Raw genomic sequence first — 72,089 nt, 5'->3', positions numbered from 1 at the left:
GTATTCATCCCTTCTGATGACTGACTAATATTCCATTGTATATATGGACCACATCTTCTTTATCCATTCATCTGTCAATGGACATTTCGGGTTGTTCCACAGTTTGGCTATTGTGGCATTGCTTCTATGAACATTGGGGTGCAGGTGCCCCTTCTTTTCACTAAATCTGTATCTTTGGAGTAAATACACAGTAATCCAATTGCTGTGTCATGGGTAGATCTATTTTCAACTTCCTGAGGAACTTCCATACTGTTTTCCAAAGTGACTGTACCAGCTTCCTGCAGGACTTTGAATGAGAGTAAAATGGGGTGTACCCAATGGCTTTATTGCCTCAAAAATGGAGTTTTGGGGGTGCCTGGGTGGCTCAGTTGGTTAAGCATCTGCCTTCAGCCCAGATCATGATCCCAGGATCCTGGGATTAAGTCCTGCATCAGGCTTCTTGCTCAGCAGGGAGTCTGCTTCTCCTTCTGCCTGCTGCTCCCCCTGCTTGTGCTTGTACACACTGTGTGTGTGTGTGTGTGTGTGTGTGTGTGTGTGTGTCAAAAAAATAAAAGTAAAACCTTTAGAAAATAAAGTTTTATTTTAGATTACCTCTGGAGCCCCTGTTCTTATGGGTAATACTGAGATGGGAGGAAATTTGTCAATTGAAATAATTCAAACTCTTTCGCTCAAAACATTTTTCTTTGTGAAAGTTTTTTGTCAGTTCAAAGCTCAAATCCTACATGAGGGGCTGTGTCTGCCTTCTTTTGGGAGGAGTCTTCCTGGACTCCTTTTTCTCCTAGGTGGCACACTAAAGGAGAAGTTTATTATGGTCAAAGTGTCAGGGCAGAGCTCTTGTCCCCATGTTGTCCTCTGGGTCTTCATCGGCCTGAAAGAAAAGTCTGTCATCTCGTTAGGTCAACATGCTGGTGTCCCCTGAAGTGTGGCTAATTCTTCTGTATCGTGCATTCTTTGTCGTTGTTTCATGATGGAATGCTGAGTGGTTACAAAATACTTATATACATGTTAGAAATGGAAATACAAGTTAGAACTCCCATTTACCCACCACTCAATTTAATAAAAAGAACTATACCTTATTTTTGCCACTGTTGTCTTCCATTTGCCTTTCATCTTACCCATTTTTTTTTCCTAGTCCGGGGGAGCATGATATTGAATTTTATCATGTCTTATTTTATTTACAGTTTTACCACATATGCTGGTATCTCTAAATTTGTTTTTTCACTAACGTTACATTCCTGAATTCATACAAATTGTAGTGACTAATTTATGATTTTTTTCTCAAATACATAGTACTTTGTTATGTGAAGGCATTGGAATGTGTTTATCACGTCTACTAGTAATGGGCATTTGTTTAGTTTCTAGGTTTGAATTTTTGTTGTTGTTTGCTTTTTTTTCCCTTGGTTTTGTTTTTGGTATTTATAAATAGTAATTCCTAGTCAGTATGTGCAAACATTTTTCTAGAGTATATACCAAAGAGTAAAATTGCTGTATTTTAGGGTTCGTACATATTCATCCTACTAAAATTGTTAGTTTTTTCCCAAAGTTGTTATACCTGTTAATACTCCACTATCAGTGTATAAATATGCTGGTTTTTTCATAGCTTCACCAATACTTGAGATAGCCAAACATTTTTTTCCTAGTTAGTTGACATGAAATTCTATCTCATTATGGATTTAATTTGCATTTTCCACATTGCTAATGAGGCTGAATATTATTTCTTAAGTTATTGATCACTGACAATTCCTCTCCTGTAACATCAATTTTTTTCAAGTCTTTTATCCATTTTTCATTTCTTTTGGATTATTTTTATGGGGTGGGTGGTGCATAGGAATTCTTTATATTTTTGGTATACATCCATTTTGCATTTTGTGTTCTGCAAATACATTTTCAAACACATGATTTTTCTCTTTTAGGGTATTTTTCAATAAGCATAACTTCTAATTATAATATAGTCAACTTTGTGGTTACTTTAGTAGGGATAATTTGAAATCTTATTTAATATATATTTCTTAAGACAGAGTATCTTACATGGTCTTCTCAAAGTTTTATTGTTTTGACTTTTATGTTTAAATCCTTAACTTGTCTAGAATTAAATGAACTTACCTTACCTTATCCATTTAATTCCTATTTGGAAGGAGATGATTTTTTGTAAGCTATGGGATAAGATATCCAATTTTTTTTTCTATACAAAAAACCAGTTGTATAGCCCTATTTAATAAATAACATTTTCTTTTTCCAGGGATCTCAATACAATCCCTACTAAAAATCAGTGTTCCCTACTGTCAGGATATGTTTCTGGAAACTTATTTTTCTATTCCAATGGTTCATTTGTCAATCTCTCCACCAATGTACACCATCTTAATTATTAAAGCTTTATCAATCTTGAAAACCGATAATGGATCTTCAATCATTGATCCTTTTCTTCAGGAGAATTATGGTTATTCTCAGGATTTTCTTTCCAATATAAAATTTAAAATTAATTTTCTAAGTTTTACAAAATCATCCACTGAGATTTTGAAATTTATATAATATTGATATTTTGAAGTCATAAAAATGATTAATCTCTCTATGCAAATTTCTTTAATATCTTTCAGTAAAATTGTATTTTTTTCTATTGTGGTCTGACACATCTTAAGTTATACCAATACCTAGATATTTAGTATGTCTTGAGGATATTATAAGTGGCATATTAATACTACATTTTCTTCTTTCTTGTCTGTGCTTAAAAAAGTAAATTTTTATTGATTTTATATCCAGAAACATTGCTAAACTCTATGTTGCAAGTAATGTATTTTTTTCTTTCTTTGCAGTTTTTGTACCTCTCATTTATATCTCTCATTTCTTTTCCTGTCTTATTGCCTTAGACATGAAATTGAAAAGAAGTGGTGCTAGAAGGTAGATTTGTCTTTCATTTTCTGAAAAGTTACATTTTTATTGTTTTGTTTTTTGGGTTTTTTAAGTTTTTTATTTTTTTATTAACATATAATGTATCATTAGCGCCAGGGGCACAGACCTGTGAATCGCCAGGTTTACACACTTCACAACACTCATCATAGCACACACCTTCCCCAATATCCATAACCCAATCACCCTCTCTCTACCCCCCTCCCCTGGCAACCCTCTGTGAGACTGAGTCTCTTATGGTTTGTCTCCCTCTCAATCCCATCTTGTTTCATTTTTTCCTTCCCTACCCCCCAAACCCCCCACTTTGCCTCTCAACTTCCTCATATCAGGGAGATCATATGATAATTGTCTTTCTCTGATTGACTTATTTCGCTCAGCATAATACCCTCTAGTTCTATCCACATCAACGCAAATGGCATGATTTCATTTCTTTTGATGGCTGCATAGTATTCCTGTGTGTGTGTGTGTGTGTGTGTGTGTGTGTGTGTGTGTACACACCACGTATTCTTTATCCATTCATCTGTTGATGGATATCTAGGTTCTTTCCATAGTTTGGCTATTGTGGACATTGCTGCTGTAAACATTTGGGTCCACCTGTCCCTTCAGATCGCGACATTTGTATCTTTAGGGTAAATACCCAGTAGTGTGATTGCTGGGTAGTAGGGTAGCTCTACTTTCAACTTTTTGAGGAACCTCCATGTTGTTTTCCAGAGTGGCTGCACCAGCTTGCAATCCCACCAACAGTGTAGAAGGTTCCCCTTTATAAGGAGCATTTTTAATATTCTACTATAGAAATATTTTCTGAGGATTTTGTCTAGATCCTATTTATTTGGTAGAGTTCTTTTTTATTTCTTACTAGGTGTTTTTATCAACCAATGTTCAATTTCATCAAAGGCTTCCTGGGATTGAGCCCCATGTTGAGGGGGTTGGTCCATGCTCAGTGGGGAAACCACTTGAGGATTCTTTCTCTCCCTCTCCCCTTCCCCTCTGTGGGCCTTCTCTCTCTCTCTCTCTCTCTCTCTCAAATAAATAAATAAATAAATCTTTTTTAAAGAGAGAGAAAGAGAAGAAATTCAAATTGGAAAAGTTTCTTTTTCCCTACAAGAGTGGAAGTCATTGATCCAAAGTAAAATACTGGATACAGAAGTAAAGGAAAGCACTGCTTTTCAATTAAATATGCATCTTTGGCAGGTTGTATGACTCTATTGAGATAATAATCTAATTTTTTTATTTTTATTCATTTATTTGACAGACAGATCACAAGTAGGCAGAGAGACAGGCAGAAAGAGAGGAGGAAGCAGGCTCTCCGAGGAGCAGAGAGCCCGATGTGGGGTTCCATCCCAGGACCCTGAGATCATGACCTGAGCCAAAGGCAGAGACTTTAACTCACTGAGCCACCCAGGTGCCCCAATAATCTAATATTTTTAATTTAAACTTAAAACTACTATAACTGACTTACTAATTTTTATAAAAATTTTTAATGACTATCTTAAAGTTTCCATTGTGAGAATAAACCCAAATTGTTCATGCTGTATTTACCTTTTAATATATTCCTAGCCTTGTTTTACTAGTATTATGCACAGAATTTTTGAATTCATGTTCATGAATAAGATGGTTCTATATGATTTCTTTCTCTATCTGTTCTTCCTAGATTTTGCCACCCAAGGTTAACTTAGCCTTTCTCTTTCTCCATTTCATATTCTCTACAATTTTTTGTGTGGAATCAAAGTCTTTGTTCCTTGAATGTTTAATAAAACTTGCGTATAAGACTATCTGGATTAGGTATTCTAACTTAGGAAGGTTTAAATTACTAATTCAATTTCTTTATGGTGTTTACAATCTGTACAGATAGTTGTGATTAACCACATATTTCCTCAAGTTTATCTGCATTATCTAACATTTCCAATCAAATTGTTCCTATGACTCTCATTTGTTTACAATCTTTGCTACTTCTCTGGTTATCACCTCCTTTTCCAAATCTGGCGTCTCATTCTCTTTGACCAAACTTTCCAGAAGTTTCTCAGTCTTATAATTTTTTTTGGTTTAGTTAATAATTTTTTGATGTTTGTTTTCTATTTTTTAAAAATGTTTCTTTCCAATTTTATGAGGATGATTTATTCTGTGTTTTAAATCATTTAAGATGGGATTTTGTAGTAAATTTTATTACTTTTGCAACGTGAATGTCACCCTTCCCTACAAAAGGATTGTATTTCTTTGCCCACTGATTGTAGTCTAAACTCTGTAACTTGCTTTGAGAAATGGGACGTGAGCCGAAGGGACAGGGTGCCCCTTCTTTCACTCCCAATTCTGGGGGGAAGCTTTAAGAGCCATTGAGAACTGCTGGCACAGAAGCCGAGCTTCCAATCACGGAATGGGAAGACAGCAGAGCAGAGCCCATCCTATTTAAAGCATGGAACTGAACTGTGGGGGACTCAACATCCTGTGTAACAGGAGCAAAAAATGAATTTTTGTTAGTATAAGCACGAAGATTTTGAGTTTGTTTGTTACTATGTAGCAAAGTTGACTAAAACAGGTATTGGTATCTTAAGGTGACATGCTCCTGTAAAAACAACAACAAAAGTCTATGTATTGATCTTGGAACCAAAGAACAAGTTATAAAGGAATAATCTTTGGAGGATAGAAAAGTAGTGAGCCACTACAGCGGCAAAACATTTAGCAAACTGTCGCCTATAATAACTTAGGAGATAATCTACTAAACGCATGAGTGGCTTTGGGGAAAGAGGTTTCAAAATGGATGTTACTAGTGTGAATTGGTTATTTTTCCCTCCAGAATTGTCAGGTGAACTCAGAAAAGCACTGGCCTTCTTTGCAAGCAGGGGGGGAAAAAAGAAGCAACCAGGAATTACAGGAATTAGAAATTTGAAAAACAGACCTGTTTCTAATTAGTAAAAGAGAAACAGAAATGCTTTGAGGAACAAAGACAACATTAAGGCTCCGATGAAGATACATGCCCAAAAGGGGCATTGCCATTCATAACCTTTGTTAAAAATTCTGAATGTGAATGGTTTAAGGTGACCCCTAGAAAATCACATTAGTTGGAATAAAATGCCTTAGAAAAAAAAATACCCACAGTCTCCTTGAAGCCTCTTAGCTTAAGTTATCTGTAAAATCTAGAATGAATGCTACATCTCAAAAGACCTTCAGTATAGCTATTTGCCCATGCTGCTGATAGAAATCAACTAACTTTTTAAAAGCCCACATTTTTAAGAGATATTTTGCCAAAAGTTCCAACAGGCTTGATTTAAAGAGACTATCAACCATGAAACAATTTTGGGTCCCCACTTTTCTACAAGGGGGTAACAAGCTTAGCAAGCTGCTCAGCTCCTAAAGATACATATTATCCAATGCCCTTATGAGATGTGGTCTAGGAATATAATAGAACAGAAGGCTCTTCCAGAGAAACGATTTCAGCACCTAGGAGAACAAAGCGCTGAGCAAAATAAAGGCGTAATCAAGTAACATTTCTTTTCATTGGGAGTGTTGGCTGTAGCTGTCAGTCACTGTCCCGTGATTCTATATTTGAGATAAACGCATTTCATTTTGATAGATCTCCAGAGCTTCACCTAATAGGAAGACTATCATGAGACCCTAGGTTTTGAACTTTCGCTGAGATTGAATGAGATACTCAGGATCTCTTCTTTAGAGGTGGTGATGAATATAGTTTGATTGCAAAAGGAAGAAAACTGAATATTTTTGATCAAGATAGCAGGCAGTAGTAATACATCTTCTTTGTAATACATCTCAATCCATTGACTTTTGGCTTGAGCATGGACTTGCTTTGTCAACGTGCCAGTTTTGAGTAAAAGCTTTGAGGTGCAAATGAGTTTCCACCAGCTCTGTGGTTCTTCATCTTTGCCATAAAAACAAGAACAGACTGTCTCCACAGAGGGTCTCTCAGCCTGGATATTGGAATGAGAAGACATACAGAGCAGAGCTATAGGCCAGATCAACACTGGGGCCAAGCAGTAGTTCACACCCAGCTACATGTAATGTGAAAAAGAAATAAATTTCTATCATTATAGAACATTGATATTCATGTTTGTTACCATAGAAAAACTAAACTGAAACAGATGCTTAGTTCATTATTTTTCATAATTTCTTCTTTCCTAATTAAAGAAATTCAAATTATAACATTTTCTTTAAGTGTGGCTACTGGTAGTAATTTTTAAAGTAAATAGAAACAATTAAAATTAATTTATGATATATTTTAACTTAACATATTCCAAATATTCTTTAAATGTGTGATAGTCAACACAAAAATATTAATGACATTTTATGATCTTTTTGTTAATTCAGTGTGTATTTTACATTTACACTACATTTCAATTTATATTATCCATATTTCAAGTATTCATTAGTCACATATAGCTGATGTCTAATATATCGGACAGCTCAGATTGGATAACTGAAACATAGATGAATTGTTAAATGTTTATATTGTTTATAACACAGGTAGGAAGGGAGAAAATATGGTAATCAAGAAAACAGTTTATGAAAGCCAAAGAGGTTTATACATTAAACATCTAAATAAACTTGAGAATAGCAACAACAACAAAAGTAAAGGCTATATTTAAAATTCAAGTTCAGGTTGACAAATAAGCAGAGGCCTCTTTAAGAAACTGATAAATTATTGTTTCTCCTATTTATATGAGATGACTTTTGTTTTGAATTTACGTCAATGTGTTTTAAATTGCCTTGTTTACAGGGTGGAGCGTTCTTAATATAATAAGGCATCACAATAGCAAGTGCAATGACTTTGGCCTTGCAGAGAGGAAATCCTATACTATAAGGGGCTGCAGGACTTCAGGGTGGGGCCCTGTTATTCTGCAGAATAAGCCAGTCAGGTTAATCGAGGCCTAATTCAGAGCCAAAATGAAAATAATGACTGCTTGGGTTGAACTCCATGTGTTCTGAGAATGAGGCACACATTTGATCAAATCCTAAACTTCGTTAATTGAGCAACTGACATGTTCATTGCATTTTGCTATTCCCTGGGACTGGTAGTTTTATAAACCAGTTTGTCATCCACAACTCACCAAAATATTCCAGGATGTTATCAGTTTGTTTTTGTTTTGGTTTTTGGTTTTTTTTAGGGAGAACTCAAGAATAAACCAAGTTTCTTTGTGGTGATGAGCATACCAGATTCAATGAATGCAGAATTATCGGAAAACAAGTAGATGGGAAAATGAAACACAATTTTTTGATCTTCGTGCTATGAAGTTTAAAGCAAAGTCAGAAAGTGAACAGAAGATATGAGAAAATACTGGAATGTATGACCAAGAGGTAGACCCAGGGAGATAGGTTCATTTGAGCCACGTGACAAAGGATGATTTAAATTAAGATTGTTTGAGCTTTGAATTGATAGTCCCAGCATATCTTAAGATGTGATTTTATTCACATTCATTAATATTCAATTTATGAAACAAAACAAACAACAGTGCCCAGACTTTATCTAGGTATTTGGAAACACAACCTAAAAATCCATTTGCTAACCATCCTTCTGGGGTTGGCTTGTTCATAGATTCAAGAGTGATTTTTAGAGATCAAAGTTTCCAATTTATTCTTCTTTCCTAAGGAAAGTCATAGTCCGTGGTAGAATCTTGGTATAAAACTGCCAAATTCTTCTGCATCCTGAATGGAGCAGAGTGTGAGATAATCACCAGCATCACCCAGGTGGCCCTCACGGAGTCCTAATCGAATGCCAAAACACAAAGGTCATACACTTAGTAGACAGAAGATAAACGTCATCACCTCATCCGTGTTGTGGCCTCCCAGGCTTCTATAACACATTAACAATGTTTGGATTATTGTCATCAATACAAAAATAACAAAACACCCAACTTCGCACAGTACTTGGTGTCCTTCCAAGTTGCATGCAGTATACAGTTTGCAAAGTGAGCCCAACCTTAAATGTACCCCCCAGCCCCTCTCACTAATTATTCATTAAACTTATTTCCCAGCCGACTTCTCATTTCCATAACCTATTTTCCTCTTCACCTTTCTACCTCTCTGCTCTAGTTTTTAATTTTTTTCCTTTCTTACTTTCTAATGCAAAAGTACATTATGTCCCTAGATAACACATTTTTTATATTCAGGTTAATATTCTTAGACTAAAACATTTATCTATACCACCATTGGTCCCTGAAGCAATTCTGAAATGGCAATCCATTTAAAGCAGAACTCCAGTCTAGATGCAAAGGCACGATCCCTCAGCTATAAAAGGGGTCCAAGTTTCATTGTATTTCCTATTCATGTTATTTATTTTAAAGGCTGTGGAGCCCCTTGCTTAGCTATTTTTAGAGTGTCAGAGAAGACAGAACCACAAAGGTCATCTCTTCCTTTACATTTTTGGTAAATTAAATGGTTGAGGAAGGAAACCGCCTTGGACAGGGGATCTTGTCCTCAGGTAGAAGCCTCCAGCTCGGTGTTGGCTGTTGGATCATGAAAACTATTCAACTTCTCTAAGCCTCTGTTTCCTCATATGTAAAATGGGAATAATAATGTACCCACATTAATGTTACTGTGAGCAACAATGAAATAATATACAGTTCCTCAGACATGAGGGGGACTCAAGAAACTACTTGTGTTATCTTACCATCAATATTATCATCATAATAATTAGTATTATCATAAGGAGATCATCATCAGTGGGAGAAGAAATCTCCTGGATTCCATTCCATGTCCAGAATACGGACTGAAAAAGAATGACCAGATGGCAGGTGCTGTGGCTGGGGGGGTGGGTGGGGACTGAGAGAGGGCTATCCCAGTCTGAATAGAAAACAAAATATAAATGCTTGATTCTTTCCCTTTGTTTACCACCTAGACACATTACATTTGGTTGATCAATTTCTTAAGACTATTTTAGTTGATAGGCTCCTCCATTTCCATCTCTTGATATTTATTCTTTGGAAAAATCGAGTCATTTGGTCTTTAGAGTGGCCCTCAGTCTGGATTTTGCTAATTGTGCCCCTGTGGTATAGTTGCTAGGTTTCCATGCTCTCCATCAGATTTAGATTTGATTTTTTTTTAAATAAGACTTCCCTATAAGTGATGTTGAATTCTTCCATTGGGAGGTACAGAGTCTTTCTTTTAATTTTATAAGCTGCCAGTGATACTTAATGTCTGGATCACCGATGGGGTGCAAAAGGCAGTGAAAAGATGCAACTGCAAAAAAAAAAAAATACTGCAATTCTATCATTCCTTCATTTATTTCCTAGAATATTTCTAAAAAGGGAAACGTCCCCTCATCTACCACTTGGTTTCCCAGAGGTACAAAATAGGAAAGGCAGAGTAAATGCTTGATCCCTGCCTCCTCTCCTATTTTTTAGCCAGATCTAAAAATAATGAGTAGGTGTCCTAGCATTTGGGGACCAATACATTTTGCTGATGTTATTGACATATTTTTTGTAAGTATTATTTATAAGTATTATTATGAACCTGTTGATTAAAACAGATTTGTATTAAAGTAATTGAAGTTTGCATCCTTATTAATGATCAAATCATTTCATCTTTTTTCTGGTAACATTGATTTACTGTAATGTATGGTTACTTGCACAGTAACTAAAAGAAAAAGACAAAAATCGTAAATATAAAGAAACTTTGAAAATAACAGAGTTTACATAGTTGTATGTATGAAACACTGCCCAAACAACTGTGTAACATGTTCTTTTCTAGTATTACTAGAATTGTTCCACCTTTTGCCAGTGGGTCCTCTTTAGGTTGATTTGTGAATCCTTTTAACATGACCTTCATAGTGTCTGACAACTTCCTTGCTAATTAGAATGGTAAAATGTTTCAGACTCATGTGGCACATTTTTTTTTTGTTTGTTTCAAGCACTTTGCTTCATTTTAGTGGGAAATGGTATTTAAGATAAAAGCCTGAGTGCAAGGGGGCTTATTGTTCTTTGGCAAATCAAGGTTTTTAGGCCTTGCCCTTAGCCTAAGTAAAAGTTCTGTACCCAATACCACGATGGGGGTGAAAGGTGGTTCCCCACATATCTAACAAACAACTTTTCAATTTGACTCAATTCTGATGTTTTTGATTTGACTCAATCCTGACACTGTCTACCCAGAGACGGCCTCAGATTCTACACAAGATTGTTCCTCAACAGAAATATTTCAGATGCCAGTCACAAGACTAGGTTGTCACCTGGGCTCCTGACTCACCTGCTACAGAGTAGAGGTTCCAACAACACCTTCCTTGGGTTTGGTTAATTTCCTAGAGTAGCTCAGAGAACTCGAAGAAGCATTTTACTTACTAGACTACTGGTTTATTATAAAGAGATATAACTCAGAAACAGCCAGATGGACAGGTCACAGAGCAAGGTACAGGAAGGGGCTTGAAGCTTCCAAGCCCCCTCTAAGTGCACCATTCTTCCAAATCTGCACAGATTCACGAACCCAGAAGCTTTTTAAATCCTCCTTTTGGGTCTTTTATAGAGGCTTTATTACATAGGTGTGATTGATTAAATCATTGGTCATTGGCACTTGTTTTAACCTCCAGCCCCTCTCGCCTCCATGAAGGCTGGGGTTGGGGAGTGGAATTGAAAGTTCCAACCCTCTAGTCACAGGTTGGTTCTCCTGGCAACCAGCCCCAAAAGGTGTCCAAAAGTCGCCTTTGTGACAACAAATGCCACCTTTCTCACTCTCATCACTTAGGAAATTCCAAGGGTGATAGGAGCTCTGTGCCAGAAGCAGTAGACAAAGACCAAATATATATTTCTTTTTGTAAATTATAATATCACACAAAGCTAGGATTTATTTTTGAGATAAATTACATCAAGATCCCTACTGTTATGGACTGAATGTTTGTGTTCCCCAAAATTCATATGTGGGGATCCTAACCCCGAAGGTGATGGTTTTAGACAGGGCGGGGGGCGGGGTGTCTTTGAGAGGTGATTAGGTCATAAGAATGGGATTAGTTCCTTTATAAAAGAGAGCCCAGAGAACTCTCTAGCCTGTCTTCACCATATGAAGATACAACTAAGGAGACATCCAGCTGCAAATGAAGAAGTGACCTCTCATCCGACACCAGATCTACCAGCATCTTGATCTTGGACTTCCATGACTCCAGAACTGTGAAGAGAGATTTGTGTTGTTTAGGCCGTCCAGTCAATGGTATTCTATTATAGCAGCCCGAGCAAACTAAAATACCTACAGTATCTTCCTATTTAAATTGGAGGTTGAAGGGTTTTTATTTAATCTCTCCTATATTATACTTTTATTTCCTGTCTTCTATTCTGAGGATGGCATTCTGACTCTTGAGGACACAGGATTAGTTGAATTAAATCATCACCTAACTACTGACTTGTCTATATCCAGACTAACATATAATAGTTTTAGAATAAAATGCTGACATTGTGACTAATAACTATTCATGAGAACAGCTTAAGATTTTTCTTAATTGTGATTGATTGCTTGATTACAGTTTCTTTTGTCCTTAGGACATATACCGGTACCTACATACACTCAAATTTCTGGGTTTTAAAGTCAGGTGAAATGAAATTCTTCACTGTGTGGCTATGTGACAAACTGAATATACATATAGGCGTGTATGTGTGTGTGTGTGTGTGTGTGTGTCTTTTTAGTGAATAGAGGTTTTTTAATTCAATCAAAAGTTTTAATTATGCAAAATATTTATGTATTTCAAATATATGAATAAGGTATATTTAAAGAAGTCTAGCTTTTTAAAAAGATTTTATTTATTTACATTAGAGAGAGCACATAAGCACAGGGAGGGAGAGGGACAAGCAGACTCCATACTGCGCATGGAGCTCAATGCAGGGCTCACTGCAGGATTCAATCCCATGACCCTGAGATCATGCCTGTGACTGAGGTCATGACCTGGGCTGAAATCAAGAGTCAGAAGTTCAACTGAATGAGCCATCCAGGTGCTCCAAAAAGTCTAGCTTTTACCCCTGTCTTCTTTACCTTTTTTCTCCTTCTCCTTAGAGGTAACCTTTTTTTTTTTCTTAATGTTATGGATTTCGCTTCATTGTCTTATTTATATAGCATACTATACTCAGATAAATGGAGTATACCATACATATTTTCTCCACCTGCTTTTTCACTCCACAGCATATTCTAGACATGTCCATAGTAGTGCATGGAGATCTTCCCATTCCATTCTCAATAGCTGCCTAGTCTACTCAACCACTTCTCTGTTGATGTATAATTGAGGTGGTCCCAGGATTTTGATAGGATAAACAGTCTTTCAATAGATAGTCTTGAGCAGGTGCCTTTTAATGTGTGCTAGTGTAACTTTGGGATTGATTCCTAGAAGTGAAATTGCTAGGTCAAAGGGCAAATACATATGTAATCTCTAGATGTTTCCAAACTTCTTCCCATAAACATTGTACTGTTTTGCATTCACAGTGACAGTATATGAGAATACCTATTTTTCCCACAGTCATGCCAATAGAGCATGTTGCCAAACTTTTAGATTTTTGCCCATTAGATAGGTGAGAAATTTTATCTTGGTGAGTTTTAGTCTGCATTTCTCTTGATATGATCAAGTGTGATCATCATTCCATATTTTAAAAACCATTTAAATGTTTTGACTGTCCATTTTTCTAGCTCATTTTTACTATAGAATTATTGGGTTTTTTAATTCTCTAGTTATTTAAGTATTAGGAGTGCTTTTAAGATAAACTGAAAGTATTTTTCTCAGTTTGTCTTTTTCTTGCATCTTGCAAAAATATAAAATATATATAGGTATGCATAGATTCATATATAATACATGTGTACAAACACACTGTTTTATCTACCCTATTGCTTTTGGATTTAGAGTCATATTTAGGAAAGTTTTACCTACTTCTGTTTATAAAGGAATTCACGCATATTTCCTCCAGTATATATATGGTTTCATAATTTTGTATTTAAATCTCATAAATGTGGAATTTATCCTAGGATCTGGTTTGAGGAATTAATCCAGATTTATCTGTTTCCATAAACTATTAGCCTTGATACCTTTTATTTTACAAATTTATCTTCTTCCATTATTTGAGATGCCATCTGTGGTAGATTGAATAATGCCCTCTCCCCACAAAGACTTCCATGTCCAAATCCCTGGAATCCTTGAATGTGTTTACATGGCAAGGAGTAATTAACCAGCAGATGGAATTAAGTTGCTAATCAGCTGACTTTAAAATAAGGAGATGACTGTTGTCAAGATTGTTTCAGTGTAATCACAGTGACCTTTAAAGTGGAAAAGGGAGGAGGAAGTTAGAATCAGAGAGAGATTTGAAGATGTTACCCTGACGGCTTTGAAGATGAAGGAAGAAGCCAGCAGCCATCGAATGCAAGAGGTCTTTTGAAGCTAGAGAAAACCTATGGAAACCTATAGAATCTAAAACCTATAGAAGGAATGCATTCCTGCAGACACCTTGACTTTAACCCACTGAGAGCCATTTTAGACTTCTGACATACAGAACTGCAAGACTATTAAATTTGTGTTATTTTAAGTGACTAAATTTGTGGTAATTTGTTACAGCAGCAATAGGAAACTCACACATCTTCTTTATCATAAACTAAATTTAGGAATTAATTTGGCTTTATTTCTAGATTTTTAAAAAAATATTTTACATATTTAAAAGAAAGAGAGCAGAGCAAGAAAGAGAGAGAGCGAGCATGAGTGGAGGTGAGGGACAGAGAAAGAGGTACAAACAGACTCCCCACAGAGCATGGGGGTCTGACAGAGGGCTTGATCCCAGCACCCTGAGATTAGGACCTAAGCTGAAGGCAAGTTTAGCAGTTTAACTGACTGAACCACCCAGATAAGCCTATTTCTGGATTTTCTATTCTATTCCATCATTTAGTCTGTTTTTCCATATGCCAATATAGCACTGTTTTAATTATAGAGGCTTTATACTAAGTCTTAATATCCGTTAGAGATGTCATCCTTTCCCTTTCTTCCCCACTGTTGTCCTAGCTACTCTCACTTGTTTGCTTTTCTAAATAAAGTTTATTACCAATTTGTCTATCTCCGGGCGGGAGTGGAGAGGTACTTAATGGTACACTTATATCAATAGTCTTCTAACCTTGGGAAATCACATACTTGATTTAGGAGACTCATACAATGAAAAATAAGATGGGTGTTCCGGCATAATATATCCATATCCATATATATATCCAGGAGCTATGGTTAAAAAAAAAGTGTTATTAAAAATTACTTGGCAATCAGATATGTAAAAAAAATTCCTTTATTATTGAGATTTTTTAAAATGCCAATTGAACAGAAAACACATTCAAACTAATTTAAGGCCAAAAAATATTAATTGGCGCATAAGACTGAAAATCACAAATGAGCGTGGGAGCAGGTATTCAAATGACCTCATAAGCAGGTATAACTCCTTCCTTTCTCACTGCTGTCTTCCCACACACACACCATCTTCAAATACTGCCTCCCTGTAGCTGCCAATGTGCCCTTTATCAATTTAGCAACTCCTCGGGGGGTAAAATGTGCCTCTTAGTAGTTTCAGCAAAAGTAGAAAAATTGAATCTCTCTGGTGAGGGAGTGCCAAAAGATTTCGGAAAACGATATAAGCATCCTAAGGGCTAATAATCTTTCCAAGTAAAGAGAAGAGGAAAAGACCTTTTCAGGAAAAAAACCATGGCAGGGTGAAAGAATGTGTTATGTCTGAGAGGCTCTGGGAACTCCATGCAGCTGCTACAGAGTTTGTGTAGAGAGATGTCAGCCTTCGAGCCCAGGGAAGTAACAGATGGATCTTTCATTCCAGGTTAAAGAATTTGCACCTGATCCTGAGTGTTACAGATGGTTTTAAAGAGGAGAGAGTGAGAACAGCCTTGTTGATCTTTTAGGAGACCAGCCATGTTGATTATTTAAAAGTGGACTGGGCAAGAGGATAAAAGCAGATGACCCATGGGAAGGTGACTGTGGAGACAAGCAACATAATGAGAATAAGAGTTAGGAAGAGTCACTGTTGTACACCTGAAACTAAAGTAACACTGAGGGTCAACCACACTCCAATTAAAGAAAAAAAAGTTGAGGAAGAGAGAAGGATTGGGTCTTTTTTTTTTTCCTGAAGAGTTTTCCAAGGAACATTAATTCAGCTGATTATCAAGGTATTATGTTAAAAAAAAAAAAAAACTCATAGCCAAATAAACTGAGGTCACTTTTCAGAAACATTTAAAACACTAATTAAATGTTTCAGGTTTTTTCAGACCATTTAATACACTAATGTGTATGTTCAGCCATCCACAAATAATAACTTTGTCATTTCCATTCATTTTGGTCATCATGCTAACCAGATGCCTTTTTTGGCCACTCTTTGAAACTATTGGGTTAGATAGTAGAAAAAAAGATGATAAGATATAAGATACATGTGAAAAATAATATAAGAAATAATGGTAAAGTAGGAGGTAATAGAAATAGAATATGTAACTTATAATGTAGCAAATATAACAAAATATTTTACAATGGCTCTTCTCACTCAAATGTTTGATTGGATAACATCTGGCAAGTGTGTCGAAAAGCCAGAGTGCAATAATTCTAAGTTGTAGCTCTTCTCGGGGTATTAGGTAATAGAACGTTTTGTTTGGGAAAACTCATCTGTTTTTGCCAGACTTCTTTCTATCCTTCAGATACCAATGCCCTGATGCTTCACCAAAAGCTATGGCTTTTAAAAGCATTTACAACAGATATTTTTAAGAAAAACAGTGTGACATATTACCACAGCCTACCTTACCACCCCAAATAGGTGAGTACGATTTCTTCATTTGCACTTCCATGTACCCAGTGATAGCCACCCCCCAAGAGGGGCCTCCTGGCAATGATACTCCAAGCAAGAGCCAGTGAGGAATGGAAGGCCCCTGCCAATAACCATGAGGGAGCCTAGAAGTCTCAGTCAAGCTTTCAGAGCCTGTAGCCATAGCTGGCATCTTGATGGCAAGCTTATGAGAGACCCTGAGCCCAATCCACATTGCCTCATGTGATTCCATTTCTGTTACTCATTCAATCAAAATTCTAGTCACTGAGTTTCAAAATGTTAGAATTGACTTTGTTCCACTCCCTCATGCCCATGTCAGTCATAAGGTACAGCTTCTTACTGTCTCTTCCTTTGTATTCTGGTGGTCCCTGTTCTAGCTGAGCTCTTAATACCTATTAGTCTACCACAGTAAATCCCCAGATCCCCTCCCTACGCCTCATGACCCTTCATTATCCTTTTGTCCTGATTTCTTTGGCACACAAATCCCAGATTAGTCATATTTACTTTAGCTGGGTCAACATCGAAGGCCATGCATGCTCTTGCGCCAGCTAAATTCTCCAGATTTGCCAATGACAAGAGCTAGCGTTGCAGGGCCTCTACCCATGTCCATTCACTGGCCCTTGTCTGCTGCTACCACTGCCACCATGCCACCTCTGACTTCATATACTAAGTTAAATGTAATAAAACACTGAGATGAGATCTGAGCAACGACTTACAAGATTTCCACCCAACTTGTTTCTTCGTGTAGAAATTCTGTAGTTATCCTTTTTTTTTTTTTATTACTTTTCATCTTCTATACTACATCTTAAGTAATTGGGACTCTTGAGGGTACAATGAATTGAGCTCCCTTTTGCCCATACCTAGAATCATTTCCTCACATTAGATTCCACATGCAATGCTGTGGTTAAAGAGTGTGGGTGTGTTATTCATGCTGCCTGGGATCAAAGACCAGCTCTACCATGTACTTATTTTATGGCCTGGGGCAAGTTAATTAACATCTCTGCACCTCTGTTTCCTCATTTGTAAAAAGAAGATAATAAAAAAAAACCTAATTTACAGAATTTTTTAAAGATAGGCAGTCAATTTCCAAAATATTTCAGGAACTCATACACCTCAAGAGGAAAAATACAATTCAATAAAAAGTGGGCTGAGGACCTGAATAGACATTTTTCCAAGGAAGACCTATAGATGGCCAACAGGTACACCAAGATCACTAATCTTCCTGGAAATGCTTATCAAAACACAAGGAGATAGCACCTCACACTTGTCAGAATGGCTGTTATCAAAAAGATAAAAATAACAAGCGTTGGCGAGGAAATGGAGGAGAGGGAACAGGTACACTGTTGGTGGGATTTTAACCTGGTCTAGCCATTATGGAAAACAGTATGGAGGTTCCTCAAAAAATTAAAAATAGAACTACTCTACACCCAGCAATTCTACCTCTGGGCCTATTGCTGAAGGAAATGAAATCAGGAGAAATCTACACTCATATTCATTGCAGCATTGTTCACAATAGCAAAGATATGGAAACAGTTTAAGTGTAGATAAATGGACAAAGACGAGGTGATACACACACACACACACACACACACACACACACACACACACCCTGGACTATTACTCAGCCATTAGAAAGAAGGAAATCCTGCCATTTGCAACAACGTGGATGGACCATGAGGGCATTGTGTTAAGCAAAATGAGTCAGAAAATGCGAATAGTGTATGATATCACTATGTGCAATCTGAAAAAGCTGAATTCATAGAAACAGTGCAGAATGGGTGTTGCCAGTTGCTGGCAGTGGGGAGGAGGGATAGATGTTGGTCACAGAGTAAGTTTTGGGGAATCTAACGCACAGCATGGTGATGATAGTTAACAATGCTGTGTTACATACTTGAAAGGTAACAGAGACTAGATCTTAAAAATGTTCGTACCAGAGTAAACACGTGGTAATTATGATAGGGGATGGAGGTGTTAACTAACCCTACTGTGATAATCATTTTGCAATATATGTCTATCAAAACAACAGTTGTATATCTTAAACCTATATAATGTTATATGTCAGTTATATCTCAATAAAGTTGGAAAATTAATGAAAAATCTATACTGACAATATCTGAACAAAAAGAAAAAAGACAGAGTGGACAGAGTGAAGAATAACAGTAGCAATAAAGGAACATGAACCAGGAGATCACAATTTAAATCAAGGGCAGATACATTACATGGTCCTTGAACTAGTGACACAGAGGGTCCAGAAGTGTGCCTGGAGTCAAAGTCTGGAGAATGATGTAGAGCCCGGAGAACTGAGCAGAGACATATACGAGCTGTTGTAAAATTCCCCTATTGGCTACATGCAGAATCTGTTTCTGTGTAGGGAAGTGGTGGAGTATGGCGGAAAGGGCTCTGGAATTGGAGCAAATTCAGTGAGATAGGGCCTCGACTCTGCCACACGCTACCTTTGTGATCTCTGAGGACCCCTTTCCTCATCCAAGAGGGGGTAATATTACTGTCTTCAAAAGATGGTCATAAATATTAAATAATTCTTTCATGGAGAGGGAGATAACTAGGTGGCTCAATGGGTTGAGCACCCGACTCTTGGTTTCAGCTCAGGTCATTATCTCCAGGTCATGGATTTGAGCCCCAGGTCAGGCTCTGCCCTCAATGCAGAGTCTGCTTAAGATTGTCTCCCTCTACCTCTCCCCCACTACCTCTTTTGAAATAAATAAATCTTTAAAAAATAGTCAATCAGAGAAAGACAACTATCATATGATTTCACTTGTGTGTGGAATTTGGAAAAAAAAAAAGCTCAAAAGGGAAGAGAGAGAAAAATAAAACAAGACAAAATCAGAGAGGGAGACAAACCATAAGAGATTCTTACTCATAGGAAACAAACTGAGGGTTGCTGGAAGGGAACGGGGTAGGGGGTGAGGTAATTGGGTGATAGACATTAGAGAGGGCACGTGATATAATGAGCACTGGGTATTATGTAAGACTGATGAATCACAGACCTGTGCCTCTGAAATTAATAATATATCCCATGTTAATTACTTGAATTTAAGTAAAAAAAATAAGAAATTAAAAAAAAAAGAAGAGAGGGAGGATGGCTAGTGTCTAACTTCCTTTCTAAGACTCAGATTATATATCTATACTTAACCATAAGCCTATTTTTTTATGACAATCTCCCTACCTATTCGAAAACTCAAAGGTCTTGGGGCGCCTGGGTGGCTTAGTGGGTTGAAGCCTCTGCCTTCGGCTCAGGTCATGATCCCAGGGTCCTGGGATGGAGCCCCACATCTGGTTCTCTGCTCCGCGGGGAGTCCGCTTCCTCCTCTCTCTCTGCCTGCCTCTCTGCCTACTTGTGATCTCTGTCTGTCAAATAAATACATAAAATCTTTATTAAAAAAATGAAGAAGAAAACTCAAAGGTCTTGCCTCAGTTGCAAGGCACACAAAGCTTTCAGTGAATCCATTATTATGTAAGCAAGGATGGCAACCTAATAATCAGGGGAGGCAAAGTGCAGGCAGGTAACCTCCAAGGATGTCCTGAATTAGGCAGGGTTGCCCTTCCATAACACTGTCACTAAGGGAGAAAATCAGCCTGATTCCAACACAAAAAGAGAGATTTACTTGAAAACCTCTTAATGTTTAATGTTGGCAACAACTCAAGTATTTAAACACTTGTTTAGACCACAAGAAGCCTATCGGCAGGTTCAGGTGCTGCCCCCCAGCCATGAGTCTCTCCCCTCCCATCTTCACCTTAATCCTTCTAGGAATTCACATATTTCAAAAGAGGACAAAAGTATCCTTAAAAAGACTGAATGGTAGACTTCCAGGTAATCCTACAGGGAAAAACATGAGACACGTCTAGTATAGCACCTTTTCAGCACCCTTAAGCCAACCCATGTAGACTTTCTTTTGCTCTGCCTGTTGGTGTGTATGGAGGGTCTATTTTGAACCAGCGGGTCAAGAAGGCCTCTCTGAGGAGGTGACATTTACACTGAGAAACCATCATGCAAAATCTGGAGGGAGACCATTGCAGAAAGAACAACCCTACGATGGAGGAAGCACAGAGCATTGTAGGAAGAGGAAGAAGGTGGCGAGGCTAGTGTAGGGAGTGACAAGGAGGGACGGGCGCAGGGCACCTCATGCGGGACCTGGCAGGGAGGAAGCCTGGATTTTAGTTGGAGTGCAGTGGGAAGCCAGTGGAAAGCTTTTTCAAAAGGTAAAAACATGAGAGAATTTTATTTTTGAAAGCTCTCTTAGGCTCCTGTATGAGGAACGTGCTGGAGAGCCACAGGCGTTAAAGCACAGACCGTGTTTCCAGAAACAGGCAAGAGAAAATTTTGACTTCAAGGAGGTGCGTCATCAGAGCTGGAGAGAGGTGGATCAATGCGGCCCCATTTTGGAGAAAAAAGTCAGTAAGATGTGACACGCATGATAGCCAAAGGGGAAAAAAAAGGAAAGAAAGGAGAGAGTTGCCAAGGTCAAATACCTTTAGGAAATGCAGGTGTGTGTGTGTGTGTGTGTGTGTGTGTGTGTGTGTGTCTAAGAGAGAGAGAAAGAGAGAGAGAGAGAAATGTGTTCCGAGGCTGGTGACAAGAAGGTTGAATGTGGAATCATTTTCCCCAGAAAACATCTCTTGGGATTTATATACCCCACGACACACTTTGTAAAACATCTGTCTAAGTATAATTTCAAAAAGTTAAAAAAACATGATGTTTATATATGCAACTCATTAATTAAGGAAACAGCAGATGGTAAAATTGGTTTAAAGAGCATTTGAAGTGGGTATTTTATTCATTTAAATACAGTTGTTGGGGCGCCTGAGTGGTGCAGTCGGTTAAGCATCCGACTCCTGGTTTTGGCTCAAGTCCTGATCTCAGTATCTGAGCTCCAGCCCAGGTATGGGCTCCTGGCTCAGCAAAGGGTCTGCCTGAGATTCTCTCTCCCTCTCCCTCTGTCCTCCCCCACCCACGTGCTCTCTCTTCCTCAAATACATACATACATACATAAATACATACATACATATGTACATACAATTGCTAAGTTATATACAAAACCAATTAATGTCCTCCAGGATGATAATCTTTGGAATTTTCTATTCTGTGACTCAGAAATCATTTCCTTTTTTTCTGTTTACTAAGTGAACATGTAAATTCACAAAATCTGGAGATTTAATCAAAAGTGAATAGTGGGGTGCCTAGGTGGCTCAGTCAATAAGCGTCTGCCTTAGCTCAGGTCATGATCCCAGAGTCCTGGGATCAAGCCCCACATTGGGCTCCCTGCTCGTCTGGAGTCCTGCTTCTCCCTCTCCCACTACCCTTGTGTTCTCTGTCTTGTGTTCTTTATCTCTGTCAAATAAATAAAATAAAATCTTAAAGAAAAAAATTTTTTAAAGAAAGTGAATAACAAGTCCAACAAAGGTGCATTCCCCTAAATATTAGCTAAATAATTCTTGGGTAAGCCTGCTAAAGAATGTTCTCTTACAACATTGAAAAGGAATGCTGCTCTCTATTTTTCTTACTTCCAAGTTTGGGGTCATTTTTCTTAACAGATGCCTTTATTATCACGAAGAGTCTCCAACAATTATCCATAATTAGCCACAAATAGAACACATAACACACACACACATACACACACAAATGATGGTCTTACAGAGCACACAAATGTGTTCTGGCTATCTCATTTACATAGATCAACACAAAATGTTAGCCTCTATGAATATATAAAGCCATACGGTGTTAAGAAATTACTGAATCGTCAAGTCACTACGACATACACCTGAAACTAATATAACACTGTGTATCAACTATACTTCAATAATAAAAATTTAAAAAATAAAACTAAAAATTACTACTCATGCCAGAGAATTAACTTTCATGTAGAAACATGTATGAGGAATCTGGGATTGTACTTTTAAAACCCACTGTGTTGTTTGCTCTCAGTTCAGAGGCTGCAAAACCAAGCTTGAGAAGTTTATCTCCCTAAGTTTCATGAGCAGCATCTATCAATGGGGATGAACTTCTCTCTTGTCAAGGTCCCAGTATCTGTTGATTCTCCTGGCCTGACAGAGACCCAGGGAAGTAAGGGCTTGGGCTTCTCCTTTATGTTGATGATTCTTCCCTCTTAAGACAGTTATAGCTCTTACTGTCGTGTTGAGGTATTTAAGATAGAGTGAGCGTACTAAACAAACCTAATGGTTTCAAGCATCCCTCTTTATAAAAGGTGAAAGAACAAATTTTGTAATTGCACTTGTACTCCCTGGGAGGACTCAATAGTAATTTCAAGTGTACAAGATCTATTGAATGCTCCCTTCCGACCCTGAATTTAGGGTCTTGTCTTAGAAGACAAACGAAGGAGTTAGGAAAATACATTTGGTCACTTGATTAAGATAGGATCATGGACACCTAAAAAGAATAAATCATGAATCATTGACTATCAACAAGAATGACAATAATATATTTTAAGTACACAATTGTAAACAACATTAGCTCTTTTAAGTAAGGGTTCTTAGTTTTTAATGATAACAAGATACAGAATATCTACTGAAGAGATTGCATAAAAGGTAAAGGATAAACTTCTATTACATCTGCAAAGAGTAAAATATGCCAAGTCACACTCATAATTTTCAGAGAGAAAACCACATTTTAATATTGCATGAATATACTATTTAGCAGTAAAAGATACACAAGCTCCTTGATTATAAATTATCTTCTGAATAACTCCTTCAGTACTGAATAAATTTTGCTAAAATTTAACATGTTCTATTACTTCTTTTCAGACTCATTATTTTTAGAGATTATAAACTAAGGAAGTAAGATTTACTTTCTATAAGCCTTCTATAACTTCCCATGTCCATACAAGTTTTGTCTTAGTATTACTATCCTCTTTCTTTTCTGAGTAACATAACACTTTACTTGGGGTCAAAGCTATACTCTTTTACCTTTCATAAACCCAGGCACGTCTATTACATTGACACAAAGTTGTACTCCTTTGTCATTATTGTTCTTAACATCGTTTCAACCACTGTGAAATAATAGAAAAATATATATTGGTCTCTGCCACTGGTTCCTGGCATAGAACTTCTAGAACCCCTGTAGTTTCTAAACGATAAGATCTCTAAAGCATCTTTTGTTCTAATATTTGGTCTTTGACCCTGGTTTCTGATATAGAGCTCCTAAATCCCTTGGAATATTCTGGATGATAGGATTTTTACTCTAATAGGGTGACTGTCGGTGGGCTTCTGAAAGAGAGTTGGTCACCAGAAAGACCAAGCCATGATTATAAACTTGACATTTTCAGCTATACCCCCCATTCTCCAGACCGAGGCTAGAAGTTAATGATCCATGATGCCTGTATGATTAAGCCTCCATAAAAATACCCAGAGTATGGGGTTTGGAGATCTTCTAAGTTGGTGTACACATCTACACCCCAGAAAGTTCCCACCTCCCTGGGAACAGAATCTTCTGTGCTTGGGACCCCTCCAGACCTTACCCTGTGTATCTTTTCATTCAGATGCTCATCTGTGTCTTTTACCGTGTCCTTTATTATATAATAAACTGGTAAATGCAGGTGTTTTCCTGAGTTCTGTGAGCTGTTCTAGCAAGTAATCTAATCCAGGGAGAAGGAGGTCATGGGAAACTCAGATTTGCAACAAAGTCCGACAGAAGTTGTAGGTAACCTGGGGACCTGCTACTTGGACCAGTGGAGCAGTCTTGTGGGAAGGAGCCAACGCCAGCTGCATGTGTCTTCACTCCCAGTTAGTCAGAATTGAATCGTGCTGTTGGCTGCCCAGCTGATATCACAGAGAATTGCTACAGTGTAGGGAAAAATCCCCATTAACCTGAAGTCGGACATGCTGTGAGTGTGGTAGAAGATGTGAAAGTAAAGGAGAAACACAAGACAAAGAGTGACCTTTTCCTTTACAACTGCTCATATTAACTATAATTTGGGCCAGATTAACTGTTTTTCCACAGAAAGACCTGAGAGGTAGGTAATTATTAGCATACTAACAAGCCTCGGGAAAGGAGAGGAGTAAAAATTTCTGTTGGACTATGGGGCACCTGGGTGGCTCAGTTCATTAAGCATCCACTCTTGATTTCTGCTCAGGTATGATCCCAGGGTTGGTGAGTCCTGCATCAGGCTCCAAGCTGGATGTGGAGCCTGGGTAAGATTCTCTCTCACAGGGCACCTGGGTGGCTCAGTGGGTTAAGCCTCTGCCTTCAGCTCAGGTCATGATCTCAGTGTCCTGGGATCGAGTCCCACATCGGGCTCTCTGCTCAGCAGGGAGCCTTGCTTCCTCCTCTCTCTCTGCCTGCCTCTCTGCCTACTTCTGATCTCTCTCTGTCAAATAAATTAAAAATTAGTAAAAAAATTAAAAAAAAAAAGATTCTCCCTCTTCTTTTGCCCCTCTCCCCACCTCTCTCCTAAAAAAAAAAAAATTCTGTTGGAACTGTGTCTGATGACAAATATTTTAGTATTATATGTTACTTAAAAATTATCTATATATCTGTGATTATCCATCAATTACATTGACTTAATTACGTTGATTTAATTACATTGATTCTTCAAGAATTTTTGAAAAAATATTCAACTACGGATTTTGGAAATTTTGTTTAAGCTGACACATTACAAAACATAATTACTGTTTATATAAAACATTCATCAAAAGTGTAACTCAGTGTAGTTGAACACATGATTTTACATCTTTTCCTTAATTTTCAATGTTTTGTGTTAGTAGTAGTAAGAAGTAATGTTGGCTTATCTGATTGCTGAAACAGGATTGGAATGTTAGAGAATTCAGATTAGTTTCTTCAATTAAAAAAAACCTGCAAATGTTATATGAAATAAAATATATGCTTGTATTCTACTCTGCATTGATAAAGTCCAGAAAAGACATTACCTTTTATAAAGAAAAATGATTAAATCATCATGTTTTATCCTGAGATTCACTTTATTTATATGAACTTGGATTATTTAAAATGTAAGATAAAAGACTACAAAAATGTGGAACTTGGGTAATATTAGATTCATGTAAACATTCATGAATCTGTATTAATCAATCAGAACAGAGCTCTTTTATTTTGAGATCTTATAATTTATTACTGTCCTCCAGAGACGGGAGGATACCAGATACTTCCCATTCATTCGATGAAAGTGATTTCTGTTATTTATTGTTGCTTAACAACCCACTATAAAACATGTAGCTACTGACAATAGCTATGGATCTCAGATCACAAATCTACCGTTTGGGCAGAACTTGGCATGCAGTGCAGTGTTGTTTGGGGTAGCTTGGCTGAGGCTTGGAGGATGCACTTCCGGCAGGTCTCACTCACATGGCTGACAAGTGGGTGTTGACTGTTGGCTGTGAGCTTAACAAGGGTTGGAAGGTGGGACCTCTTTTCCTGTCATGTGTGTCTTTCTACATGAATGGCTTGGGCTTTCTCACAGCATGATGGTGGGCCCCCATCGTAAGAACAAACTACGTCACCTTTTGTGACCTAGCTTTAGAAGTCATATAGTGTCATACCATAGTGCAAAATCTGCTCAAATTTAAGAGTGCAGAGCATAGAACCTGCTTCTCAAGAGGAGTACCAGTCATAGAACCTATTGGTGGGAGAGACTATGGTGTCCATCTAGGGAGGAAGCAGCCTGTCCAAAAAAAAAAAAAAAATTCAGGCTTTTCTCAAAAACAGTTACATAGAAACATAGAGAACTCATTGTAAGATCTCAGCCACGGGTCAAAAATAAAAACAGAACACAAAACACACTTGTCCAGATCTCAGTGTATTCTCCCCCTGTCCAAGGGGACTGAAATATTTTCTTAAATAACTTGAGTTCACAAATAAACAGACAACCAAACACATTTTTAAAAGATTAACAAACCAGATTCCCTGTCTTTTCTTGCCACCTGCCTAAGATCTCTGAATGATCAGATCATAAAACCGGATTTCCCATCATTGCTGCTACCAATTGGAGAGTGACTTATTAACGGTGTGCCTCTGACCTAGTCAGAGTGATTGTTAGCTTGCACGAGTAAAAGTTGCCTTAACGGCAACCCTTGGGAAAATAGAGTGTGTTTGAATTTCACAATTAAGACTTACTTTCACAATGACGTTTTCTAACAAGAATCCAATCTCAGCAAATACGATTTTTAAGCCAAAACTTCTTATTGACACAAGCTATATCTGGTCAATAAAAAGCTAAATGGAAATAATATTAATTTTTAAGTTATTTTTCCATCTTTGTGGCCACTTTTGGTCATTAGCAGTAAAGTGCTGGAGTTAGAGTTTGGGTATGGATACAGGTACAGGGTTTACTGCATACTAGCTATGTGTTCTTGGGTTCCTCAGTAGTCCTTTCCACCTTCTGGCAGTCAAAAAGGGAATAATAACTATATCTCAAAGACTCACATGAGTTTTAAGTAAATCAATTTAGGTAAAACACTTAGCATGATACCTGGATCAAAATAATCCCAGGAAATGCTAAAGATTAGTACTATAACAATTACTAGATGATAGTAATATAATGTAATATATATTACACACATAATAATGCATATAGTATATTATATACTATATACGCAACCATATATTCTGTGTACATAGTATAGTGTACATTAATAGCTATATTAAAATGTCTATAGTATAAGTATAACTATTGCTCCTCCTTATTCATACTCCTACATATTAGCTAGTATGACATCAAGAGAGCTGTTAATTTGAGCCTTGGATAGTCCAAAAGTTAAAGAGATAATAAGTCTTCACAAACATTCAGTATTTCAACCATAAAGCTAGAGAAGAAGACATTGTCATTCGATACCTTTCACCTAAATTTACAAATTTATGCACTTTTGCATAAATTTGAATCTCTTTTGATTTGAAACTGCTTCAGAAAGAACAAGTCATTTTTGCTGCTGAGAGTTGAAGAATCCTCACTGTCTGAAAAAAGAAACCTAGCTACAGCCCCTTATTAGACATGTCATTCGTTCACCCCAAAAGCCATTTTGAGGCATTGAGTTTGTAATCCCATAAACACGAGGCTGACCCCCTGCTCCTACAGGCAGCTACTTGTACCAGCAGAATTCTAGCCCTTTCTCCTTGTCGTTTTCTCTCGTGCCTGTTCCCAGAAAGGGGGAAAGCAAAGGCAGCATTTTATAAAAATTCCTCTCTTTGGAAACTGCAGACTCTCACAGGTCAAAATCCTTATCTAGGATCCGGTGGTCCTTCACAAGGAGACTAATGACAAACAGCCCTGTGAGGAAACTGGTGACTATCGGGCCACCACTAGCTTATCCCAAATAGCACCTTTTTATAACACAGAGCTCTGGATCTGTAGACAAAGAAGCCCTAGAAGAAACTTAACAATAAGAGGAAAACAAAACTCCAGACTTTTGAAGGCATGATGTCTTCTATTTTTGATAAATGACCATTAAAATTAAAGCACGGCAATCCAGCAGCCTCATTTTCTGCACAAGAAGGACGACTAGTGGTGAGAAGATGTACTCATCACTTATTTTCTCAGGCCTTGAATTCATAGAATCAAATATTTTTAAATTAAATTCACAGATCATTTAGTTTAGGTTTATCGGGGAGGAAACATGAGGCCATGAAATGAAGAAGTAGAATGACTTACTCAGTGTGTCCTGTCTATGTAGGGCCAGATCCAGGTCTCTATCTAACATTTTTTCTTAAAAAAAAAAAAAAAGAAAGAAAGAAATGTATTCATTTAGTTGAGAAAACACAAACAGGAGATGCTGAGTGCAGAGCTGGGGTGGGGCGGTGGGGGAGGGGCTCAACCTCATGACCTGGAGATCACCACTGAGTTGAAACCAAGAGTCAGTTGGATGCTTAACCAACTGCGTCACCCAGGTGCCCCAGCTCCCTGTCCTTCTATCCACATACCTAAGCACCTCAAGAACGTGGTCACCAGAGCCCTACATTCCTCAACCCTTGACTGAATGTTGACACTCTTGCCTGAGGGTGTGTGTCTGTGTACCACAAGTTCATAACTTCTAGCTAAATTTAATTGTGTTTAGGAAACTTGGAATAGTAAGTAGGTAATTGAATGTGTCTGAAAGTAATTGTTTTCAATTCAGAACTTAAAGATCTCTGCAAATTATCTAGGCATTTGCTTCTCATTGTTCAACCGAGGTATTTCTTAATTTTAACACAAAAGTATCCTGTGGGCAGAAAACTCCCACACAAGAGGAAAATATCTTAGTGGGAGGCAATATGAAAACAATGCGGAAAGAAAAAAGGAAGGAGAATTAAGAAATATTCTTTTGAAAGTAAAGTGGCCTTTCTGATTTCCTGCTCAGAGATGTTCCACGTTTCACACTTTCTTGTGTACACAGTTTATTTCAACACCTCTCTACACAGTGAGGACATTCTCTGGCACAACCAACAAACACAGAGGTTCTGGGGGATGAAATACAGTTGACCCTTGAACGACACTGGTTTGAACTGTGCAGGCCCACCTACGTGTCGTTTTTTAAAATAAACACTGTACAGTCCTCTAAGTGTATGTTCTCTTCTTTGCAATTTTCTCAGTACCATTTTCTTTTCTCCAGCTTACTGTAAGAATACAGTATATAATACATATAACCTACAAAGTATGTGTTAATTGACTGTTATCACTAAGTCTCCTGGTCAATAAAGGCTATTTATTAAGTAGTTATGTTTGGAGGGAGTCAAAAGTTATACATGGGTTTTTTAACTGCATTGAAGGGTCAGGACCCCAACCCCCATCTTATTCAAGGGTCAGCTGTATTTATGTTGGAAGACTATAGGATATCGCAGAGGTTTAAGTAGATAAGAGGGAAAAGAACCCTTCTCAGGAAAGACGATCATGTGAAGAAAGGTTAGTTATACACCATGATTCATATGACCTCTTTCTTCTATGAAAGGATTTTCTTTTACATGCCACTGAATTGCTCTTTTTCTTATTGGAATCATTGGTCTCTACCAATCTCTCTAGTACAAAAAGGATAAATGCTTTATCCAAGGTGGTAGGTTTTAACATGTCCCAATTGATTTACTTTGAAGCAGTGACCATGTGCTATGAACTATTCTGGGTGCTGAAGTCATTAAGTAACTGAAAGCCTGGTAAGGGAGCCACATTTTTAAAAGTTCTGATGCAATGGTATATATACTCTGACAATGTATACATACCAACGCAGTGGGGTGTGTATATTAAGCAAATGTTTATTGATAGGAAGATCATATGTTCCAGTTTGCCCATCTTACATCTGTTGTCCCAGTGGAATGATTCATAGTGTTCCACTTTGGAAAGCAAATTACATAATTAATCTCTTTATTAGGCAACTCATGCACGCTAAGCCCTAGAGACACATGAAAATCTCTGCTTCTTGAGTTAAGTATCCATTAGAAGAGATAGATAATTAAATAAGCAATTTTAATAAATGTGATAAGTGTTATATATTATGTATCTATACATAGAATTGTCTTCAGAGTTTATTCATACCATGCATGGTTCAGACCCAAGGTCAGGAATACTTTACAGATTCAAGGGGCATATAATAGGTAGTCTTCAAGAAAAAAAATAAGAGTTAGCTAAGTGAGGAAAGAATGCTCCAAACAGAAGGAGGTATAGTTGCCAAGGCAGAGTAACAAGAGAACAGAGCAGTTTTCAGGAGCTAAAAGCATTTGATTGGCCCAGAGCATCCACAAGCAGGGCAGGAGCTAGAGCTGGATAGGACCATGAAATAACCCACATGTAGATTTTAAGGTCTGAACTAAATCCCAAGGGCTGGGAAGTTATTGTTACATAAAATATAGGATTATTTCAGTCATAGCATGGAGCATAAAATAGAGGGTGCCAGACCACAGGGAGAGCCAAGCAGGTATTTTGGGATGGGATTTACCCAAAGTCCCATTACTTGAGCTTAAATTTGTCATGGGCCTCTCTTCCTTTCCCCTTTTCTGTTGCGTTCTGTTAGGAATAAGAATGTGATGGCTGAATTCCAGCAAACATCTTGAGACCATGAGGAGGGAAGTGACACATAGGGAGTGAGCAAAGCAGAAATAACGAGCCCGGATTCCTATGACTTTGTGGATTCATCTTACTCATTACAGATCACCTCCGTTGCACTACAGCAGCCTTCCTCACAGCTAACTGCGATCCCATGTGTATCCCTTCGCAAATATTTCATATTTTATTGCGTACATATTTAAAGATAAATTTATCACTTTGTGTTATAATAATTAGGATACCTATTAAGATGCTTTCACAAAAGAAATGGAAAAATTGAACAGCTCAAAAATGCCACGGCTCAAGTGAGGAATCAGCAGTAGACTTAGCAACCCAGGCCAAATGGCCTTACCCACGGGGTTATCTAGAACCTAGGTTCCTGCTTTTGGTGCTGAGTCATCATCTTAGGTGTCTACGTAGTTGAAGCTGGTATTTCTGCATTTCAGCCATCAGAAGGAAAAGAGAGGTAGTGGGGGTGTGCAGGAACCTTACGCATTTAAGGATGTAACCATGAATGGCATGTATATTTCTGCTCACATTCCATTGGGCAGAATTTGGCTCATGGCTATACCTAGCTTTAAGGGAGCTCATAAAATATCTAGCAGCCTGACCATACACTCACATACTCTGCTGAATCTTGGGTGAGGGGCTATTCTTCTATTAGAAGAAAGAAGGATAAAATGGATCATGAGGAAAAATGAGTCACTTGTATGTTTTAACATTTACCTAAGTTGGTCTTGTTGTATGTATCCTAATGAAATTTTTTTTTTGCGTTCAATGTTATATTTTTTAGATTTATCCCTATTGTTACATATAAATACATTTTGGTCATTTTAATAACTATATGGGTCCCATTTTAGATATAAATCACACTTCAATGCATTCCTGATGGATGTTTAGGTGTAAAAGTCTAGGAAATAACACCCATTCTCTAATTGATTGAACCAGTTAAGAATTGATTTTATACTGTGGGAAATTATCTTAATACAATGGAAGACTCCAAGTATACCAGGAAGAGGGCTGTCCCAGACACCATGAAATAAAACAGTTCACAGACCAAGTTAGGTTGTTCAAATCATATGGTTTATTAAATCAATGTAAAACATACCATGAGAAGCAAGGGCAAATTTTTTTCTAAAAGGATGGATTTCAGGTACTCTCATCACACACACACACACACACACACACACACACACACACACACACACACAGAGGTAACTTTGTGAAAAAGAAAATGACTGCCTGGTCTCACCTGGAGAATCTAAAAGAGTTGAATACATGGAAGCAGAGAAGAGAATGGTGGTTTCCAAGGGCAGGAAAGTGGGGAAAATGATGTTGGTCAAGGGGCCCAGTAAATAGCATACAACTCTATGGACCCATTCAAGAGATGAAATAAAGAAGGATGCCTGATGGAGATCAGAATATCATCTTTTTTACCGATAAAATGAACTGAAGAATGTGTCTTATATTTGTGGCCAAATGGGCTTCCTAATTGCCAAGTTATATTATAGTATTATGTGATATATACTACTAAGTTGCTCTCCACAACATTTGAACCCGTTTATACTTCCACTCTCAGAATGTAAGTCCCTGTTGATCTATATCTTTGCCAAAGGTTAATACTGTGAAAAAACAACACAACAAAAAAGCAAACCAACAAACAATCCCTCTCCCACTCCCACATACACACAAAAGCCAATCTATGGGGTCTAAATGGTATCTCAATATAAAAATGGTATCTCAGTATCACCTCACACCAGTCAGAATGGCTAAAATTAACAAGTCAGGAAATGACAGATGCTGGCGAGGGTGCGGAGAAAGGGGAACCCTCCTACACTGTTGGTGGGAATGCAAGCTGGTGCAACCACTCTGGAAAACAGCATGGAGGTTCCTCAAAAGTTGAAAATAGAACTACCCTATGACCCAGGAATTGCACTACTGGGTATTTACCCTAAAGATACAAATGTAGTGATCTGAAGGGGCACGTACACCCGAATGTTTATAGCAGCAATGTCTACAATAGCCAAACTATGGAAAAAACCTAGATGTCCATCAACAGATGAATGGATAAAGAAGATGTGATATACATACACAATGGAATACTATGCAGCCATCAAAAGAAATGAAATCTTGCCATTTGTGATGACATGGATGGAACTAGAGTGTATCATGCTTAGTGAAATAAGTCAATTGGAGAAAGACAACTATCATATGATCTCCCTGATAGGAGGAAATGGAGATGCAACATGGGGGGTTTGGGGGGGGTGGGGAAGGAAACAATGAAACAAGATGGGATCGGAAGGGAGACAAACCATAAGTGACTCTTAATCTCACAAAACAAACTGAGGGTTGCTGGGAGGAGGGGGGAAGGGAGAGGTGGGTGGGGTTATGGCCATTGGGGAGGGTATGTGCTATGGTGAGTGTTGTGAAGTGTGTAAACCTGGCGATTCACAGACCTGTACTCCTGGGGATAAAAATACACTATATGTTTATAAAAAAATTAAAAAATTAAATTAAAAATAAATGGTATCTCAAGATGACTTTAGTTTGTATTCCCATTTTCCTGTGAAGTTGAATTATGCTTATGTTTACTTGCCATCCACATTTCCTTTCATATGATTTCCCCATTGATATTTTACCTCATACTCCATGATTTTGCTTGACTTCTTACTAATTTATAAAGGACTTTAAAAAAAATCTGAATACAAATCTAAAGTCCATTATACCTGTTGTAAATCTCTTTCTTTTGTATTTTTTAGCTGTTTGTCTCCTTGTACTGCATTTTAAGGTGGGATTTGGGGGGGGGGTGAGAGGAGGTGGGCAGGGCTCTATTTTCCTGTTGACTTATTCTCTTTTCCTGTATCTAATCTCTGTTTAGCTCATCAATCAGATTTAAACATCAGCCAGAATGGGAAGGAGAAAGACAAACTTCAAATCAAAAGCATGTCATAGCAAACAACTTTGTAAACATCATTCTTTGGAGCAAGTCCTTCAACTTTGGCCACAAGCCAAAGTCTATTCTATTCCTTTTTAAAAATCCTTTCCTCATTTAGCCTCTCCTAATTGCTTTTAATTCCCCCCAAGGAACACTTCTCTGCCCTGACCTTATATTGTTCTTTCTGAAAAGCAAAAGTCTTGGAGTTAACTAAACCCCAATGCCTTAGAAGGAATTTGATGACTATATTTCCTCTATTTTCAAGTAGCATCTCAACATATTCACTCAGCAAAAGGAGGGTTCTACTGTAGGGTGGTCAATAGCTAGTTGGTCAGGACTTGCTCAGCACTGAGGGAATTATAGGACTAAAAAAGGGAAATGTCCCCAGCAAGTCAGGACAGGTAAGTCACCCTATTTTGTGTCAAGAAAAACTACGCGTATTTTCTCCGTAACAATGTCACTTGTTGTTTTTCTAGAATAAAGTTCCCCATATGGAATGACTGGGTCAAAGAGCATTCATTGCTTAAGGATTTTCACAAGTGTTGAAAAAAGTCGCCTTCTAATAGAATTGGACCTATTTTCAATGCCATTGGCAGGAGCAAGGATTTCTAGAGTTTTTCAGTGGGTCAGAAGAGAATTTTCAGTATTGGAGAGCCACAGTATATTAGACACTATTCAACTGAAGGGATGAGAAAATTCTACAAGACAGTCCCCCACATTTGTAGGACTCTTAACATCCTGACCCAGAAGCAGAACCTCCACTCACACATACACACATCATTGAGACCATTCCGCAAATATCTCCAGGGGTGGAAAGACAATACTTGCCTTGAAGAATCCCATGTCTGTAGTAGTACCATCTCCAAAGCCATTAACTTAACAGTTATTCTATGCTAGGTGTTCTGTACCAAGTACTGTGTTAGATACTATAGATCTCAAATGAATCAGAAAAAATCACTGCCTTCAAACGTCATCCGTTTGGGGGAGATGAGCATGTAAAAAATACTTAAAATATTTATAGTCTAAACTTTGACTTCCCAGAAACAAGTATATACTTTTAGGACACTGAAAATAGTAATACTTTTAGGACACTGAAAATAAGTAATAATAGATATTTTTCCTTAGTTATTGTAATAGAACATGATGTGTATTTCTATTCCAACTCTAACTCTCAAATTTCTTGATTTCCTGGCTTGCATTTCTAGCAATTATATCCATTGTGAATCCATTTTCCAATAAACTCAAATTCAAAAGACGAATCATGAGAGACTGTGCACTCTGAAAAACAATCTGAAGGTTTTGGAGGGGAGAGGGGTGGGGGGTTGGGTGAGCCTGGTGGTGGGTATTATGGAGGACATGTATTGCATGGAGCACTGGGTGTGGTGCATAAACAATGAATTCTGGAACACTGAAAATAAATTTTAAAAATAAATAAAAATTTTAAAAAAGAAGCAATTTTAAAATGTAACACATTTTACAAAAAATCTTTTCTATGGTGATGCTGATAGTGATCCTAATTGTAGGATATAGACTTTTCATTAAGTAAGTAGCTTTTATAGTAAAGTTACGAAGGCTTGATGTAAACCAGAGAGAGCAGGTGTGAGTACATCTCACCTTTGAAACTGGTCAGAGAAAAGGCTCATGTTAAGCAACTCTATAAGTTTCACGCATTTATGCAGAAGTTGCAAAATGGATTAAAAGTTAAAAAAAAAAAGAGGTAGCCCCACAAGGGAGTAATAACACAAACAAACTAGTGGTTAAAACAACAACAACAAAAGGACTGTGTGTTAAGTGAGTCACCTCTTTACACTGTTTGAGCAGTTGGGTTTTATATATTTTCTACCACTATTGGTCCTTTCTTTTCACTTAGACTGAATCCTCCTCGAAGGCATGGTTTTCTCAATTGTGCCTGAACACAATGGAGCTCCTAACACCCAAATCTGTCATCACTGGCTGGGGGGGGGGGGGGGGATATCAGTCAAATATTGTAAATAGGAGTCCTGATATTTTCGTCTCAATTCTTATAGTTGGCAATAATTCTAAAACGTGCTACTCCTTTTCCTGTGAGGAAAAGCAGCCTTTCTGAGCACAATTGAACCTTTCTTTGGTGATTATGAAGATCGGTGCCTCAGGGACATCCTCTGGAACAACAGTTTCCTTTGGTCAAAACCATAACTGTCAAAGGTTTGGGAGGTTGACCTTCTTAAACTTAATTATTTATACCAGATGGTTTTCTTATCTTCCAAAAAAAGGGGCACAAAACAACCCCCAAACTTTCCAGAAGCATTAAACCATGGTCAATTTACACTAAACATTTTACAGGACCCCAAACTGTAAATGCTATAATCTTCTCGTTCTGGGTTCTTTTTTTCAGCCTGCATTGGGGATTAGAGTCACAGGCATCACCTTTGTTAAGGAATTAACATGTCTATTCTAAGCAACCAACTTCTTTCCTAATATGGCCAGTTGCTTTGCAAAAGCAGCAACTAGACTCAGCTATGGATGGATTCGCACACATCCATCTTTGCTGAAAAAATCTAGCAGCTCAATGAGCGTGTACTTCCATTGCTTTTTCAACATGTGAAAGTTTCTACTAAATATTTGGCCATCTACCTGGCCCCGGGCCATTAGGTAAATAATTCAATTCAACCAGCATTTATCAAGTACTAACCTACCGCAGCACGTACCTACCATTTGCTCTCAGTATGTTTGAGGGAACTGAGAAATTATATCAAAAACAAGTGCTGCAACCCTGAGTAGCTGTCCACCTTGGGCAGGAGCAAGGAGAGGAAGCTGGTGCCATTGTCAGGGAGCAGGGACTGCCTCCTCCATTGTGCGTTCTGAGGGATGCCCCAAGGTCTCTCCAGAATCATCTTCTTCCTTAGTATGAAATTCCTACTAATAAACTCTACTGTCGTGGGGCAGTCAATAAGCATGCATTCATGTACCTATTCAATTTTTTTTATTTATCTGTCTTCCTCCAGAGAGAGTATAAGCTGCTTAATAGTTGCAATGAAAGGTATTCATTAATGTTTGCTTATTTAATTAACTGAAGATGAGGAAATGGAGAGTAAAGGAAATGTTAAAGTTCATGGTCTCTCTTTGTTTCTCCCACTGTGCCTCTTGAACTTTTGACACTTTGTAGCCTGAGAGTCTGTTGTTTGCATCCACATGTTCCCTGAGCCTCCAGAATTGACAGATAAACTATTTCCAAAAGCAGGAATAGTCATAGGCACAAACCATAATGTAGTTATGTGTGTCTAGGACAATAATTTGCTTCTTTTATCCTTCATCACTAAAGGTATCCAGAATTCTTCATAATTATGAGTAGTCAGACTTGCTGACCAAAAAATGATTAGCTGAGTAGCTACTATGTATATGGCTCGGAGGCAGGCCTTCTGTTTGTGTTATCATGAGTCTTAATGACAATTTAGGAAGGAAGATGTTGTTAATCTTGTCCTGCGCATGAGAAATGTGGAGGCTCAGAGCAAGGTTGACTCACTCTCCCAAGGCCACAGAGCAGGAAAGTGACAGAGCCGGGCTTTGAATCTAAGACTTCCGACTGCAGAGTTCTTTGCACCTTTCCTTGTTGTAGCTAAGATGTCTTGCCCAGGCCTCAGTGTCACATGTACCTTGAGGATTTTATGTTGGATAACCCTGAGTCTTCGTTCTGGGTTGAACCTTCAGGGTCTGCACTCCATGATCTCATTTGTCAGCAGTTTAATGTGTACTTGGCCCATGAATAGTAAACCGAGATTCAGAGAGGTGAATTAACTTGCCCAAGTCTAGCAGGCTATTCATTGTGGGGCTAGGATGAGAGCCTAGGTTTCTGATATCCATCTTTGATGTGTTTAAAATCAGATATATTTAACCTAGTCCCTGATTTTTCTAGCTTGTCTCTATATAGCATCAACAAACGTCATTTCTCCCTCTGCTAATTACGCTTGCCCACAGTGACTAAAATGATGAGATCTTTCCCAAATTTCATACACATGCTATTCCTTCTGTCTGTCTGGTATATCCTTGCCCTGTATTTTCTTCCCCACACTTCTGAACCTGGATAATATCAATTACCCTTTAGGTCTAGGCTCAGATTCTAAAAATTGTGTTCCTTAATTACTGACCCCCCCATCCACACATAGAGTTGTCATATAAAATACAGAAACCCAGTCAAAGTCGAATTTCAGAAAATCAACAAATAAGCTTTTAGTATAAGTATATCCCAGATACTCTATGAAGCATATTTATACTGAAACATTTGTTATCTATCTGAATTTCAAATGTAACTGGATGTCCTATATAATTTTCTCAGTATTGCAACAATACGTATACTTCTGGATGAGGTCTGTCCCTCTTGTTATATACTCTTAATAGCATAATTGAAAAAATAGGCAAAGAACTTGAATAAACATTCTCCAAAGAAGATGCAAATGGCCAGAGGATATATGAAACAATGCTCAGCATCACTAATTATGAGGGAAATGCAAATCAAAACCACAGTGAGCAATTACCTCCCACCTATTAGGATGACTACTATCAAAAGAACAGAAGTATTGGTGAGGTTGTAGGGAAAAGAGAACTCTTTTGTTCACTGTTGGTAAGAATTTAAGATGATATAGCTACCATGTGAAACAGTAGGGAGGTCCCTCAAAAATTAAAAATAGAACCACCATATGATCTAGTAATCCCACTTCTGGGTATATGATATGCAACCGAAGGAACTGAAATCGGGATCTCAGAGAGATGTCTGCACTTTCATATTCATTGAAGCATTATTCCTAATGGCTTAGAAATGTAAAAAACCTAGATGTCCATAATGAATGAAGAAAATATGATATGTATATAAAATAAAATATTTATTTAATCTTAAAAAAAAAAAAAAGAGGGACACCTGGGTGGCTCAGTTGGTTAAACATTCAGCTCTTGATTTGGCTCAGGTTATGATCTCAGCGTTGTGGGATTGAGCCCTGCATCAGGCTCTGCATTGGGTGAAGAGCCTGCTTGAGATTCTCTGTCCCTCCCCACCTTCTAAAAAAAAAAAAAAAAACAAAAACAAAAATAAAAACAAAAAAATTCTGCCATTTGCAACAATGTGGAATAACCTGGAGGACGTTATGCCACGTGAAAAAAAGCCAGGCACGAAACAAATGTTGGGTAGTTCTACTTATATGTGCTATCTAAAATAGTCAGACTCGTAGAACGGAAAGTTGTTCTCCGGGGTTTAGAGGAGGTAAATGGGGAGCTGCTGTTCAACGAGTATAAAGTTTCAGTTATACAAGATGAATTAGTTCTAGAGATCTGCTGTAGGACATTTTGCCTATAGTCAACACTACTGCATTGTGTTTAAAATGTGTAACAGTGGTACATCTTATGTTAAATGTTCCTACCACATTTATAGTAACAAAAGAATACCATTAGCATCTTCTTCATGATACTTAAAATTGTACTTTATATATACATATTTTTCTAATATTTATTCAGTTAAAAGAGAGAGAGAGAGAAGTCACAAGCAGAGGGAGAGGCAGAAGGGGAAGCAGGCTCCCGTCTGAGCTGGGAGCCTGATGCAGGACTCCATCCCAGGAGGTTGGGATCGTGACCTGAGCCGAAGGCAGACGCTTAACCATCTGAGCCACCCAGGTGCCCCTTAATATATATTTTTTTTATGATTCTCTCTTTCCAGATGGTTTCTATGCCACTCTAGACTCTCGTTTCCATAAGAGTCAAGACTGCTTATTTTGTTAATTAACTACTATCTCCCCTGCATTTAGCACAAGTGCCTGCCACATAGTCAGTATTTAGTAAGTACCTGTTGTGTAAAAGAGCAAAGGAAGGAAGGAAAGAAGGAAGGGAGGAAATGCAGGGGAAAGGAAAGAAGGAAAGGAGAAAAAGAAAGCAGCATTATCTCAGTTTTCTCCTTGGACAGGAAGAGTTCACATTAATATGGTATAACGTCATGATCGCAATAAATTTTTACAACGATCATTCAGAACCTGTGGCTCTAGGCCCAGGCACAGTGCAGATCTACAATATCTTCATTTCTTCCTCACTCTTTTTTTCCCTGCCTTCCTTACCTTACTCCAGGGCCTATTTGCCTCTGTTGATGTGCTCAGAAACTTCTCTCACACCAAAACATTTTGGGACACCAAGATATAGCAAGTTTTTATTTTATTTTTTTTTTTAAATCTCTTAAGTCTTTAGCACTTAAATACCACTTCTTTTTTTTTTTTTTAAGATTTTATTTATTTATTTGGCAGAGAGAGATCACAAGTAGATAGGCAGGCAGAGAGAGAGAGAGGGAAGCAGGCTCCCCGCTGAGCAGAGAGCCCGATGCGGGACTCGATCCCAGGACCCTGAGATCATGACCTGAGCCGAAGGCAGCAGCTTAACCCACTGAGCCACCCAGGCGCCCCTATAGCAAGTTTTTAAAAGCTATCTCCATGCTTCATGGGCAGATGTGGACAAGCGGGAGCCAGATCAGAAGAGAAGTTTAGAAAAGGCAAACGAGGTGGCTGCAGCCGACCAACCTACTTGTGGCAAATGAGAGGCAGCCCTCTGGGACACACGGAAGTAGCAGAGAACTCCTTATGAGTGGTGCTAATGTAAGGCAAGCAATCTTGATATCTTTAAGAGGGGCTCAAAACAACATTTTATTCTATTTTATTACTTTTTAAAGGTTTTATTTACTCGACACAGAAATAGAGAGTACAGGTAGGCAGAGGGAGAGGGAGAAGCAGACTCTCAGTTGAGCAGGGAGCCTGATGTGGGGCTCGATCCCAGGACCCTGGGATCATGACCTGAGCTGAAGGCAGCCACTTAACAACTGAGCCACCCAGGTGCCCCCATCATTTGATTTTAAAAGGAAAAGTAACCTTTCATAGCCACACACTAATGAAGAATCCTTCCAGTTGAGTAGAAATAACATTTCTAGCATTTTCTGAGTGTTTCTTCTTCCCATGCTCAGCCTTATTCTGTTAAAGTTGCCTAATTATGAAGAATAGTTTTCTCTTTACACCTAAAGATTTCCAGGAGGTTAGATCCTATTAATGTGTTCCCTGTATATCCTCTAAAGTTTGCAAAACGTATTAAACCCCACTAAATCCTGCAAATCTGTTCACTTCCCTCACACTTTCCTATTTTCAACACTTCCAACCTACCCCCGGTCCAGAATTTCTTATCGGCCAAGTTTATTCTATGTGATGCCTAATCCTTTGGCTTCCTGATTTCCCCTCACCCTGCCTCAAGCATAAAGGATTACGGGTTTGCCTGGACAAATGCAGTCGTTACTACTTTCTTACACAACCAAACCAAACCAAGCTGCACCACGAGACACTGGGCTCTGACTTCCACTGGGAAAGATGGATTCCAAGAGGTTAGAGCTGAGAGAATAACAGCAGAGGGAGGAGGAAGAACCCCGAAAACAAACTTTAACGTTCCAAATTATAAGTCGGGCTGGCTGTCCGCCTCTGTCCACCTGGAGACTGAGCACAGTCAGTTAATCCCTCAATTGTTTCCATTAGAAGTGAATTGGCTCCATGGCAACCAGGAAAACACAGCCCGGGGAGGATTTTGCAAAGCTAAACCCTAAGAAGCTGTGCCAAGCAAACACCAGATATTTGCAGAAGCATTTTATTCTGCCCATGGCAGTTTCCTGTGTACATATTGGAAGAACAACGCCCTCAGCCCCTCTTCCAGATATCCTGGTTGTGTTCCATTACAGAAGAGCCTTTAGTCTGATGGACCCAAAACTGTCTTCCACAGAACACTGACATCCACAGAAAGGTGTATGTGTGTATATACACACACATATGTATCTGTATATATACACACTTATGTGTCTTTTTATATCTATCTCTATACCTATCTATTATCTATCTCATTTCAGATTTTATTTATTTATTTATTTACTTGAGAGAGAGAAAGAGCACAAGCAGGGAGAGCAGCAGGCAGAGGGAGAAGCAGGCTCCCCACCGAGCAAGAGCCCAATGTGGGACTCAGTCCTAGAACCCCAGGATCATGAGCTGAGCCGCAGGCAGCCACTTCACTGACTGAGCCACCCAGGCGTCCTGACCTCATTTCCATTTAATTCTACCCAGCAGTCATCTAACAAACCTCTGGTGCATAGCAGGCACTGTCCTAGGCCTGATTATAAAAGGACTCGAGTCCTGGTGGGCACCCTTCCTCAATTCACAGCTCGCTGGAGAAGATAGACACAGACGTGGAAGAAAACCATGCAGAGTGAGAGGTGCTGCGATCATCACAGCCGAACCGAAGACGTGGTTAGCTCTTTCTAGGGAAGGAAAGGGGGCTTCTCAGAAGAGGGGATCTTCAGCAAAGATTCAAGGATGAAAAGCAATTTGTCAGGCAGAAGCATGGACGGAATTCCAGGTGGAGAGAACATTTGGTCAAACACGTGTTAGTATGAAATATGGTGATTTGAGAATGGTTTTAAAGAGTGAGAAAAAGCATATAAATCTTATCACACAGCACGTGATACTCAGTCATGTGACTTCGTCCTGGCGTGATTAGGGTTGACTCGGGAGAGAGGCAGAGAGCAGATTGCGCTGGACTTAATGTGCCATTCTGATCAGGAGAAGGAAGCAGGCTCCCCGCCGAGCAGAGAGCCCGATGTGGGGCTCGATCCCAGGACCCTGAGATCATGACCTGAGCCGAAGGCAGAGGCTTTAACCCACTGAGCCACCCAGGTGCTCCATGTGATCTGATTTTTTGTAGGAATGTTCATGCTTTATTAGATACAAAGGGAAAGACTTGAAATTTACATTGTAAAAATATATCTAAAATTTATATTTTAAAGGCAAGACTTAAGATTGCAGAGTGAAAAGGAACAAGAGAAAAAGAATATTGCAGAACATCCCCCATGAAGACAGCCCTTCACGTTGCTACTTAGAAAAATTGCCCTGATTTTGGATATTCCCCAGCATCTGGAGCTGTGGTCACCTCCCACCACAATTTCTCTCCAAAAACCCAAGGTCCACCTTTCCCTCAGGTCCCTCAGCCTTAGATGAGAGCCCCGCCAGCCTTGCCCCTGCAGAAACACTAATATATTAGTGAGAGAAAATACCAGATAGATACACCGGAGTTACATGCATGCTAGCATACATTTCTCATGAGCTCAACTACTCCTCTTTTCAAGGCCACGTGTGTTTCCGTCAGAACGTGGGGCAGGGCTAGCCTAAGAGGAAACTCAAGAAGGTTTATCAGAATGGTCTTCCGGACATTATAGACACAAATGGATAGAACTAATATCAGCTAATTTCATCCAGATAGTTATTTTGGAAGAAAAAGAATAAATGTGCTTACTCAATAGCCGGACCGTGGGCTGGAGGCATTCGTTTATTAAAACGAACAAACTAGGGGGGCGCCTGGGTGGCTCAGCGGGTTAAGCCTCACTGCCTTTGGCTCAGGTCATGATCTCAGGGTCCTGGGATGGAGCCCCACATTGGGCTCTCTGCTCAGCAGGGAACCTGCTTCCGCCGCTCTCCCTCTGCCTGCCTCTCTGCCTACTTGTGATCTCTGTCAAATAAATAAATAAATCTTTAAAAACAAATAAAAGAGAAAACCTAACAAACATGTCCACCATAATTAATCTGCAGATGCACCTGTAATAATTGGAAGCGGCTGCACCACTTAAATGGAACTTAATTTTTTGGTGGTCATGCATCAATACATGCCTTCAAACCTCATTGAACCGTGGAATTCCCAGATCTGAAAGGCTGGCACTTGAAATAATACTGTAGAACACTTGTTTGTTGTCATAGCTTCCTCCCTGATGAATGGCCTCGTTTTAATGATATTGGCATGCTGGTCCGAGCTGAACTGGGGCTTGGCTTGCCAGCCTCGGCCTGTGGGTGAAACACCTCTCACGTGGTAAACTTCATTTGCAAGGGCTTGGAGCTCACAAAGCTGACGACTGTTGATGTTCCATACAGCTCCAGGGTTTACCTTTTAGACCTCAGCGTTATCTTTTATTTCCTGAGAGGTCTTCCCCGACCCCCCATCACTCCAGTCCATCCTCATCGCCCCAGGATATGCCTCTTCCAAACAACACTATCAGCTTGTTCGTTTATGGGTGTGCGTCGGTTCCCTGAGTCTGGACCTCCTCAGTCTCAATTCAACTCTGGATTCACAACTCATAGTTGTCGATCAATAAATATTTCCTAAATGAATGAATGAAAGGTGGAGTGAAGGGAGGAGTAGGCTGGTAAAAGGACCAGAATTGATGCTACCAGGAAATAAAAGGTAGAGAAATAGTCCCTTTTGGGAAAGGGATCAATCAGTTCAGAGTAAGTCACTTACCACAGGCAAATATCAGGCCTCAATGGGTGTTTGCAGAATGAGGTCTCATTTGGACTTTTTGAAGGAGTTCCCTCAATAAATTTTACCCCCGACATTTAACAAATGTCCATATACTGGTCATTACACATGTTTTGCGCAAGGAAGAGCCAGGTTGGATCTTCCAAGATGTGATCTTCACAATGCAAACGAACCTTTTGGGGGGCACTTTTCCAAAGAAAAGAGAGGCTCTCTTCCTTGCAAATAAAAGAGATTAAACAGATTGCTTAGCCCCCATCAACCAATCCTTTTCATACTTAGTTCTTGAAACTAGCAAAGAGTGAATCTTAACTTGAGAGGACTAATAAAATAATAAAACAGCCTTGAGCTCTTCAAACTGTGTCCCAATTTCTGACCCAGAGAAATTAGGCTCTTAAGAGGCTGACATTTGGACCACTTGGGTGGTTCAGTTGGTTACGTTTCTGCCTTTAGCTCAGGTCCTGATCTCAGGGTCCTAGGATCAAGTCCCATGCTGGGATCCCTGCTCAGTGGCGAGTCTCCTTCTCCCTCTGCCCCTGCCCCTGCTTGTGCTCTCTTGCTCTCTCTCTCTCTCAAATAAATAAAATCTTTAAAAAAAAAAAAAAAAGGCTGCCATTTTATGAAACCACAATTAAGGATCAGGGAGCTGCACAGAGGGAGAAGAGAAGAAATGGCAAAACTTGCCCTGGGGAAAGTAATTTATTGCAAGGAGACTTCTAGAAGATTATGCCCAAAATATGGTTTGTGGATATTCCAAATATGAAATGGTGGATAGCTGAAGGTAGTACAGATCGAGCAAAAGCCATGGGAGTTGGACTTCATTTCCAGTTTGAAGAGGGCTAATTGTATCTCTCCTGGTACTGTACCTTTTAGCCATTGAACTTGACCCTTTCTCTTTGGCTTAGGCCTAATGGCTGGATCCTTGGCCAACAAGAAATTCCTGAGGCTATCACACCAGAAGGTCAGGTCTCTTCTTCAAAGGAATTTCAGCAAGGCCTTTAGCCACTTCTCAGAAATAGTTGTAAGCTAAATTAAGACATGTGGACTAGGGATGCATATTTGGTCTTGTTTCTATTGAATAAACTCACCCCCACAAGCATTAAGTAATACATGAGGTACCAAAACACAGGGGAATTTCTAGTAGGGAGCCTCAGCATTTTGAACTCAACCTTCTTCTAGCCAGTATTTTTAATGAATACTCAAACTAAGACACAGAATGAATGTATAGCAATCTTTCAGATACCAGAAAATTAGAATGATTTCTTTGGTGATAATCCGAATGTAAAAGTTGAGAAAGGGTCAAAACTAAAAAACCCAATGCTCTAGCTCAAGGGAAAAGTTGAAATCTGGGGTTAAAGATGTAAGAGACCTCACAGCAATTACGGTTGTAGAAATAGATTTTTTTTTCCTTCAAAGTTAGTGTAATGTATTATTACCATTCTTCACTATAAGAATGCAGAAGTACCCCAAGGAATCAGATCTTTTCACTGTAATGAGAACACATTTTTAATTAAGTCATCATTTTCTTTTAAAAAACAAACAAACAAACTTCTGTTTATATAATGTTGCTTATATCTAGAGAGAACAGGTTGTGCTGAGCCACGGAAGTTCCTTCTAGAGTTATGTCAAACACTACTATACTTCAAAATGATTGTAAAAGTGAATTTGCCCGGCATTTGGGGGGCTCTCTGTTCAATTTCAAGCAATCTGGTGAGACATGTACAAATGGAACAATTTTGAAATGACTGTGTTCTGGGGGGGCGGGCAGTTCATTGCGGATGGAGTTCATCTTTTCTTCTGTCTCTAACAGATCGAAGTTCAGAAGACTCAATCCAATCTTCACTTTCATAAAAGTTCTCTCTGAGCTCGGGAAGGCAAAGGAAGCCCTACAAATGTCCTCGTCCATGGGAGCGAAGGGAACATCATGTTTCTCCCTTAACTCTTTCTTAAATTGAATTAATTAGTTTGAATGGAGGCAAGTTTCAGTGACTTTTAACATACTGAAAATTTGGATTCTGTTTATTTCTGAGGAACCCAGAGGGATCCCTTTTCCAGATGAGAAGGGAAATTGGTGAGTTGTTTCCTCCTCCTGAGGATGAAAAAAGGGAGCACATCGGTCAAAAGTCAAAATGACTCTGATAATACGTCAGCTTTTCCCCCTGGAGACTTCAGGCACGCTGGTTAATCTCTCTAAGCCCCAGGCTCCTCATCTGTAAATGAAAGATGATATTACCTACTTGACCAGGTGGTGTCCCGACTAAGGAAGATCGAGAATGTGGAGACTAGTCTAAACTAAATGTGCGATACCCTGTGGCTAGTGTTCATGGTGGAACACAGGAGTTCACCCGTACGCCAAGGCTGCATCCCTGCCGGCAGCCACAGCCCCTTGTCTCTTGCCGTGCCTTTCTAGAAAATACATCACATTTCATTTAATATTCTGTGTTCTTTACAGCCTCTTGCATATACTTCCTTCTGTCTAAACTAATGGTTTAGCTTTTTTATGTGCTACTTATAAAGACACTGATCTTTAAGACACAAATACACCCAGACAACCACACACACACACACACACACACAGATATTTTTATGGAACTCTGAAGTTAATTCTTTTTGGAAATAAGTGTGTTTACCAAGTCAGTTCAGTCACAGATAAGCGTTTCCCTTAATCACTTACGACTATAGTTTTTCTCAAACTGGGAGTCAGACCAGATTTGTTAAGCTGTGATAACATGTTTTCTTTTAGGCACACAGATATTCTAATACAGCAAGAATTCACAGGAGTATTTAAAAGTTTTCAGAACACCTGGAGTACAATTTTGCATTTCCTTTACAGGAACATTACATTTTTGAAAATTGGTCCACAAGTTTGATGTGTAAACGACAAAAAAGATTTGCGTCTTTTAAAAGCTTCTATCAAGCCTCTCAGAAGAACTTGTGAGATCCCTTACAGAGTGATGGGGGAGTGCTTCCTGGGGCAGAAAAGATAGTCATCTTTCGGTGGCCAGGGGGGACACTAAATTCTCATTCCCTGCACAGAGCCACAGAGGAGAAAATAGACAATGTCGCTATCACACTCTTCAGCACACACACTAAGCAACTGCACAGGTCAGCACTCTCTCCATCCCCACTCTCTTACTCAGGGACTGTTTCTCGAGATGAAAGCACACACAGTTAGTTCTTCCAAAATCCTGGGTGAATAGAATCAGCTCTCCTGATAGGAACAAAGGAGAAGATTGACATTTATAATTGACTTGACGTTAGATGGCACCACGCAAAGCACGGCTTTCTGATTTAAGACAAATCTGTAAGGGGATTTCTATTGTCCTCATACTAAAAATAAGTTACCTGACGTTTACTGAGGTCCGCTGACTTGCCTAAGCCATGCAGCTAGTGAGTGGTGAACCAGTGTTTTTCAAAGTGTAGTCCCAGGACCCTCAGACTGGCCCACAGAGAGCATCTTAAAACAACAGATCCCTCCCACACCCAAACCTGCTAAATCAGAAGGAAGGCAGGCAAAGAAGCAGAAGCTGCATTTTAAAACAAGCACTATCAGGTAACTCTGATCCTTTCTAGTCAATCACTGTGGTGATCAGGGTCTCTGAAAAACAAACATAGGAAAAATGACCATTCTTAGATCTATTGGTGATTTTCTTTCCTTCTGTTGAAATAATTTGTTTTACTTTGCATTAAACATGAGCTTTAGCCCCATTTGTCAGATATTCTCATACAGGCCTTCATCTTAAAATCAAGGCTAATGCTATACCATTTCTAGGTATTTACCCGAAAGAATTAAAAGCAGTACTTAAACGAGTACATGGACACTCATGTTCACAGCAGCAAGATTCACAATTGCCAAAAGGTGGAAATAGCCCAGATGTCAACAGATGAATGGATAAACAAACAGTGGTATATACATAGAAAGGAATAAAATACCGAAACACACCGTGATGTCGATGAACCTCCAAAACATTAAGAAGCCAAGCAAAAGAAGCCAAACACGAAATGTCACATGCTCGATGGGTCCATATATTGGAAATAGGCAAAATAGATAAATCCATAAAGACAGAATTCAGGTTGGTGGTTTCCACGGGTTCTCAGGGAAGGGGTAACAGGGAAAAACTGCTTAAGGAGTAATGGGTTTTGCTTATGAGAGATGCAAATGTTTGGGGACTAAATAGAGGGATGGCTGCACAGCATGGAGAATGTACAAAATGCCACTGAATTATTCACTTTAAAATGGTTAATGTTATGTTATGTGAATTTCACCTCAAATTATTTCTTTAAAAATCTGAGATAATCACATTAGCTCCTAATTTCCTCTCAGTTTGGTCCAAGTTTGCTGCTAAGAACATTGTCTTTTTTGAAGAAAGCCGTAGTGATAATAAACTTTATAATAATATTCCTGTTTTACATGCCTAGAACTTTATGGCCAAGAGATGGCGCTCCAGCTTCAGTCGTGACAGAAGCTCTCCGCGCTCTCTCACACAAAAGGCCGTTTCCCTTAATGACAAGGAAATAAACACATGTGCTCAAACCCTGATGTAGCTAGAAAAACTGACTAATGTTTTCTAATTTCCCTTAGAAATTACTTTCAACCTAATCATAAAGTGCATATACCAAGGGAAAAAAAAAAGAAAAAGAATATAAAACAACTTTGAGTACAGAATGAGAATTTTTTTTTTAAGATTTTATTTATTTATTTGACAGAGATCACAAGTAGGCAGAGAGGCAGGTAGAGAGAGAGAGAGAGAGGAGGAAGCAGGCTCCCCACGGAGCAGAGAGCCCGACGTGGGGCTCCATCCCAGAACCCTGGGATCATGACCTGAGCCGAAGGCAGAGGCTTTAACCCACTGAGCCACCCAGACATCCCCAGAATGAGAAATTTTTAAAACCAACAGCAGTGATGGGTAGAAAACCAGTTTTCCAAGCAGATAGACCTAAATTCTAACTCGGATCCCGCCATTTGCCAACCACGTGCCCTTGTTTAAACACATTGCATAGTGTCTTAGAATCTCAGTTCTCTCCTGAAAAATATTGATAACACAAACTTCCAAAGTTAGTTGTAACAATTAGGAATAATGTTTTTGACAAGTGACTTGCAAAACATTTAGTATATAGTAGGTATTCAATCAGATTTAGCTGTGTGTTTACAGGATTTCTCTGCCTTGGATCATATATATTTAAATTAAATGCAGTCCAATACTATTACTTTCATATCAAGAGCAGGGAGTTTGACACACCAGAGATCTATTTGTAAATTGTCAGAGTCTACTGAAAGTCTTAAATGCTTATGCTTTCTCTAAATCAAACATGGAAATGACATTATACTGATACAAAGAAAGTTCTTAATATATTTTTAGGTGAAGAGAGAAAACAGATTGCAAAATGTTATTAGAGTGCAGTCTCAATTTTGTTTAAAAACTGTAAATATCCAGGGCACCTGGGTGGCTCAGTTGTTAAGCGTCTGCCTTTGGCTCAGGTCAAGATCCCAGGATCCTGGGGTTGAACCCTGTGTCGGGCTCCCTGCCCAGCGGGAAACCTGCTTCTCCCTCTCCCAGTCCTCCTGTTTGTGTTCCTTCTCTCGCTGTGTTTCTGCCAAATAAATAAGTAAAATCTTAAAAAAAAAACAAAAACTGTATATATCTGGTAAGATATACATCAACATATTAATGTTGGTTATCTCTGGGTCATAAAACTAGCTATTTCGATGTTCTTAATAACTTTATATACATTTTTAATATTTTCCATAATGGGTATGTATTAATTTCTAGTTACAGGAAAAAAATCCTTTTCCACGTACTACTATCAAGCTAGAAATATATCACATATGGACACTGCAAGGCTTCCTCCGTGAACCAGCTGGGTCCATAGAGGAACCACTCTCAGAGCTCAGATATAGTGCCCTGAGACCTCCCTCCTACTCAGAATTCTCCATAGGGGAAAAAAGAAATGGAAAAAAAACAAACCCAGCTGTGTTTCTCTTTGCCAGTTTTTCAGCCAGCATACATAAACAGTATCTGTGAGATGTTCAAACAACTGATTGGAAAGTAGAAAATTCAGTTGGCCTCATAATTTGGAATCAGGTCAAACACCCTTGTAAATGTAAACAGATATACCAATGTCAAAATTTCTTGCTAACCTTAACTCATAAGATAAAGTTTTTGTATTCATAATAATTGGGAACTATTCATCAAAAATTTTAAGTACACATATATTTTTGACCTGACATATGCCTTTTCTAGGATTCTGTCTTTTAGAAAGGCATATATATACATGGACCAAGATTCATGGTCAAGGATTATACAGGAAAGCATTGCTTATCAGAACAAAAATTTCCACTAACGGAATGATTTTTACATTATGAGGCATTCATACTACAGAATGCTCTGCAGCTATTAAATAGAATGTTATAGATTTCTAAATATGGTCAGGAATGATCTCCCACACACATTAAGTGGAAGGAGAAAGAGAGCTATAACAAAAATAAGATATCATTTACGTTAAAAAAAAAAACCCTCTGTGTGTGTATGTGCTTAATGTTTATGTACGCATATTTAAACATGTAAATACATAGAAATATTGAAAAGGCCTAGAAAGGTAAATACCTGATTACTAACAATGATTACGTCTAAGGAAGGAGTTGTTTTTTTTTTTAACTTTGTATTTTCTAAGTTGTTTTAATTCCTCTCTCTCTCTCTGTCATCCCCCCCACCCCCCACAGGCACCATACATACACATGGGCTAGGTTCTGATAAATGTCAAGGATATAGTAGCAATGCGCAGCAGAAAGAACCCATTCTTAGAAGAGCTCTCAATGTAGAGGTTTATCCCTGGGGCTTTTCACAGACTACTGGTTCTATGGTCCAGTCAGACAATGAGTAATTGTTTCTGCAGGCAGATCAGACAACTTGTGCTCTAGGGCCCTCTCTCTCTCTTCTCAGTAAGGGAAAAAGGCAAAGAAAAAACAAGCCCAGATTGAAACATAAGAAATAAAACTTCGAAATGTTTGGAAGAAAATGTAAAAGATTATATTCTTGAGGTTTTCTTTTAAAAAAAAAAATACCCCAATGGGGCGCCTGGGTGGCTCAGTGGTTTAAGCCGCTGCCTTCGGCCCAGGTCATGATCTCAGGGTCCTGGGATCGAGTCCCGCATCGGGCTCTCTGCTCAGCAGGGAGCCTGCTTCCTCCTCTCTCTCTGTCTACCTCTCTGCCTACTTGTGATCTCTCTCTGTCAAATAAATAAATTAAAAAAAAATACCCCAAATCATGAGTCATAAAGGAAAGCATTGATTAATTTGACCATATTAAAATTTAAAATATATCAAAAGAATTAGGGAGAAAAAACGAAGTGTCATAAACTTGAAGTATACAGAAATATACAGAATCAATGAGGGAATAGAAGCCAGAATATGTTTTAAAACGCCTGTAAGAAATACGAAAAAAGACTATGAGAAAAAAATGGGGAAAAGTCATAAAGAGGTTGTTTATGGATGGGAATCACAAATCCCAAAAACACATGAGAAAAGACATTCAACTTTATTAGTAATCACAGGAATGAAAATTAAGACCACAGTGAGATGCATTTTATAAGCACGAAGTGTACAAACATACAGGTCTGACATTGACAAATATGGGTAAGGATTTGAATCAAGGGATATTCATATACTGCTGGTAAAAATGTAAACTGATTTCATCACTTTGGAAAAAGATTTGACACCTCCAATAGTTAAATATTCTATCCTCCCAAACCAAGCACTTCCTCTTTTAAATATCCACCCTGGAAAAATTCTTATACATGTACACAAGAGAAAGAAATAAGAATGTTTATGACAATATTATTCACATATACAAAAACATAGGGATAAAAACACTCAAAGTTCCAAGGACAAGAGTGACTAACCGAATTACAGAAGTCACCGGATGGATTATGAAGCAGACTAAAAGTGAATGAACTATATGTAGCTCCTTGGAAACATATGAATATATTGTAGAAATATAATGTGAAATGAAATAAGCAAGTCATAGGAGATTACCTATAATTTATAATGTTCAAATTCAAGAAGTATCAAACCATGTATTACTAGGGAAACTAAAAATTTTTTAAATTAGACTACTTTTTAAAAAACTGTAATGGAATGATTTCAGGAAAGTAGTAATCTCTAAGGAGGAGGATGTCTCTGCTATGTTCAGTCTGCTACAAGCTTTAATCAAATTCTAGTTCTTGGGGCGCCTGGGTGGCTCAGTGGGTTAAGCCGCTGCCTTCGGCTCAGGTCATGATCTCAGGGTCCTGGGATCAAGCCCCGCATCAGGCTCTCTGCTCAGCAGGGAGCCTGCTTCCTCCTCTCTCTCTGCCTGCCTCTCTGCCTACTTGTGATCTCTGTCTGTCAAATAAATAAATAAAATTTAAAAAAAAAATTCTAGTTCTTAAGATCAGTGGCAGATTCACAGGTATTCAGTTTATTACTATGCTATCAGCTTATATAAATGTTACTGTGATATTTTATGTTTCAGTTGTTACGTCTTTTAAATAATTTAAACAGGGTGCCTGGGTGGCTCAGTCGGTTAAGCGCCTGCCTTCAGCTCAGGTCATGATCCCAGGGTCCTGGGATGAAGTCCCACATTGGGCACCCTGCTCGGTGGGGAGCCTGCTTCTCCCTCTCCCTCTACCCCTCCACCGTTCATGCTCTCTCCCTTTCACTCTCTTTCTCAGATAAATAAACAAAATCTTTTAAACAATTTTATTTATTTATTTATTTATTTTTAGATTTTATTCATTTGTTAGAGAGAGAGAGCAAGAGAGCGAGCACAAGCAGGGAGAACAGCAGGCAGAGGCAGAAGCAGGCTCCCTGCTGAATGAGTAGTCTGATGTGGGACTCGATCCCAGAACCCTAGGATCATGACCTGAGTCGAAGGCAGATGCCCAACTAACTGAGCCACCCAGGTGTCCCGCCTCTAAACAATTTTTAAAATATTTTTTTAAAAACTTAGACAGCTCTAATTTTATTTAATAAAATCCAGGGTGCCTGGGTGGTATAGTTGGCTAAGTACTGGCCTCTTGGTAGAGCCCTGCATGGGGTTCTGCGCTCAGCACAGACTCTGCTTAAGTTTCTATTTCTTGCTTCCTCTCCCCCTCCCCTCTTGTGAACAGGCATGTGCTCTTTCTCTCTCTCCTCCAAATAAATAAGAAAATCCAAAGATTAATTAGAGTATGTATTCAGGCATATTTCACCGTTTTTCACCTGTATTCAATGTTCTTTCCTTTAGAAAAAAAGAATTTATTTATTTATTTGACAGAGAGAGAGCACAAGTAGGAAGAGTGGCAGGCAGAGGGAGAGGAAAGCAGACTTCCCTCTGAGCAGAGAGCCCCGTGAGGAACTGGATCCCAGAACCCTGGGATCATGACCTGAGCCAAAGACAGATGCTTAACCAACTGAATCACCCAGGCACCCAGTACTGTCTTAAATATATGCATTTTAGACCTCATTCTGTTCAGGTTCTTTTTTGTAGAACAGCATTTTTGTCAAAGAAGGACAGGAGTAGAATAGGAAAAGGAGAGAAAAAATCAAAGAATACTTCCAAGTATAATGGGACCCCAAAGACAACTTTTAATCTGTTACTAGATGGTAAATTAATTTTACTTTGATTGGAAAACAGTCATAGGTTCTGGTTGTTCAATCTAGCCTGCCATTATGAGGTTAAGCTATAAGGTCCTGTCAGTTCTGAAATTTTAACTTGAAACAGGAGATCTCGGCTAACCTTCAGAAGATTATGGTAGATTTGAACATTATGAGGGAGTTTGCATCTGAATTTTCTACTCCTGGGGATTAATGGCACTCACTTAAAATGATTAATGATTCAAACAAAATATGTTTATATCTTTGCATAATACAAGGTTTAAATGCCAATTTTATTTTTGGTGCTTACCAGAGTCACTTTCCATATCTGACACTTTGGGCTCTTCCAATTTAAGCAAAGACCTCTGTAAATTTGGATCAGGAGCAATTCAGCTAACTTTGTGTTTTGGTAGAAATATCCTTCTCAGTCAGCCATATTTGATCTATTTCTTATATCACCTTTTCCCTGCGTGTCAGACATTTTCAGTAGATGCCAAAGAGTAACAGTTTGGGAGAAAGAACACAGGATTTAGAGTATTAGTACATGAGTTCAAGTCTGATTTACTTAGTAACTAGGTCAAGTTACATAACTTTTCTAAACTTCAATTTACTCAGCTGGACCATGGAGAAAATGATTGCATTTAGTCAGGCTGTTTTGTCTGCAGTTCACATTTTCAAACTCAATTTGAGATAGCTCAGAGAGCAAATTCAGGCACTTCGCATTCTGAAAATTCTGGAGTCAACACAATGGGATCCAGAATGTCATAAGCTTCCTTCCCTACCCTTTTCTACCTCTTTCCAAAGACTCACTCTCTTATGCAAACAAACCATCATTTGATAGGAAAACCTATTTCCGATTGACCCAGAGCCACATTTCTCTGGTTTAGCTAGCACAGAAGGAAAAAAGGGGGAAGGAGACAAGTCTATCACCCAACACCAGATTTGCCATTCTTAGGGCATATGCTCACTCCTAAGCCAATCACTGCTCCTGGAAGTACAGGCTCTTATCATTAGTCCACCTGGGATCACGTGTTCACCCCTGAGAACAAAGGAGAAGATCTAGTGATTGGCAGACTCCCCAGGACCACTGGCATTGGATAATAGCAGTTTTCTATGGCACACCCAGGGGGTGAGGGTTGGGGGGTGTCTAGACAAAAATGACAACTCTCCACTGCCATAAGAATTCTAGATAGGATCTTATGGAAACTGAAAATTGGGGACAGAGGGCTTTGTATATTGTAAAATACATTAACTCTGGTTAAAATGATTTTTTTTTTTTAAAAGAAAATCACTCTGAAGAAGTTGAGAGTACCATAAGATTGGACTAGAATGAGGCATCTGTTCAAAACAAGTCATTTCTTGTGTAGAACTGGGAAAATTGATATATGTTTTTACAAAGCAAATTACCTACAATGAAGGAAATAAATATTAGTTTTATGTTTAATATAGATTTTTTTGAGAAATGAAAGCCACAATAAAATCTCCAATGTCTTTATGTGCCCACAATAAATGTCTCATTTTCTAGCAAGAACTGAATGTGCTCAGGGGTGTGAACATGTCATGATCGCTTAGCTTAATGGGTGTGAAGTAAATGCACTCTTTTCTGGAGGGAAAATCTTCTCTAAAGATCATTGCAACATTTACAAAACTAAGCACATTTTTATAAAATTGGACAGTTGGAAGTGACCTGCAAAGTTCATCGAATCTCTGCCGTGGCTTTAAAATGACAATCGAAACACCCCAGGGAAATAACTATCTTGAAATAGATTTTTTTAATGTCTTCCAGGGAGAGTCTTTCCGGAGAAACTATGTTATTCGCAATAAATCAACATCTACCTTCCCCTCTTTCTTCAGGCTGCCAGAAAATAATTGGGTTACACCCCAGCGCCCCCAGGCAGTGGTTCCCAAACCTGGTTATTCATCAGAACCTCCTAGGAAACCGTAAAATACAGATTTCTGGGCCCCACTCTAGACGTCACTGAATCAGGGCTGCAGAATCAGTTTTTTGTTTGCTTGTTTTGTTTTGTTTTGTTTTGTTTTGTTTTGCTTTGTTTTGTTTTGTTTTAAAGCTTCTCTGACGTATCTTTATTCAGCCACTTTGATCAATGCACTAGCTTTAGGAAATCACAGAGTTCAGGACTAAGATGATATTTAATCATGACTCGAATGCCATTGCCAAGAAAAATGTGCCTCACTACTGTTATCAAGACCCGGAGGAGAAACAGGTGAGGTGTTTTTAACTTTTGAAGCTCTAACTCTATGAAGGAAATTTATGAATCTCTTCCTAATTCTCCTTTTGGAAAACTGATGCTTATCCTCTGAATATTGACAATTAGATCCACTTTGAAAACCTCTGGGCGGTAGGTTCCCTGGTACATGCTCTGAATGTTGGAAAGTGCTAGAAAAAGAAATGACATTATGATAAGGAGAAGAATGAATAAGTAGACAAGCTTCCATCATTTTGTATTAGAGAGTATTTTCTGAATTTATGAATCCTTTCTTCCTGAAAAGGTTATCAGTTCACATCCAAATGATGAACTATCAGGCAGTTATTAAGGCGTGCTTGTACAGAATTTTAATGAGATCAGACTGTAACAAAAGGTTTTGCATCCTGACCTTTTCTTTCTGCATTACATCAAATGCATTTTTCCATGCAGTTATAATTCTTCACATACATGTTGGCAATCACGTGTTAAGTACGAACATGCATATACGTCATCTGTTTATAAATGCTTTCCAGTGGCCTTCACTAATTTTTTCAACAAATACATTTTAAATGCTTCTGCTAGCACTTACTAGTTACCAGGGGAGAAAAGGGGACATCAGGAAAAAGATGAGTAACCATGACAGGCAGATTGGGAGGAGAGAGTAGGCCAGCTCAGAGATAGCTCAGCTGTTTAGAAGAGGAAGTAATTAAATGAGGCATATGGATATCTGACAGGAATTTCTGTAGGAAAGGAAATTTAAATTCATCAAAAAGGGGTGGGATTCAGACAGGAAGAAAAGGAAAAGAAAGTTTCATACAGGGGGAAGGAATAAGTTAAGATTTGAAATCAGAAATCTGCACACTGTGTTCAGAAAATGAGGAATGAAGTGTAAGGAGAAAAGTTTGGATTCTCCAGGAGCGGTCAGATGGACTTCGCTTTAATTTTCACTCCATTCTGTTTGTGTTTCATAAATATAAAAGATTTCACACTTATAAAAAAAAATGGACTGTTATATAACAGACCTCTGTGTGTGCACCGCAAACTTTGAGCAGCTGTTAAATTTGAAATATGTGCTTGATTCTTGGGCATTCTTGGGCAAACTCTTTGGCATGAGTTTGAGTTTGGTTGGCATAGGTTTACCTTGGGCATCGCAAGCTGGAGGTACTCAGCAAGTCGAAGGGGACCAACATGTGATGTTCTTTAACTCTTTAGAGATTGGGGAGGTAGGAAAAAGAGAAGTATAGTAATTTTCCTAGTAAATAATTTTAAACATTTTAACATTCTTTAATACTGGTATATTCTGGAGGTAAATAAAAGACTGATGTAAATGTTTAATTAAAATTAAGAAATCAAAGAAAATTTCACCTGCTATGTGTACCCAAGAGCCACATCCCCCAGAGCCCACGCCAAGGGTAAGATTCTACTCCCCACAGGGAGACCCATTTCCCCAGCTTTGGCTGTTAGGAATGCTTCTCTAATGGAAGTGTCAGTTGTTCTCTTCCAGATTATAGGGATCCACTGCAGTTTTGTCTATTATGGGGCTTGACATTCTAAAAAATGAAATTATACTGTTTGCAACTTCAATGGACCATTGTTAATTCATTCATTAAGTAGAAATGAACAGAAACCATGGGACCTTCTGGAGTTTTCATCCATAAGAAAGGAAAGATTGCTTCCATTGAATAAAGTCTAAAAGAATGGCGGAGGATAAAGATTCGAGTTTCCCATGAGTCCTGTGTGGTCAGTTTACTAGTTTGTGAAATTTCAAGACAGCAATTGGGACCCCCAGTCTTCTCCTTCCCATAGGCGGGCCCAGTTCCGCAGGGTGATGTGAGGGACACCGAGGGCAAGATAAGCAAAAAATTGTCCACATGACTCCAATACTGAGTTAGCTTGCTCATGGCATCATACAGATGAGCCTGAGTTTCTAGCTTCTCCCTCTCCTGAATATCCTTCAGACCCTAATGTCAACCATGCAAAATAGATTATACAGTGAGAAAATAAAATCACATAATTTATTAATGATGTTGCCCTGATCAGAATCAGCAGGAGAAGAATCCCAGAAGTTATCCAACCCTCATACTTTGATTTATAGGGATCATAATGTAATGCTTTGGATTATAGATCTGGAGACTGAGTTCAGGGGCCCAGTTCTGCCACTTACTCAGTGTCTCAACATCTCCTTTGTTAAATGGAAATATTTTATCCTGTAAAGGATTGCTATGATGATTAGATAACTAAATACACAGAATGTAGTTAGAACAGTGCTTGACATGATGTGCTTAATTAATGCTAATTTTATTATATGTTTATATAAAATCAAGACCTCTTCCAGTCTGTCTTTGTTATTTTGAATCCTTTCGTATTCCTGCCCACTCTCGCCACCCAACTGGGATAGTCTTACTACATCGCCTACTTCCATACCCAAACTAGGTCTGTACCTCCACCTTCCAGTACTCCCAAGTCTTTGCAACATGTCGAGGTGATCCAATGGTCCAGGCTGTCTTGTTTGATGCCCTTGATTTTCCTTGGTGATAACTCTGATCATAACTGGTTTTCTCCCAAGTGTGTGTAAAATGTATGTGGAAGGTTTATACCTTGAAATATTAGCCTTGCTTCTCTGTGCCTTTTCTCTTACTCTAACACCCCTAGTCAACACTAAGACAGATTTAAATAAGATTTATATAAATTGCCAACCTCAGCACTAGAAGCAGTGTTCCTTCTAAGACACGTTGTTTCAGGGCTGGATTTTTACCTGTGGGATGACATTAGGGAGAAGAGAGCAAAGGTGGAGAAGCAACTTCATTTTATTTTATATTTGGGATTTTATTTTGTTTTATTATTTTTACATGTTTACTTATTTTTAATCCCAGGATAACTAATATACAGTGTTATATTACTTATAGGTGTACAAAACAGTGATTCAATAATTCTATTCATTACTCAGTGCCCATCATGATAAGTGCACTCTTAATCCCATTCATCTATTTCACCCATCCCCCCACCAACCTCCCCTCTGGCAACCACCAGTTTGTTCTCTGTATCTAAGACTCTGGTTTTTTGAGGCACTTGGGTGACTCAGCTGGTTAAGTGTCTGACTTTGGCTCAGGTCATGATCATGGATTCCAGGGATCGAGCCCTGCATTGGGCTTCCACTCAGTGGAGGGTCTGCTTGTCCCTCTCCCTCCACCCCTCCCCTGCTCATTCCCTCTTTCTCTCTTTCAAGTAAGTAAAATTCCTTGAAAAAATAAAAGGTTCTGTTTGTTTTTGTTTGTTTATCTCTTTTTTATTTCTTTCTTTGTTCTGCTGTTGTTTGGTTTCTTAAATTCCACATATAAGTGTTCATATGGTCTTTGTCTTTCTCTGACTGACTTAATTCACTTAGCATTGTGCCTTCTAGATCCATCCATGTTGTCACAAATGGCGAGAGTTCATTCATTTTTATGGCTCATATATGGCCACATCTTCTTTATTCATTCATCGACAAATGGACACTTGGTTTGCTCCCATATCTTGGCTATTATATGTAATGCTGCAGCAAACGTAGGGTGCATATATCTTTTCAAATTCGTGTTTCTGTTTTCTTTGGGTAAAATCTAGTAGTGGAATTACTGGATCATATAGTAATTTTTTTTAAAGATTTATTTATTTGACAGATAGAGATTACAAGTAGGCAGAGAGGTAGGCAGAGAGAGCGAGAGAGAGGAGGAAGCAGGCTCCCCACTAAGCAGAGAGCCTGATGTGGGGCTAGATCCCAGGACCCTGGGATCATGACCTGAGCCGAAGGCAGAGGCTTTAACCCGCTGAGCCACCCAGGCACCCCCATATAGTAATTTTTTGAGGAACCTCCACACTGTTTTCTAGAGAAGGAGGATGGCTTGGACAGATGAGGGGAAAGACCCGCTGCTACACTGCACAGGGAGCACAGAGGATGCCCTGTCTTATTAGAGCATGGCTCATACTCGTTGCCTGTAGCTCTGTCATGTAACTGTCCTAAATACTTTATAAACACCTCCTGACCCTTAACAGAGGAAACCAAAGATAGGGGGGATAGCCTAAAGGGAAACTTTTGCCTCCTGGTAAAAGTAACACAAACTGTATTATTGGGGAAATTTGCTGTGAGAAGACACACTATGCTTCTGAGATTAAATGTATTTTATTTTATTTTATTTTAAAGATTGTATTTATTTATTTGACAGACAGAGATCACAAGTAGGCAGGGAGGCAGGCAGAGGGAGAGGAGGAAGCAGGCTCTTTGCAGAGTAGAGAGCCCGATGTGGGGCTCGATCCCAGGACTCTGGGATCATGACCGGAGCCGAAGGCACAGGCTTTAGCCCACTGAGCCACCCAGGCACCCCTGAAATGTATTTTAAAATGGAAAAGCTCAGAGGTTTATCTTCCAGTATATCTTAAGGAATCCAGTTTGTGTTGAACTGATCTCTTTGTAAATTTCATCATTGTGTCTATAGAGCAGTTTTTCCCAGAGATCAGATCTTCTTGTTCAAATCTGAACGTACCAATTCCATTATGTTTTACATATCATGATTTTGCTCCCAAACAGAAAGTTCCTATATGTGGCAGAAGGAACAGAAAAGTCAAGGCTGGTGATACAGATTTTGGAATCATCCACATAAAACAAATAACCTGAAGCCATGAAAATAATTGAAATCATGGAAGAAGTAGTAAAAGAGGAAAAGAGCAGGTGGTCAGGGACAGTCTTGGGTACTACCAAATTTACATGCATGAGAACAAGAAAGAGGAGGTCTCCTGGAAGAGAGAGTAATTAACCAAAGATGTAAAGAACAAGAAAGCACTGAAAGGAGGATATCAAATAAGGAGATTCGCTGATGGAGTTAATTGTTTAAAACAGGAGGAAAAGTGGGAACTGAGAAAAATCTTCTGGATTTGCCTATTAGGAATCTGTTAGTGAAAGGCAAAGAAGGTTTTCAACGAAGTGCCTGCAGGAGATGCCCGAATGATGGAGAGAAGTTGAGGAGGGTGAACGTATGGTGGTTCCAGAGAGCGATGAGACCGCTCTGGGCATGGATACACGGGCTCTGCTCTTGGAGCTTGCCTCCCCCATTTGCCAAGTGGCAGGTACTGAGATCCTAAACCCAGTTCTATTTAGTCCATCTTTTCCCCTGAGGTAGGCTTCCCTGGGAAATAAGTACATTGGGATTTTCTGGAGAGGACTTTGGCATTCGTTATGGGGCTGTAAAGCCAGGTATCTGGGCCTCGGCAGTGTGTTTGCACCAAGCTACGGCCTCCCCAAACTCCCACCCTTTGGCTCTGAGTGTCCCTCAGCTTGAGCTTTGACTTTAGGATTGGTATCCCCATTTTTGCCGCTGATGTTAAACCTGCGCTGAGTGCCAGCACCACCTGTCGGGGGAACTGGCCGTCAGACTGACCATCGCAGCAACTTCCTCGAGGGTCTGGCTTCTATTCCAAACCTCTGGTGGGAGTCATGATCCAAACACCAGCATCATTAATCACCCTGTTGCGTATCATATATTAACATAAAAGAAACCTCACCCACCCCACCCTTACTAACACGATCTGCCACCTGTAGTCTTGTTATTCTGATGGACTTCAACCCCTTGGTCTGTGTTCTGGGTTGGCACGTGTGCTTCTGAAGGTTTTCCTTTTTTGGAGGTTATTCGGATACTCTGGCTTATAAACTTCACCTTACTTCTGAGGCACATAAAACATACAGACGCACAGATATACACATGTACACACACACACAATCTCTGATTTCTGATGAGCCTTCCATTCCTGTGGTTCTTACAGCTTGGGACAGTATTGAATTTACCAAAATTCCGCCAGCTATGCTAAACCCCAGTGATAGTCTCCCAACCCTCCCGAAGTTGTGCAGAGGGAATTAGACCTAGGCTTAGCCTCTACTAATAGAAATTTATGGTCCAGATAAAAGAAACCAAATATTTCACTGAAATGGGTACTGGGAAAAGACACAACTGGGCACTGAATTCAATTTGAGTACATTTTAACGTTGGTGTTCTCACAAAGTTTTGGTAAAAAATTACTAAAAATGAAATAAGACAAGTCTGATGTCTTAATTAGAAAAAATATCACAAATATCTATTCCATAATAAGATTACTTTTTTTTTTAACTGTGAAGTCTGATTGAGAAGGGGTCGTGGCTAGACATCCTTAAACAGAAATTAGAAAAACCACACTTGAGTAAATTGGTCTCTAATGTTCCTTTAAGGTCTTAAATTCTGAGACACGGAAAACATCAAATACTCCTTTCACATCTTTCAAGACTTAATCTTGTTTTACTATCCTTTTTTTTAAAATCTCCCACATACATTTATTTTAAAAAAATATGTGAACTATTCCATCTTCCAAACTCAGGGGTTCTGCATCTAATATCTGGCCTTGCTTCTCCAGAAGACTCTGTACCAACTTGATAGTTGTTTATTAAGTCTATTCAGATTTCACTTTTCAGAATCAAGAGCTTTAGAGTCTGGCAAGTCTTTGCTCGAATCGTGGCTCTGTCCTTTCCTAACTGTGTACTCTGGGCAAATTAATAAACCTTTCTGAGTCTCAACTGCTCATCTATAAAATAAGCACGCTAATGTTGACCGACCTTCATTCATTCAACAAGTATTTTTGGTTGGAGAAAGACTGAAGGAAGTAATATATTTTATAAAATAAGAAAAAAGGTATGGAGGAGACTCCCTTTTTTGTTTTCCAATGTGTAGCAGGAGGACTAAACAGAAATGGCAGGAAGACTGATTCCAGGGCAAGGAAACCGTGCACCATCTAAAGCCACCTGGCAGTGAGCATGATGCCCTGTCCTAGAAAATCTTCCCAAAAGAATCATTGGACCTCAGTCGAGAATATGTGCCAGTTTCCTCCACTAACAACTATTGGAAGAAAAGGAAACTTCCAACTCCTCAATGATTGCATAGGTATAAATCTACCCAAAATACATAATAAATAAAAAATACAAAACAAAAATAGTTTCGATAATTGAGAATGGAGATTGCTCTCTATAATTTAGAAGTTTCCAGTTCTCTTTTTCCTGTATTGCTCTTCTTTCCTGTAGTTTATGTTTCTGCCAGTGCCTCTGAGACTCTCCTTCCTACAGGAGAGAAATATCTTTTGAAAGGCAGCAAATGACTAAATTAGTAAGATGATGGGTTAACGAGCTGAGAGTCTCATACAAACAATTTCTGAGTCAGATTAAACATGATGGGGACTTAACAATAATACCATTCCAATCAGGAATCAAACACTGGGTAATTTAGAAAAAAAAAATCACTCTAAGTCAATCTATAGTTAGTGCTTCCATTATGCTACACATTGTGGTAGGCAGAATAACAGCCTGAGTGTGGTTTTTATCACATCACGTTGGTATATGATATCAATTTGGTGACTATTTTGGGTGATCCTCATAAACATACAGAATATAGATTTTTCAATACGTCAAAATCACTGAACTTTGGCTCCAGTCAAACTAATAAATCCAATTTAGAAAGAATTAAGGGGGGAAACATGTTGTTCCTTTCACTACCATGGATGAGGACATTTGTAGTGGTTTCTTTGCCTTTCTGAGCCCAAAGAGAAAGCTTGTATGAACGCAAAGATTGGATTTAATCTTCTGAAGTTACATCTATTAGAGACAGAAGAAAAGATGAACTCCAACCACAATGAACTTACCCCCAGAAATGCAGTCATTTCAAATCTGTTCCATTTGTATGTGTCTTATCGGATTGCTTGAAATTGAACAGAGAGCCCCCAAAATGCTGAGGAAATTCATTTTTATAATCATTTTTTAAAGTACAGTAGAGTTTGACCTAAGTCTAGAACTTCTGTGATTCAGCGCAAACCTGTTCTCTCTAAATACATGCAATGTTATATAAATAAAAGATTTTTTTAAAGAAAATGACTACTTAACTAGAAATGGGACCATAGATTATGTTCTCCTTGCGGTGTAAAGATCTGATTATTTGGGGTATCTTTTGCATTCTTATAGTGAAAAATGGTAATAATACATTACTTACAGTAATGTTGAAGAAAAAAATATATTTTTTACCAAAAATAATTTCTCACACAGATTGTCACTTCAGAAGAGGAGTGCAGAAAGCATTTTATGAAGACTCATCACAAAGACTTCTTTCTTAGTCCGTGATTTTCCTGTGATGAAATTAAAGGAAAACTAGGAATACAGGAGTTATTTTAGTTCCTGTAGTGTATGAATCATAAAATACAGCTTGTCTGTTCCCCCTAAACATTGGAAATGGTCTATTAAGATAAACGCACCGATTATATCTACCAAACACTTCTCAAGTGTTTGTATTCTCCTGATATATAGCCTTACATCCTCACAAGTAGATAAGAAAAGCGCAAAAAGCTACATGACTGAAATGAACATCAAATCAAGGCCTCTCAGAGTTAAATAAAATCTTCGGTCCTCATGGACTGCTCCCCGTGGGCATCCTGAAAGCTGTTTGAACTCAGCATGTTCCAAACGGAACTCAACACTCACCACCTCTTCCCAACTTCCTCCCCCGGTTTTTCCAGTTCTGAAGGGTCACAGCCCCACCTCTTCATCTTGGTTGTGAATCTGGAAACTGGCATTTTCTCTTCCCTTCTCTCTTCACAATCAGCAACTCAGTGCACCCTGACAAGTGACTTCCTAGATCCTCCCAACTCCAGACAGAAGGCCACTTCCCAAGTCCAGGCTCACGGCCTGTGTCACCTGGACACTAGAAATGATTTCCCGACCCACCTCCTCCTCTTCTTCACTTCTTTCTTCAAGCACACTTATTTTCTTAAATATCACTCATGAGACTTTTGTGTCCAAAACCATGCCATAGAGCCTCACCCCCAGCCCCATGAAGGCCACCCTCCTTAGCCCGGCAGAGAATACCCTTCTTGCTTGGATTCTCAGCAGAGAACTTCTCTTTTGTTAGTTGTCCACAGTGCCCTGCACTTGGAAATCCTGAAACCCTGAAGTTTGCCTTCAAGGTAAAAGGAAGATGATGTGGCATCTTCCCATAACTCTGCACCTTTACATCGATTCTCCTCACGAAGTGAGCTCCCTCAAACTTTCTGCCAAAAAAACCCAAAAAACAAAAAAATTCAAAACCATCCAAACCCAAAACCAAAACAAAACAAAAACTCCTTACTTGTCCTTTAAAAGGCTTTCATAAAATAAAATAAAATAAAATAAAATAAAATAAAATAAAATAAAATAAATAAAAGACTTTCTTCAGATGTTCTTCCCTCAGAAGCTCCCAGCCAGCCCTGCCCTAGGCAGGTGCTTTTCTCTCCCTGCCCTGAATACATTATATGTATTGTAATTTTACTGTCTGTCTCCCTCATCAGATGATAAACTCCATAAGGGCTTCCTGTTCATCACAGGGTATGACATATGGTTAAATATTTGATCATTGCTTTCTGAATGAACTAATGAATCTAGGCAAACTTTTTTCCTTGTCAAAGGAGGTGATTTAGCTCCAGAAAGATTAAGCAACCAGCCCAAGACCACACAGCTAGACGACAGAAGAGATCGTAAACACAGGTACCATGTGCTTTCAGACTGCAACCCAACAATTACTCCCAATGCCCAGCTGCTTTCGTACCTGATGCAATCATGTCCTGTGGCAACACCTTTCCCTGAGTTTCTATTTGTGTTAGGGAACTTTGGCTTGGGGCTTCGTTTCCTTTTTTAGTACCAATACCTTGCTTTTCTTTTGTAGAACCACCACTTCTGTATTCCCAGTGCCTGTTGTTATAATGAGTATGGCCCCAGACCCTGACGCCGGAAGAAGGCAAGTGACCCAGGGCTGCCCAGTGAGAGTGCTATGTTCCCCTGGGTTAATCAGAGACAACAAGTGACAGCCCAGGGCTTGATAAAACTATTGAGAAAGACAAGCTCTTTTTCCACCGGGCTTATAAAGCTAAAGTGAGAGAAGCAGCGCTTTGAGAAGAAAGTCAGAAGAGAGAAACAGGGCTGAGAGATTTCTGAGGACGTCGTTTGGACCCCTGCAGCCAGCCACTCCTCATGCCAGTACAGGCGTTGGTTGGAGACTGTCAGCTTGGCTGTATTGTGCCACATCTCCCCGAATCCCCTTCACTATATGTTTTCGGTTAGAGTGGAACATAAAGACATTTGCATGAGTTTTGGACAGTAGGAGTGAAGGCGGCCATATTGGTTTTATGCCTAAAAGGTTCAAGAGGCACCAAATGCTTCTGCAACACAGTACCTGTGAGCTCGCCTTTGGTTTTTGTGGGGCACTAGCTAGGCTTACATCTGTTCCCCTTTCCCCCATATTCTCCTACAGCTGCACCAACCGTGGGACCATGTGCAGATATAACTTCGTAACAAAGGGCGCCAGCTTTCCTCCTGCTGGACCATCACAGAAATCCAGCATGGTCTGGAGGTCATGAGAGTCTGACATGGGTCCCTGCCCATTCTCACAGGTTCTGGCTCACGTCCACCGGTGCGGGTTTGGCCTTGCTCTTTCCCACTTGGCATCTAGCTTCCCCACCTGCCAGCTAGCCCTGAGGTCTTTAAGTGCCGGCATCAGGAAGGAAGACAACAGCCTGACAGAAACTGGCTCATCATGCTCTACAATTGCATTGCTCAAATTCTTGCAGTAAGTCCTTTGGTGTGAGGTTGCGTGTGCGTGCGTGTGTGTGCACACTTTTCACTGATTGAATTCTTCTCTGTTTGGACTCTGGCTGATACACAGTACTATCCCTGGATTTTTCCATTACATAAATCAAAATGTTCTCTTTCATATTTAAGTCAATGTGAATTTGGTTCCTATCAGTTGCTGCTGAGTAAAACCTAAAATGGGAAATTATCATATTTTAACTCAACAGTGGATTATCCTGAGGGCAGGATCTATACTTCTCTCATTCTCGTGTCCCCAGCCTCCAACAAACTGGCACGTATACAGTAGGCACTTGACAAACATGTGTTGAATGAACCAACAATGAACAGCTACAGAATAAAAATGCTCTCCTGGGGACCGAGAGTTAAAGCCTTTCACAATGCGAATCATGTGGAAGATGAAAAGCAAGATGAGAGGGAACTCCCGGACTCTGGATAAAGCCATGAAGATCCCAGGTCTCAGGAACAGCTGAGTCTTCCACCTGGCAGCTGGGGGGAAGGGCAGCACCTGTTAGACAGCTCATGTTCCCTCTCACACAACAGGTGTCCCAGGGCCGGCCAGCCCTCGCACGGAAGTGAGCTTCCTGTCACTCCTGACCAGGATTCGCTACATGAACATAACAGAAGTGGTGCAGGAAGGTATTTTTTAAATAGAAAACTTGAAAGCGTATCAGGTTCCTAGAAAAGAAAGCTCCCAAGAAAGGTGATTTTACAGTAAGAAAACCCATGAATCATCTAAAGAATTGATAACTGAGGTAAAACATAAGTTCTAACTATTCCTTGTGCCTGCCTAGGATGCTTTGACAGATCCTACATAAGTAAGGGGTTCATGGGAACTACGGAGACAGAAATTTTTGAGCAGGCGTTTTCTGAATGGTTTGGCTGCTAGTCACCGTAAGTGAATCAGGCAATGAACCAGTTTATTTCCAAGTACAAAATTTCACAGGCAAAAACTTATGACACATATTGAATTAAAATGGTGGAGGGATAGGAAAGGCTCATAATGCCCCCCCCCCCCCCGCAAAGATACCTCTTTTCTCATCCTGAAACCTGTGACTATTATCTTGTATGGAGAGAATGTCTTTCTAGACATGATCGAGTTAAGGATCTTGAGATGAGAAGAGATTATCCATTTGAGATTATGCCATCACCAATGTCTTTATAAGAGGGGGGAAGAAGCAAATTTAACCACAGTGGAGAAGTTGATGTGAAGAAGCAGGAGAAATTTGAAGGTTCTGGCCCTGAGGATAGAGCAAAGGGCCATGAGTCAAGGAATGCAGCAGGTACAAGATGGAAGAGATAAGGAAAGGGAATCTCCCCAGAGCCCCCATGGAGAGAACCTCAGTTCTAATCTCATAAAACTGGTTTTGAATTTCTGAGCCCCATAACTCTAAGAGAGTAAATGTGTGCTGTCTTAAGCAATCAAGTTTTTGGTAATTTTACCTTACATAAGGTAGTCTCCACTTGGGCATCTTGAGTAAAACTCTTTTCCTCAGCTAGCAGAAGCCCAAGCAATATATCAATGAATCATAACAGATGAAAACATTCCAATTTGTGTTCCTTGTCTGACCATCTGAGGGATTAAGAGAGTAGACTTTGACGTCAGATGTCCTGGATTCAAACACAGCTTTGTGTCTATTTTCTATGTAGGGCACCATGGAAAAAATTATCTTTCCACTCTGTGCTTCAGACTGTCAAGTGGGGATCATACTAGTAACAAACTGCCTAGTAGAAAATTGTGGGAAAGAGCTGAACACACACTTCACAAGAGAACATACCCAAATGGCTAAAAAAGAAAAGAAAAGAAAAGTAAAAAGTAAAGATAAATGCTTTACTCATGGATTGTCAATTCAAGCCACAAAGAGATGCCACCACACACCCAGCAGAATGGCTAAAATAAAGAGGACTAACAATACCAAGGCTTGATGCAGAAGTGGGAATCCTGGGACACCCAGTCAGGAGGGATCCATTCTTGGAGTTACATCCCATGAGCCCAAGAACATACCCTACCAGAACCCATGTCCTTCCTTTCCTCCCCTGGACAATAGTCCAGACGCCCAGGACTTCAGAGTTTCCTGCCTGAATGGGTTTCTTCCTTAAGTCCATTTTTCAGGCAGATCGCATTCCGGATATGTGCAAGTCTTGATCCTGGGGTGGCCCAGGGGAGGCTGTGTTGATAAAGCCTAAATATGCGTATTAGGCTTGTTGCAATGCAGGACAGAACCAAGGGTGGGAAAGAACAGCAGGCTTTGGGCTAAGGGCTAAGGGATAGCTCTCCCCGTGCCAAGGATAACCGGCACAATCTGTATGGATGATGGTTTGCCAGTATCTGCTAAAGCTGAACACAAACACAGTTTACAACTTAACAATTTCACTCCTAGGGATGTAAACCAACAGAAAACAACATACTTGTTTATATATACTATATATATATATATATATATATAGTATAATATATATATATATATACTAGATATATAATCTCACATATATATATTGTTAGACAGAAGTGGCGTCACCATCCACTAAACCCCAAATGAGAACCAGCTTGATTTTTTTTTTAATGTTAAGAAGTATGTAAATAAATGGCAGTAAAATCATACAGTGGAATACTGACAGCAACGGAAACAAATAAATTACGGCTACATGCAACAATGTGACACATCTCAACAATACCACATTGAGCCACAGAAGCCAGACACAAAGGGCTATCAGATTCCTTTATATAAAGAGTATATGATTGTACTTACATAAAGTTTGAAAACAGGAAGAACTGCTTTATGATAACAAGTTGACATAGTGATTAGCTTTGGGGAGGAGGAGGAGAATGACTGGAGGTAAGGGTGCCTCTTGGAGGCTACCAATGTTCTACTTCTTTATCTGAGTTACAATTACACAAGCATGTGTAATCGATGAAAATTCATTGAAATGTATACTTGGGATTTATGCCCCTTTCTGTCATATCCACGTGTATATTTTTTCTTCAATAAAAAAAGTATTTAAGGGGCGCCTGGGTGACTCAGTGGGTTAAAGCCTCTGTCTTCGCCTCAGGTCATGATCCCAGGGTCTTGGAATCGAGCCCCACATCGGGCTCTCTGCTCAGCAGGGAGCCTGCTTTCTCCTCTCTCTCTCTCTGCCTGCTTCTCTGTGATTTCCGTCTGTCAAATAAATAAATAAAATCTTTTAAAAAAAAAGTATTTAAAAAAAGAAAAACTGTCACTTACCTCATAGTCTTGTTGTGGAGATGAAATAATCCAATATTCGCCACACTCCGAGGACAGTCTACGTTATGGCAAGTGCCATGTTGTTGCTGTCATCATGACCTAAGATGGCAGTGTTCTCTTTGTGAAACCAACCCCGATTCTTTCATTGAGTGGCTTCAGGCACCTGCCAGTGATCCCCACGTGGTACAGTGGCTCGGCAGATAACTAGCAGGAGCAGTTGATGTGTCCCAACTAGTTGTCAACTACTGTGTTCAGCTTCATGATTGCAACACGGTAGTCACATACTCCCATCTCCATAGGAAGGGAGCTCAGGACCTCCAACCCAACTCAACACAGGGGACACTCACCCTAGAACATCTATCCAGAATCTCTAAGAGTGTTAGCACCTTTCTATGTGCTCCTGTTGCTTTGAACGTTCTCTCATAGTGAGTGTTGCCTTTTATAGGTGTCTCCCCAGTGTACCATAGGCTCTGTGAGGGTAGGGACTGCCTCTCTTACTTCTGTCTCCCCAGTGCTTGGCATTGTGTCTGGCATGTGAATGATTCTCAACAGCTCTGAGTCAAAGAATTCCTGACTCGTGGCAGGCATGTAATAAGTCTTAATCCCACCTCTCCCCATCCCTTTCTCTCCATCTCTTTTTAAACTGCTTCACTCCTCCTCCAGCTTTTTCCTTCTAGCCAGAGGAACCTCTATGAGACAGAGACCTCTGAGTCTTTTCAGACAAGACCCTTTATTAACAGTCCAAACTGAAAAGTCTGAACAGTCGACATGGAACCAGGGACCAAGCCTACCTGTAAGTGACTATGTACCCCAACGGCGTACCATGATTTCATTCCGTAATGGGACAGTGCGTCCATGAAAGAAATTCATCACCAACCTGTTGCTTAAGCAACAAAACCATGCAGTATATGGAGTCTTTTAAGATGCTGGGTAAAGCTTCCAAAGACCCTTCCACGCTATGTGAAGTGGAAGATCAACGAAGTCAACAGCTGGTAGCAACACAACCCGCTTTATCTGGGGACAAATAGGTATAGCTAATGCACTTCACAGGCGGCCCCAGATGCCTTACAAAATGTTTACAACAAGGGAAGGAGGATCGGAAAGAGGACCCAGTATCTGAGGAACACTCGCGAATGGTGTACAAGTAACTGGTCTACATTTTTTTTTTTTTTGAACACAGTATTTCACTTAAGTAACACAATTATTAAACACTAATGTGCAGGGGCACCTGGGTGGCTCAGTGGGTTAAGGCCTCTCTGCCTTTGGCTTAGGTCATGATCCCAGGGTCCTGGGATCTAGCCCCACATCAGGCTCACTGCTCAGCGGCGAGCCTGCTTCCTCCTCTCTCTCTGCCTACTTGTGATCTGTCTGTCAAATAAATAAATAAAATCTTAAAAAAAACAAAAAAAAACCCACTAATGTGCAACTGGATGTGAACAAAATTAATTTCTAGGGCTCTTTCTGTAAAAATACATGTGTGCACAATGATATATGAAAAGAAAGTTCATGGACTGGTTTCGAAGAGTAAAATATAAGAATCAGTTGAAATGTTTATTGCTAAGAGTAAACTCAAATTCTGATACCGCCATTGCAGCTGTGAGAACAGGAAATGTCTCTGTGTGCATTGGCGTGAAAGGATGTCCAAATTATCCCAGGAGAAGACTGCAGAACAATAGCTAATCTCCATTTACATGGAATTTTAATACAGAAATATGTTATAAAATGCACAGAAAATCATCCAGAGGGATTCATGCCAAAAAAGTAATAGTGATAACCTCAGAGAAGGAGAATTGGGGAAATCAGAAAGTGGAGAGGGGGAGAGAAGAGGATGGCATTTTGCTTTTTTTAAATTTATATCTCTGATTTGCTTAAATCTTACACAGTGAGCTTGTATTAGTTGACTATTTTTTAAAACTTCAAGGTATTGGGTTATGTTGGAAACAGTTTTGGAGTGGTGCACTGTGTACCTTGGTGCACAGTGGTGCACTGTCTTTCTCTAAGTCATTTTCCCCAGCTGTAAAAGGAAAACAATTGCTACTTCCTGGCATGGTAGCAGGAGCTGATCTATGTAAAACTTTGAACCCATTGCCTGATACTAATAAAACTGGACTGCAGAGGTCAATCACTGCTGTGCAATAAAGCATGACACGTATCAGTGATTTAAAATAAGAACCATTTATTATCACTCATGTAAATACAACATTGCTATGATAAACCAGGCGTGGTTGGGCTGCTCTGCTGAGGTTGGCTCTGCCTCACACATTCCTGAACCTCCTTGGACCAACAGGATAATCAGTCATGTCCTGTTAATGATGATGGCAGAGGCACAGACAGCACAAATATGCAATGTCTTAATGCCTTGGGCTCAGAACAGACACACTGCCATTTCTTTTTTTTTTTTTAATATATATATTTTTATTTATTTTCAGCATAACAGTATTCATTGTTTTTGCACCATACCCAGTGCTCCATGCAGTACGTGCCCTCCCT

This window comes from Meles meles, chromosome 7 (assembly GCF_922984935.1).
Source record: "Meles meles chromosome 7, mMelMel3.1 paternal haplotype, whole genome shotgun sequence".
NCBI classification, from domain to species: Eukaryota; Metazoa; Chordata; class Mammalia; order Carnivora; family Mustelidae; genus Meles; species Meles meles.
Note: the sequence above shows the minus strand (reverse complement) of the source record.